We start from the raw sequence: 72,089 nt of genomic DNA on the forward strand, positions 1-72,089 counted from the left end.
ACAGAGTTGTGTTCATGCAATTTGGTGCAGATGCTAATATTTATATGGACAAAAAAATAAATACATTTTTTACAAGAAAATACTATTTCAGTTTTTATACTTACATTTTTTTTTTTTACTATACACTGAACAAAATTATAAACGCAACACTGTTGTTTTTGCCCCCATTTTTCATGAGCTAAATTCAAAGATCTAAGACCTTTTCTATGTACACAAAAGGCCTATTTCTCTCAAATATTGTTCACAAATCTGTCTAAATCTGTGTTAGTGAGCACTTCTCCTTTGCTGAGATAATCCATCCACCTTACAGGTGTGGCATATCAAGATGCTGATTAGACAGCATGATTATTGCACAGATGTGCCTTAGGCTGGCCACAATAAAAGGCCACTCTAAAATGTGCAGTTTTATCACACAGCGCAATGCCACAGATGTTGCAATTTTTGAGGGAGCGTGCAATTGGCATGCTGACTGCAGGAATGTCCACCAGAGCTTTTGCCTGTGAATTGAATGTTCATTTCTCTACCATAAGCTGTCTCCAAAGGCGTTTCAGAGAATTTGGCAGTTCATCCAACCGGCCTCACAACCGCAGACACCGTGTAACCACACCAGCCCAGGACCTACACATCCAGCACCTTCACCTCCAAGATCATCTAAGACCAGCCACTCGGACAGCTGCTGCAACAATTGGTTTGTATAACCAAAGAATTTCTGCACAAACTGTCAGAAACCCTCTCAGGAAAGCTCATCTGCATGCTCGTCGTCCTCATCAGGGTCTCGATACTGACTGGTTTTCGGGAATCTCAGCTCATGAAAAATGGGGGTATTAACAAAAGTGTTGCGTTTATAATTTTGTTCAGTGTGTATGGATAATCAAGTAAACCTAAGTTGCTTCAGTCCAGTAAGTGTTCATCTTGAAATATTACTAACAATATCAAAGTTATTTATGTTTACTTTATAAAAATCAGTAAATATTCACAGTTAAAAGATATATGAAACACAAGGCAGTTTTACAGTTATACTAAAAGGCCTTTTTGTCTGCTAAAAAATAAACTGTTTAATCAGATGACAGAAGGAATGTAGTAGCTTGTGTGCAACATATTTGTTTGTGATGATAATTTAGAGGCATTAGAAAATTGCATATATATATATATATATATGTGTGTGTGTGTGTGTGTGTGTGCATGTGTTTATTAGGTCAATTGACATTTGGTAGCACTTATATTGATTCTAAATAATTTTATTACCGAGCAAAATTGAAGAGAGAGTTCCTTGGAAGAGAACAGTACTGAGAAATCAGAATTACAAAATAAACTTTCCCATGTTGTGTGGGAGGGACTGTCTTTAAAAGGGAGAGTGCAGGCTGCTGTTAGGCTCACAACCAACAGACTACAGCCTTTTGATCATTTCACTGGTATTGCTCTGCACAAAACTGGCTCAGAAAGATGAAACTCACAATATCAGCTTTTGTGCTTTTGATCTGCACAGCTGCACTGCTGTCCACAACAGAGGGTAAGCAGACTAAAATTCATTCATCATGCTTTCTGACATGTTTGATGAATATTTCATGCTAATCTTAGAGGAACTCTCTCTCTCTCTCTCTCTCTCTCACTGCAGGTCAACCTATAGGCCCACAGCTACGATGCAAATGCCCTAAAATATATTCAGAGCCAGCAATTCCAGCTGAAAAAGTACTCTCACTGAGGTTTATTTCTGCTGGACCACACTGCAAAAATGATGAGATCATGTGAGTGACTTCACATACTAATACATATCTAAAGTGCACTACCAGTCAAAACTTTCTTTTTTGACAGCTTCAAAAAAGCTACAGCTATAAGTTAACTAAAACCAAAAAAAAAAAAAAAAAGTCAAAAACAAACAGCAAAGTTGAAAACTTGTCCCAAGGTGCATCCTGGGATACATTTAAACAGGCATATGCACACATGTAGACATCAAAGTGGGCTTGAGCACCTGCCCTTTTTCTTTCTCGAGAGAAAGTGCCCTTTTTTCTGGGGAGTTTTTTTTTTATAAATGAATAAATCAATCAAAATATCAGGTCAGGTTGGGAAATTATGAGGCTTTCTCTAATTATCGGGTCGGGTTCTGATCTGTTTATCAGGAATTGATCGGCACATGCATATCACTGACAGGCAGAAAGCCACAGAAGTGAAGCCCTCTCTCCCTTTCCACTGTGTTTGTCTTGGTGTGGAGGTGAGTGGCGATAAACAAAAGACTAAGCTATGTGCCTCGAATTTACAGCTAATTATCTAAAAGACAAAAGGCAAATATAATTAATTTGTCTTGCTAACATCCATGACCCATAAGAGCTACCATGTAAGTTAGCTAAAGTTTAGCTAAGGCAATAGGAAGTCTAGTAGTTTAGACCAGTGCATGTTCTTTCAATGCATGATTCGGTTTATTAAAATGCATTTAGAATGATAAAAAAAAAATTAAAGAAAGAAATTTATATATTTATGTAATTTCATAGTTAATCAGTATCACACAGAGACTGACGTTTTTTTTCCACCAAAAAGCAGCATGATTACAAATGTGATATTGTTTTTACAGCAGTTCAACAAACTAGATTTTAATCTTAAAACACTAACGTTTTAGACACAATATTGACTGTTTTTGCTCTATTTAAATGCAATGAATTATTATTAACAGTGACTTGCTGCCATCTGCGGGCATATTTAATTTCACATTTAAAGTATCTTTTCTTTTTTTTTTTTTTAAATTTAAATATCAGTATTTATGTTTAAAATATCAAAACGGTATTAATGCATTTGTAACTGCATTTGTAACTGCAGAATAAATACATTATTAATGCATGTCCTGCATTAAACAGTGTGTAAATGCATCTCAATGCCCTTTCTAATGCAGCTTCTGTTTTCTCTGAATTGCAAAGATTAATTTTGTCAATACTGATTTAATTTGCTTGGTAACAGCCCAAATGACTTATTCTAATTGACTGATTCAATTTAAGAATTTGACTGAAATGAAAATGCACCATTTTAGAAAAAATGGCTTTATAAAGGTAAAAATTCCCATAAAAGGTAAACTCTTTTTTTATCAATTTAAACTTATAGGAAATGATAAATTTCTATCATTGCTGTGAACTGATCACCACACAGAATATGTAGAACATCAAAAAATTTAGGAGTCAGCTGTCCACGTTAGTCCTTAAGATATTAGCACAATAACACACTCCACAAAATATCATCTAATTATAGTTATCAATAAAATCCCAAAATATACTGAGAATAATATATTCAACCCAGCCCTGGATAAGCAGAAGAAGATGAATATTGAGATATATTTTTGTCAATATTGCACACCCCTAATATATTTATAAAGGTTTTTTTTTTTTTTTTTTTTTTTTAGAAAAAAAAAATAACATAAATATGAGAAGTGCCCTTTTTTTCCACTTGAGCCCCTGCCCCTAAATAGGTCTTTGCACGTCCCTGCATTTAAACATCGTTTTATGAGTTCACATGTGATGAACACTTGTTGATTTTTTTTTTTTATTCAATTTCAGTGAATCTTCTAGATTAAAAGGTATTTACGATCAAGAGAGTGTTCAAATATTTGAGTGGTAGTGTGATGCTTCATGGATAGTTCACCTAAATGAATGAAATTTGGTAATTTTTCACCTTCAGCCTGTATAACTTGTATTTTCACCAATGGAGAGGTTTAGCAGAATGCCTGAGGTGTTCTTTAAAGTTTTTATTTGTATTATTTTTTTTTAATCATAAAAGTCTTGCTTTTTGCCTGACAGTGGTTTTTGTATATTTGGGTGAACTGTTCAGTTAGAATGATGCAGTCAGAATGTGACTCCTGTGTATCATTTTATGCAGTGGCTAAGAGTCATTCTATCAATTTTAAAGAATTACATAATTTGTTACTTACAGTGCCACAATGAAGAAAGGACAGACGTGTCTTGATCCTACTAAAGACTGGGTGATTTCTCTCAAAGAAGAGTAAGTTCTTTTTTATGATGGCTCTAATTATATCCATCTTAAAATGATTCATAAACATGATTTGAATTGTATATTAAATGTTTTCACTGCAGCACTTTGGTGCATCTTTCATCCTTCAGACACTAACATGTATCTCTTCATGTTTGCAGAATCAACAAGAGGAACCTCAAGAGCCAACAATGAATGAATAACACTGTTCAAAGAGCAACTGAAGATACTGATTCAACTATTACTGCAATATAGAATTTTGTAATCTCTGGGTGATACATGAAGTATTGATTATGAAAATGTGCTCTCACTACCACCTGTTTATTAAAAGTGAACTTGCCTGAACTTCATCATATTTTATGAAATTATATTTATTGTTATTGTGTCACTGAATTGCAGTGGTGGGCAAAGTGCACAACTTCATTACTTGAGTGAAAGTACAGATACTACTGGTCAAATACTACTCCACTACAAGTGAAAGTTGTAAAGAGAGGTTTTTACTTAAGTAAAAGAACAAAAGTACATCCTTTTAAAAGTACTTAAGTATCAAAAGTAAAAAGTAAATGCATTGTTTTATTGTCACATTGTTGTATACTTATAATACCTTATGCCACTAATGCAACCTACTGAATACAAAGATTAGATTTAGCATTATATTTGGAATTAAGAGCTTTTATGTTACCAAACTTATAGAAGTGGAACAACTGAATGAAGATAATCATCTTTATTTTTCATTTAACACTACTACAGCTAAATTTAACTAATTTTAATACTTGTTTAAAAGTAACAAAGTTATTTTTCAAAGAGATATTGAAAGAGATGTTTAATCCACTAGCATTCTGAGCATTATACCCATTTGTTGCCATTTACATCATTCCACAAGTCGTTCTTTTAGGTTAGGCTATTTCATACAAATTAATATAAAAGCAATTATGCTATGTCTATCATTTGTTTAAGTTACTGAGCATAGCAAATAAATTGGTATCCATGGTATCCACTTATGTTTAACTTTTAGTCTGCTTTTTACGATCAAAAAAAAAAAAAACTTAATACACTCACATTACTATATGCAATATCCTGAGACAGCCCATGATCGCTAGATTGTATTCAGGTGTTACTATAACAATTTTGTAAATGGTGATCAGCAACCAAATATTGATAATGCGGAAGTTACTGTCTTTTGCCTTGGTGTGACTCCTCACGTTTTGCAGACAATGCAAAGACAGAGTACATTAACTTCAAAATAGGGGTAAAAATCAAGTTTGAGCTCACAATTTTTTAATGTAGATAATTTTCATTACTAAAACATCTAATTGTTAACTTTCCAGTGTCCTACCAACAATTAATTTGGCTGGACAAGTAAAAAACTTTAAAGTCGTTTTTCTCAGTTTCACACTCAGCAAGTTAAGGTCTTTTGCCTTTGTAGGGCAGTACACAATCCCGCTTATTACATGGCTATTTGACACATAAGTAAATAAATAGATGCAAAATATTAGATGCAAAACATTTAAGGGAAACGGTGCAGGCAAAACATGTATTACACAACATTTGCACAACACACAACATCGTTTTAATCATACGCTAGATTTAATTATATCGCATGGAATCGATCTTACTAATATAGATATCATACCTCAAAGTGATGTTACTGACCATTTCCTTGTTAATATTGATGATATTAACTATATGGCTTTGGGTTATCATCCAGACAGAACTATTGTTCCAGCCACCAAAGACAGATTTGCAAATAACCTGCCTGATTTATCTCAACTGCTCTGTGTACCCAAGAATACACATGAACTAGACAAAATGACTGGCAACATGGGCACTATCTTCTCTAATACATCAGAAGCTGTTGCCCCCATCAAATTAAAAAAGGTTAGAGAAAACCGTACTGTGCCATAGTACAACAGTAATACCCACTCTCTTAAGAAAGAAACTTGTAGTCTTAAGCGCAAATGGAGAAAAAACTAACTTGGAAGTTTTTAGAATTGCATGGAAGAACAGTATGTCCAGCTAAAGACAGGCTCTAAAAACTGCCAGGGCCGAGCATATCCACAAACTCATAGAAAATAGCCAAAACAATCCAAGGTTTTTATTTAGCACAGTGGCTAGATTAACAAATGACCAGACGCCACCCCATCTAAATATTCCCTCACAGTTAAATAGTAATGACTTTATGAATTTCTTCACTGATAAAATGAATAACATCAGAAATACAATAACAAATGTAGATTCTACAGAGTCTAATACTTCAGTTTTTTTATTTGTTGCAAAAGATGATATGCTGTAGTAATCATCAAAAAAATTTTAGATGTGTGTTGTTATTAAGCCTCTTATTAACCACAACCTTGTGAACTGGCAAATTACAGACCCATTTCAAATCTTCCATTTATGTTTAAAATTTTAGAAAAAGTTGTGTCTGCCCAATTGTGCTCCTTCCTGCAAAAAAAATGATCTCTATGAAGAATTTCAGTCGGGTTTCAGGCCCCATCATAGCACAGAAACTGGACTTGTTAAAAATTATAAATGACTTGCTTCTTGTGTCAGACCAAGGCTGCATCTCATTGCTAGTTTTACTTGATCTTAGTGCTGCGTTCGACACCATAGATCATGACATACTCATAGATCAATTACATAACTATACAGGTATCCAAGGGCAGGCTTTAAGATGGTTTAGATCCTACCTGTCCAATCGCTACCACTTTGTTTATTTAAATGGGGAGTCTTCTCATTTATCACCAGTAAAATATGGAGTGCCACAAGGATCTCCATATTTTCCTAGGTCCTCTGCTATTTTCAATATACATGTCGCCCCTTGGTAATATCATTAGAAAATATGGGAATAGTTTTCACTGTTATGCTGATGATACTCAACTATATATCTCAAAGAGACCAGATGAAACTTCTAAATTATCTAAGCTAACAGAGTATGTTAAAAATGTAAAAGATTGGATGACCAATAATTTTTCAGATAAGACAGAGATATTACTTATTGGACCAAAAAAACATTACACAGAATCTTGTAGATTACAATTTTCAACTAGACGGATGTACTGTTACTTCCTCTATTGTCAAAATTCTGGGTGTTATATTAGACAGTAACTTGTCTTTTGAAAATCATATTTCCCATGTTACAAAAACAGCATTCTTCCATCTTAGAAACAAGCTACGAAACATGTTACCTGTTTCTGATGCAGAAAAGCTAGTTCATGCATTCATGACCTTTAGACTGGACTATTGTAATGCACTGCTAGGTGGTTGTCCTGCATCTTCAACAAGCTACAGTTAGTCCAAAATGCAGTGGCTAGAGTCCTTTCCAGGTCAAGAATATATTATCATATTACCACAATTTTACAGTCTCTGCACTGGCTACCTATTGAGTTCCGTATCAGTTACAAAATGTTATTACTTACTTATAAGGCCCTTAATAGTTTAGCTCCTGCATACCTAACTAGTCTTGGTGGAGAAAGGTGGAGAAAAAAAAAACACTTTAATTTTATTCAGAGCAAAAAAATATGCAATTTGTTGCATGATGCTGATATTTACATAAATTAAAGCAATATGTTATTCTGATGGTTTGTATTGTAAATAAGATCTTTATAATAGTATAGCAGACTACTGACGTCAAATGATATAAAAATAATTTGTCACTCTATATCTCTTAATTACATGTCTTAGTAAGATTAGTATTTATTGCTTCTAATCAAATAAATGTTCCTTAAAAGCCTGATGATTAAATTTGATACTTACATTTGAATATGATTTTTCAAAAAAAAAAAATATATATATATATATATATATGATGGAAAGATAATCAGTGAAACCTAAGTTGCTTCAGTCCAGTAAGTGTTCATCTGGAATTATTACTAATAATATAAAAGAGTTTCATATATTTACCTCACAAAAAGCAGTACATATTTGACAGCAGAAAGTCATGTGGAACACAAGCTCTGATGGTGGAATGTTTTACAGTTATATTAAAAGGCCTTTTAAATAAAAAGTATAAACTACATCCACGACAGCATGGAAGAAACACTCCTACAGACATGGTGAATTCACTTTTTAATAAAACAATTCGATTCAGCAAGAAAATCACTGATGATAAATTCAATCAGTTGCAATATTCAAACCATCAGAAGGAACCTACTGGGAATCAACTTTGTCACACTGTTTCCTCTTGACCACATGCACCTAATTTTTCTTGGAGCTTTGAAGAGATTACTCACCTTGTTGTTGTGAGGCCTAGTTGTTTGCTGTTGGCAAAATGGACATAGTTTTTATTTGAGCCAGAAGTTGGTTATGAAAGGTTTGATGCTGGCCGAGTTTGCCAGGCAGCCAAGATCTCTGACCGAACTTGATAGCTGGAAAGCAACCGAAATACAGCAATTTCTGCTGTATACAGGATCACTTGTATTGTGGGATTATATCACTTCCTATCTTTAAAAATGGAATGTCTATTCTCTTGGATGATAATGATGCTAGAAGAGGACACTACCTGGAATATGCCCAAAAAATGCTTGAACATTTTGTAGGATACCAGTTCCAGGGTTCCCACTCTTTAATGAACAACAGATTCAAGGACTTTTTAAAGCACCATTTATTTTATATCAAGAACCTATCAAATTTACACCCCAGCAGACCTTACATTACTTAACATTTCACTTACACTTAACATCTACATTAAACATTTCAGAGTAATAATGTTTTGAATGTGTAAATTTAGACTGTTTTGAGTAGTTCAGTTTAAAGGAATTTAATGAAATCACATTGACTCAAAAGAAAAGTTACTCATTAATAAACTCGTCAAAATAATTTTGAAAATTACTTTTTATTGTAAATCCCATTTTTTCATCTTTGACCTAGAGGAATGCAGCTGCTCAAACATGCAGCTGCTCAAAACATCAATATTTTTTCGAAAATATTTCATGAATGTGCAAATCTGCAAAAAAGTGTTGGACTTGCAGTCCAAGGGTTGCAGGTTAGAGTCTCGGGCCGGCAGGAATTGTAGGTGGGGGGAGTGAATGTACAGTGCTCTCTCCACCTTCAATACCACGACTGAGGTGCCCTTGAGCAAGGCACTGAACCCCCAACTGTCTCCTGGGTGCCGCAGCATAAATGGCTGCCCACTGCTCTGGGTGTGTATTCACGGTGTGTGTGTGTGTTCACTGCTGTGTGTGTGCACTTTGGATGGTTTAAAAGCAGAGCACGAATTCTGAGTATGGGTCACCATACTTGGCTGTGTCACATCTCTCACTCACATATATATATAAAGAAATACAAAAATAGGACTTTCTATTTGCTTTTAAACTGTAAATGCTTTTGCCTAAGCTGTTTTTCCAATTTTTCAAGTTCTACATTTTTCTCCTTAGCTCCATGATGCAGTAAGTTTTGGGAGTGCATTTTTGTCTGTCTTGCAGAGACTGACAAAAATGAGCTCCTAAAACTTACTGCCAGATTCTGGAAAATTCTTCAAGCAGTGGTATAAGAGGATGTGGTGTTGGTCATTCAAGAGTCACCCTCAACTAATCTGTCCATAAAGCCTATAAAAATAGTCTTCATGTATTTCACAACACTTCAGAATGTTATTCTTATTTAGTAGGGGTAATTTTTTGTAGGATTTTTTACCCAAGCAAAGTCTCTGAGAACCTGACACCTTGTAATTCTGGAGACTCAAGGTTGCAGTTCTGGACAATAGCGGCACTGGAGACTAAAAGGTATTTTAATTCACTTAACACTTAATTCTTCACAATAATTCTTAATTCTTTTGCAGTTAACATGCGTCTTTTCTTCTCCACCTATTTTTTTCTGACCCCGCTGACCCAGTGAGCATTTTGCTGTCCAATGATCATGCCTTGACTTTTAAATATCTGTATTGCATTAGTTTTTAATATTTCTCATGAGGATTTAATCATTTCTGACTACTCAGTCTGAGTTAAACCTCTTTTTTTTGGCTCATTTCATCCGTAAAAGAAAACCAGCCAAATAATTCTGCACACCTTAATAAGGAGTTTTTCATTTCCAGCCTTCATGGACAATTATATATCACTTCTAAATGATCAAATACAAAAATAGTAGTAGTTATTAAGATTGATCTGGTTTGGAATTGGTCAAATGCAGTGGCGGCTTGTTGGGGGAGGCACGGCTACGCCAAATTTTTTAGATGAAAATGGGAGGAGGACGATTTAATGTTAATAAAATTCACAATTCATTTCAGTTCATGTCTCAGAATGTTTATTTTTTGTTTGTAATTTCACAGCTGTAATACCATAACATGTTGCTGAAGTTGGAAAGTGCCACTTTTCTATCGCAAATGTGCTGAATCTGCTGATGTCATTACAACCGCTAGGTGATAGAGAAAGGGAGGAGGAGGCCGGGGGAGAGTTGAGCTCTCGTGCCTCCGTTGGTAAAAAAAAAAATTAGCCAATCAGCATCGAGTGTTCACTTTCAGAGCTGAAGAGTGTTGAGAAAAGAAACCTAGCAAAGGAGGCTAGCCTCCCTTCTGGTATATCAACCAATTATCACAGACGTAAATTACGTGATATTAGTCTGAGTGTTTCCCTCTGCGCTGATAATGTACCAAGTATGTATGATGAGTAGCGATATTTATTTATTTATTTATTGATGAATAGTGATATTGAATATCAGCCCTCTTTTAACACAGACTTTTAAGGGATGGATGTTTGCTTCAAGTGATAGGCCAGGTAAGTGAAATGATATTAACTTGCTGTATGTCAGTCGTTTTCTTAACATTCTCTGACTAAAAGCAACCAAAAAGCCATTTTAAAGTGGTTACGCAAATAATAATAATAATCGGCTGGAATCCCCAGACCAATACAATGACTGTGCCTCTTTTTAAAATCCACGAGCCGCCACTGGGCAAATGTGCTTGGAAAAAAAATATGATCAGAATATCAACGTGCCTAATAATTATGCACGCACTGTAAGATGTTCCCCCTTCACACAGAGTGCGATTGTGAAATCGAAAGTGAACGTGAACAGCAAGTGCTCAATCAAATGCGATTTCAATACCCCGCATATTGATAGCGACTCCCTGATGTTCGAAAATTATATACAATATTAGAATGTTTGCGGGAGTGGGACACACACGTTGCGGTAATAGTCAGAAATTCAGCGGAAGTGATTTCAAATTTTCCTTTCTCTTTGGAGTGTTACAAGCTCTTGGTGAATAAAGAAGATCTGTGAAGTTGCAAAGACTAAAGTCTCAAATCCAAAGAGATATTCTTTATAAAAGTTGAGACTTGTCCACGCCCCGCTGAAACAGCTCGTTCTAACACGCCCCCACATATCTACGTCAGTATGTGGGAAGATTTGCATAACGCCGCCCAGATGCTCACTCAAAGAAAGAAGGGGTACCTTTTATTCTCGTTGTAGTATTGTTGTTGCCGCTGCCGCATAAACACATTTCATTACACCAAATACACAAAATAATGTTCTTTTTAGCAGCATCATATGACCCCTTTAAGAAAACTATCCCACTCAGGGCTCTAGGCTGCACATCAACACACATACTAAGTTTTTTTCTCGCTACCCCATCTCCATCCCCCCATTTAGTTTTGTCATTGACAGAACATATAGGCCAATTATTGAAATAGCGCCATAAACGAGTTAAAGCAAAAAACCTTAAAAAAAAAACAACAAAAAGCCATACCTGCCACACACCCAGTTTAAAAGCAAATTTTTCTTCTTGTAATTAGGAGCGCTTGTCCTCCTAAATTAAAAAATGTAGGAGCACCTTCTGATCAATAATACAAAATTCTGACCAAAAAATTAGCCTTCCTAATATGAGGTGACATTTGACTTACAGGGGTATTTTCTTTTTTACCTTTGTAATGACATCATTTTCATCTATGTCAAATTCAAAAATTTATGTTTATAAGCTTTTTACAATTTTTATTTAAAAATATATAAGAAATAGAATAAGACAAATAGGTTACCAATCATATGAAATTAGTATTAATTTAAAAATTGATTTGTACAGAGGTGTCACAGAAGAACACAAAAGTGGCTTGTAGGTACATTTTCAGACGTTTAATGAGGATCAGAGGTGGCATTTCAGTTATGTAAATCATTTAATATTTCTGTATTCAAAATTTTAGATTTAAAACACTAATCTCCACATAAATGTATTAATTTAATTGCACCTAAATCAGCGAGCAGGTGGCGACAAGTGACTAATTTTATCACTGAATCATTCATTCAAATGATTCATTCGAATGGTTGTTAACTCACAAGCTGCGCAAATCCACGCTGATAATGAACGTGGATTTGCGCAGCTTGTTAGTTAACAATGGCTCTGTGTAGTAACAGCTGCTCTATGTGAAATCATGCACCTGATGGAATTTACCGCTGATTAGAGAACCGGCTTTACTGACGAGATGCACATTAATTATTGGCTGATATTTATCATGCACCCCTACTGAAAATTATATCACAGATTTAAAATCAGAATTAACATCAGAGATCCAAATCAAATACATTAATGTCTCGTGTGTGTATTGTAAAATGTTCAATAAATAATTAATTCATATTCAAAGATGTAAAGGAATTTGGGCTTCCTTTTTTAATTTTTTTGTACAAAAGTTTCACCATTTATATTTGTCCTATTAACCCGCAAAGTTTCAAGCTGTTTACTACATAAATTACATCTTAAGTGCTTGTCACTGAAATATACTTACACGGATGACAGTCTGATGAACACCTTCTTAAAATCAGCTCATCTGGTAAAAGCCAGAAAAGTGAAGAATGTTTGACTGGGTCACTTAGCTCGAAGTGGGTATGTGAGACCTGATGTGCATCAAAAATAACAGAAAATTAATTTTGGTCATACAACACCCATTTCATTCCATTTCAGGAAACTATATGGTTTTGTGGTTTCTATCACTAAATAGATGGTGAAGGATTTCTTAATTGACCATTAAACATAACTAACATTTCATTGAAAAAAAATTGCTCAAAATAATAGATAAATATACAGGTCCTTCTCAAAAAATTAGCATATTGTGATAAAAGTTCATTATTTTCCTTAATGTAATGATAAAAATTAAACTTTCATATATTTTAGATTCATTGCACACCAACTGAAATATTTCAGGTCTTTTATTGTTTTAATACTGATGATTTGGGCATACAGCTCATGAAAACCGAAAAATTCCTATCTCAAAACTTAGCATATCATGAAAAGGTTCTCTAAACGAGCTATTAACCTAATCATCTGAATCAACTAATTAACTCTAAACACCTGCAAAAGATTCTTGAGGCTTTTAAAAACTCCCAGCCTGGTTCATTACTCAAAACCGCAATCATGGGTAAGAGGTTAACCCAGAAGGCCATCATTGACACCCTCAAGCGAGAGGGGAGGGTAAGACACAGAAAGAAATTTCTGAACGAATAGGCTGTTCCCAGAGTGCTGTATCAAGGCACCTCAGTGGGAAGTCTGTGGGAAGGAAAAAGTGTGGCAAAAAACGCTGCACAACGAGAAGAGGTGACCGGAACCTGAGGAAGATTGTGGAGAAGGACCGATTCCAGACCTTGGGGGACCTGCGGAAGCAGTGGACTGAGTCTGGAGTAGAAACATCCAGAGCCACCGTGCACAGGCGTGTGCTTTTGAACCAGAAACAGCGGCAGAAGCGCCTGACCTGGGCTACAGAGAAGCAGCACTGGACTGTTGCTCAGTGTGTCCAAAGTACTTTTTTTGGGATGAAAGCAAAATTTTGCATGTCATTCGGAAATCAAGGTGCCAGAGTCTGGAGGAAGACTGGGGAGAAGGAAATGCCAAAATGCCTGAAAGTCCAGTGTCAAGTACCCACAGTCAGTGATGGTCTGGGGTGCCATGTCAGCTGCTGGTGTTGGTCCACTGTGTTTTATCAAGGGCAGGGTCAATGCAGCTAGCTATCAGGAGATTTTGGAGCACTTCATGCTTCCATCTGCTGAAAAGCTTTATGCAGATGAAGATTTTGTTTTTCAGCACGACCTGGCACCTGCTCACAGTGCCAAAACCACTGGTAAATGGTTTACTGACCATGGTATTACTGTGCTCAATTGGCCTTCCAACTCTCCTGACCTGAACCCCATAGAGAATCTGTGGGATATTGTGAAGAAGAGAAAGTTGAGAGACGCCCAAGACCCAACACTCTGGATGAGCTTAAGGCCGCTATCGAAGCATCCTGGGCCTCCATAACACCTCAGCAGTGCCACAGGCTGATTGCCTCCATGCCACACCGCACTGAAGCAGTCATTTCTGCAAAAGGATTCCCAACCAAGTATTGAGTGCATAACTGAACATAATTATTTGAAGGTTGACTTTTTTTGTATTAAAAACACTTTTCTTTTATTGGTCGGATGAAATATGCTAATTTTTTGAGATAGGAATTTTGGGTTTTCATGAGCTGTATGCCAAAATCATCAGTATTAAAACAATAAAAGACCTGAAATATTTCAGTTGGTGTGCAATGAATCTAAAATATATGAAAGTTTAATTTTTATCATTACATTATGGAAAATAATGAACTTTTATCACAATATACTAATTTTTTGAGAAGGACCTGTAAACTCTAACCCAAAAAAAACTTAAAATCTGCCCCTTTCCTGCTGGGTAGTGGGAGACGGGAGGGTTGTAACATTTTCTGCCTATATCTTGGAGTTCTTTCAAGCCAATGCATTCAACATGTGATTCAAGTTACAAGTGTCTGCTACTAAATGACATGCAGACACTTTGCAGCATTATGGTGACCAGGAGGGGACATGTTTGGTTCACAGTTTTGTTGTAGCCACGAGATATTAATTTGTGAGAACATGATATGTCATTGCTAGGCATGGGCCAGTATGAGATTTTGACGGTATGATAACCTTAAGCAAAAATATCACGGTTTCACGGTATCATTGTTGCAGCTCTGAAATGTGTTATTTTTAAATGACTGGGTAAAAAAAAAAAAAAAAAAAAAACTTCTCCTATAAAGAAAAAAATAAAGATTGACATCTTTATTTAACCGTAATCTGTAATTAGTTATTTAATTTTAGTTTTATAATTCATATACATACCATTTATCTCATTTCATATACTCATACACATAATTTGATTTAATTATAACCCAATTTGAAGCAAAAACAGAATGTTCTGACAAGCTTTGTGAAATTATACTACTTGTCTGAACGAAACAAACAACAGAAGCTCTGAATGAGATGCATATTCACTCTCTGACAGCAGGAGGCGCCTCTGGAACACCAGATACATAGACTGTATAAAAACATGGATGTACTGGTGCAGGGTGCCTTCTCGGCTTCCCCTGCTGTCTTTTTTGTCCTTGCCCATGTTTTGTGTGGTGTCCAAGCTTCAGCGTCTTACCCTCTGTTCTCCTGTTCAAGGACCCATAGTATGGAGATCCGGCAGCTCGAGTGGTCCGCAATGTGCCGGCCAGCTCTGGGATCTCTGTTCACCTGAGTAACATTTAATTATTGTTTATGTTATTTTGTGGCAAGAATAAAGATTCTCCTTTCACTACTCTGCATCTGAGTCCTCTGTCTATCCCGCACCCTGACACGTAGTGTTGTTGGTGACGTCACCAGTATACTGATGAGGGGTTTTTTTGGATCTAAGTGTGTGGAGAGGGTCGTTGCCATCTTGGCAGCATGTCACCGCGCGACTCTCCCAGATAATCGAAAATGGGCAAAAAGGCGGGAGCTGGTTGCTGAAACCACGCCCACCTAGCTTGACGGCAGTGTCAGCAACCAATCCACCTGTCACCCAAGTGGCAACACCCTTAATTATGCAGAACTTTAAGGCTTAATATAATTTATAATGGTTATATAACGGTTGAGTTATAAAAAAATTCACCCCCTCACAGCTGTAAACATGTTTTTTTCTGCTGTAAAGTTGGGCATTTTAACATGGGGAGTCTATGGGACTGACTCCGTTTTGCAGCCAGCCTCAAGCGGCCATTCGATGAATTGCAGTTTTAGTCACTTCCTTGTTGGCTTCACAAGAGGAGAGCGAGAGGTTGCTGCCCGACCAGATACAGTGTTTCCTTGGTTATCGCTGTAAACAAAGCTGCGCTGAAACACTGCTTTAATATGAACTATACAGAGACGAGATGAAAAGAAAATACCACATAAACTTTTCAGAAGACAGTCCCCTCAGAAACACATTTATATAAACCCCCAAAACAATATTGAGGATTTTCTTCCAATAGTTTGTGCTAGGGCTGTGCAAAAAATCGAATACGATTTTCATGCGCATCTCATCAGTAAAGACGCTCCTGTAATTAGTAGTATATCTCCAGCACGTGCGTTCAGATCAGGGTTGCCAGGTTTTCACAACAAATCCTGCCCAGTTGCTTCTCAAAACTAGTCCAAAACTAGCGACACAGAGCCATAGTCCACCGACAAGCTACACAAAATCGCTTTCAAAATCGACAAAGAATCGCCTGCGATTTTAAAATCGATTTTGTGTAGACTGTCAGTGAATTACGGCTCTGTGTAGTAAATGCCAACCAGTGTTGCCAAGTCTGTGGTTGTTTTTCGTGTATGCTACCATACACTATATTGAGTGATGTCAGAAAATACAGGGAGGTAGTGAAGTGACGTGACGTGACATACAGCCAAGTATGGTGACCCATACTCAGAATTCGTGCTCTGCATTTAACCCATCCAAAGTGCACACATAAAGCAGTGAACACACACACCTTGAACACACACCCGGAGCAGTGGGCAGCCATTTATGCCGCGGCGCCCGGGGAGCAGTTTGGGGTTCGGTGCCTTGCTCAAGGGCACCTAAGTCGTGGTGTTGCCGGCCCGAGACTAAAACCCACAACCTTAGGGTTAGGTAGTAGGTAGCTTAATTTACCTGGTAACATGTTCAAGGCCAGTGTTATGGAATGCAATAGATGGTATGGGCAGGTGAGTATTGATGTCAATATAATGATCCTAGGGGAAGATGAAGGGGAGATAACGTTGTCTCTGGAATTCCCAGGAGATCATGGAAAGGAAACAAAGGATAGCACACACCTCAGACAATGAGTGATGGGGTACCCATGGAGCAGGGGGACTGGAACAAACACTGGAGGTAAGTTCGACAGGCAGTAAGACTTTCAATGACAATGACAGACAGACAGACAGACAGACAGCTATAGAACAATGGGATACGGTCAAGCATGTTTTAAGATATTTGAAAGGCACCCCCCCCCAAAAAAGATCTGTGCCACAAGAAAGATGCAAATGAGAACTTGATGCATGCATACAGCGACGCAAATTGGGCAGCTTATAACTGTTGATGCATGCATACAGCGACGCAACAAGGACTCAATGATGCAGAGAGAAGGGCTCTTTAATAATAAAAAATAAGATAAACAAACAAAAACTACCCCATAGGGGAAACAGACAAAACTAGACTGGCAAGCCAAGGCACGAGAAACACAGACAAATATTTGACGAAGAACTCACAACCCGACTGCAAACACAATGAGAATAAATAGGGAGCTAATGAGGAGGGTAACGAGGGAACACATGTGGGGAAAATTACATCAATAATCAGGTAACAAGATGGGTGGGGTCAAGACAATTGACGAGGACACATGGCACATAGGAACCAAGACAAAAACCATGTGCTTACACAAAACAAAAACACAAGCACATGGCCAGCAAACCAATCACAAGCCATGTGCTTGAACTAGACACAAACACGCAGCTAATGAGCAAACTCATCAGCCGCGTGTTCACACAAGACAGCACACAGCAGCAGCGAAAACCAAGCTGCGTGCAACAGCACAAGACAACATATAACAAGAAAGCACGCAGCCGATAACTCGAGCTGCGTGCAACAATACAAAACACTGGAGACCGCACGCTCCCACAACAAGACAGAACATGGAGCGCGAGTGTCCGGTCCCCCGACACGAAACCGAAACTCAGCAAGTCATGAGTGCCGGGATCCGAACCCCACGCTCCAACATGAAACAGGACACGCAGACGAGAGCACACGGCTCGAGCAGTCTCGAAGCCGCGCACTCACATTAAAACAATGACATGACGTGAGTGTCAGGGCTCTGTCACAAAATCATGAAAGACACTCGACAGAAGTGACAGAACCCTGACACTAGCCCCCCTCAAAAGGGACGCCACCTGGCGTCCCTAACGAGGAACACCCAAAAACAAGACAGGAACATGACAGTACTGGCAAGGCAACACAAGACTGATACATAACAGAAAACAAGACATGGAAATCAAAACAGACAAAAATAGGGGAGGGAGGGAAGGGAGCCCAGTCAGCCAACAGGAAAACCCAAGCAGTTATTAAAAGGGACCAGGGGGGGCGGGGAGGGCTGAGCCAAGGAGGCTCAGGCAGTCCAGGAGTCCCAGCAGTGGGCCAGGGTGGAGCCGGAGGAACGAGCCAGCAAGGATCTGGCCTAACAGTAACCCCGGCAGACAAGCAGGGCGGAACCAGTGGGAGAGACCAAGAGGGCTCCGGCTTAACAGAAACCCCGACAGACCACCAGGGCGGTGCCGGAGGGACAGACCAGCGAGGCTCCGGCCTAACAGGAACCCCGGCAGACCACCAGGGCGGAGCAGGAGGGACAGACCAGCGAGGATCCGGCCTAACAGGAACCCCGGCAGACCAGCAGGGCGGAACCAGTGGGGGCCTAACAGGAACCCCGGCAGACCAGCAAAACCCCGACAGACCACCAGGGCGGTGCCGGAGGGATAGACCAGCGAGGCTCCGGCCTAACAGGAACCCCGGCAGACCACCAGGGCGGAGCAGGAGGGACAGACCAGCGAGGATCCGGCCTAACAGGAACCCCGGCAGACCAGCAGGGCGGAACCAGTGGGGAGAGACCAAGAGGGCTCGGCTTAACAGAAACCCCGACAGACCACCAGGGCAGAACCAGACGGAGAGACCAGGAGGCCTCCAGCCAAACAGGGACCCCAACAGATAGCAAGGGCAAAACCGGCAAGGCACTCATCAATGGCGGAGCCAGCATCAGGGCAAGGAGCTTTGACAGAGCCGGCATCAAGGCAAGGAACTTGGGCAGGGGCAGAGCCGGCATCAAGGCAAGGAACTTGGGCAGGGGCGGCGCCGGCAGGGCAAGGAGCTTGGGCAGGGGCGGCGCCGGCAGGGCAAGGAGCTTGGGCAGGGGCGGCAGGGCAAGGAGCTTGGGCGGCGCCGGCAGGGCAAGGAGCTTGGGCGGCGCCGGCAGGGCAAGGAGCTTGGGCGGCGCCGGCAGGGCAAGGAGCTTGGGCGGCGCCGGCAGGGCAAGGAGCTTGGGCGGCGCCGGCAGGGCAAGGAGCTTGGGCGGCGCCGGCAGGGCAAGGAGCTTGGGCATGACTGGAATGTTCTCCAGACCAGCAGTGGGCTCCCGAATGGCCTCCGGGCCATGTGGGATGGAGGAAGCCCTTCTTCTCCTCCTCCGTTTCCGAGACCGGGGCGCTGCAGCCTCATCAGGCACCTCTGGGGGCGCTGCAGCCTCATCAGGCACCTCTGGGGGCGCTGCAGCCTCATCAGGAACCTCTGGGGGCGCGCTGCAGCCTCATCAGGCACCTCTGGGGGCGCTGCAGCCTCATCAGGCACCTCTGGGGGCGCTGCAGCCTCATCAGGCACCTCTGGGGGCGCTGCAGCCTCATCAGGCACCTCTGGGGGCGGCAGGGCAGAGCCATTCCTCTTCCTTCTCCTCCGTCTACGAGAGTGAGGTGCTGCAGTCTCTTTGGCCACCTCTAGGGGTTCTGCAGTGTCACAAGTCACCTCAGGGGGCACTGCCGCTATGACGGGCACCACAGGCAGCACTGAAGCCTCCTTAGCTGGGGAACGTGCCACGAACTCCACAAATTCCCCAAACGACAGGTGGTCCAGCCCCCTCATACTCCACCAGCTGAGAGAGGCTCATCAAGGGCGTAATTGAAGAGGTCCTTGAGGGCTGAATCATTAAACTCCAATCCCTCTGCAGTACCGCTGAACTCCAGGGCAAAATCCCTCACATCAGTCCCTTGTTGATGGAGAGAGCTCAAGGTCTTAAACTGGAGCATGCGCTGCGCTGATAGTGGGGGCTGGAGAGGAGTGGAGGCTGGTGGACGGTGCAAACCCTTCTTCCGCTGAGTCCTCATAGTGGTTAGTTCGTACTGTCAGGGTTCCGGTAGAGGGATGAGGCAAGGACTCAATGATGCAGAGAGAAGGGCTCTTTAATAATAAAAAATAAGATAAACAAACAAAAACTACCCCGTAGGGGAAACAGACAAAACTAGACTGGCAAGGCAAGGCACGAGAAACACAGACAAATATTTGACGAACTAACAACCCGACTGCAAACACAATGAGAATAAATAGGGAGCTAATGAGGAGGGTAACGAGGGAACACATGTGGGGAAAATTACATCAATAATCAGGTAACAAGATGGGTGGGGTCAAGACAATTGACGAGGACACATGGCACATAGGAACCAAGACAAAAGCCATGTGCTTACACAAAACAAAAACACAAGCACATGGCCAGCAAACCAATCACAAGCCATGTGCTTGAACTAGACACAAACACGCAGCTAATGAGCAAACTCATCAGCCGCGTGTTCACACAAGACAGCACACAGCCAGCGAAAACCAAGCTGCGTGCAACAGCACAAGACAACATATAACAAGAAAGCACGCAGCCGATAACTCGAGCTGCGTGCAACAATACAAAACACTGGAGACCGCACGCTCCCACAACAAGACAGAACATGGAGCGCGAGTGTCCGGTCCCCGACACGAAACCGAAACTCAGCAAGACATGAGTGCCGGGATCCGAACCCCACGCTCCAACGTGAAAACAGGACACGCAGACGAGAGCACACGGCTCGAGCAGTCTCGAAGCCGCGCACTCACATTAAAACAATGACATGACGTGAGTGTCAGGGCTCGGTCACAAAACCATGAAAGACACTAGACAGAAGTGACAGAACCCTGATTATAACTGATAGACGGAGTACTACAGGTTACGGCATTAGCCTAAACAAAAATGGTCCATTGGTCTCATAGAAGACCAAGAGGCAGCCTACTGTTGCACTGTCTACCTGTGAGGTGGAGTATATGATATTGGCCGCGAGGGAAGACAGGTACAGTCAGATGCGCAAAGGTGACCTCCATACGTCATTCCCCCAGAATTGCTTTGTTTACAACTGTGAGCGCAAGCTAGATTAAAGTGATTATTATGTTTTGAATTAGGATATTTTTCTTACAAAATGCATCAGTTAGCTATAGGAGGCCTTTGTTCACCCCACAGAGCTGTGTGAGACACTTTTTTTAATGGATGAGCTTTTTATTAAACTTCTCATGGGCAGATGGAGTGCAACACCTGCTGAGTGCCATTAAACAGCATGAAAGATCAAACACAATTTTTTAAATAACTCCAACTGAATTTGTCTGAAAGAAGAAAGTCATATACACCCAGGATGACATGAGGGTGAGTAATTTATGGCTTAATTTTCATTTTTGGCTGAACACTGCTGGCCCTTGGCTGTTGTCGCTGTTTAACAAATCTTTGTTTGCAGGAGCTGTACCTTCTAGTTTGAAAATTGCCACGGTTACACCTGTACTAAAGAAACCCTTACTTAATGCCTCTATTTCATCAAATTTTTTATTCGATCTTCATTTTGCGTTTTGTGTTTTTACAGCTCCAGACCATAATGACTGACAATCATATTCTTGAGAAGTTTCAGTCTGGGTTTAAATCACTGCACAGCACAGAAACCGCTCTTGTAAGAGTTCTTAATGATATTTATATGGCAACAGATTTGGGGGACTCTGTCATTTTAGTAATGTTAGACCTGTCCTCTGCTTTTGATACTGTCGATCCTGCAAACCTTATCTCTCGGCTGGAGCATTGCGTTGGGCTAGGGGGGCTGTTTTAAGTTGTTTTAAATCTTTTCTAACCAAAGGATGTTTCTCTTCTTCTCTTCACAATCTATGCTGTGGTGTGCCTCAAGGCTCTGCTTTAGCTCCTGTCCTTTTTTCTCTCTGTCTTCTCCCTTTGGGTTCCATTTTTAGGAAGCATAATGTCTCATTTCATTGCTATGCTGATGATATGCAAATGTATATGCCTGTGTCTAGGAAAAATAAGAGAAAGAATTTTCTTTTTCTGAAATCAGACAAAACAGAAGTCATTGTTTTAGACTCCTCAGAATCCAGGACAAAGAATTACCTTCACCTTGAATCTTTAAATCAATTCATCTCTCCCCAAGTATGGAATCTAAGTGTGATGGTAGATAGTTGCCTCAAATTTGACAAGCAGATTAGCACGGTCTTTGGGTCCAGCTTTTTCTCTTCTTTCTTTATTAAAAATCAAATCCTTTCTTCCTAAGTGCTCCTTGGAGACTGCTATCCATGCTCTTATTTAGTCTCGCCTGGATTATTTCAATTCCCTGTACTTTGGTATATCTTAGTCCTAAACGGCATGCTTACAGGTCATTTAAAATGTTGCGGTGAGATTCCTGAAGGGAAAGAGGAAATCTGATCACGCTACCCCCCTTCTAAGATCCCTTCACTGGTTTCCGATTATTTTTAGAATTGAGTTTAAAATGTTTAAATTTATTACTAGTGTTTAAATCATTAAATGATTTAGCACCTTCTTATTTGTTCGATCTATTTCACCCCTACTCTCCCACCAGAGGCCTTAGATCCAAAGATAAGCTCCTCCTTCAAATACCCAAAATCCGGCTAAAATCGAGGGGTAACTGAGCCTTTGAAGTGGCCGGCCTGACACTGTGGAACAAGCTCAAACTCTATATTAGACAGGAAGAGAAAGGGGTTTGAGTGATAAATATCTAACCTGATGAAATTTTTATTTAAAGTTATATTTAATCTGCAGCAACATTGTAAACTTTTATAGAGATACGTTTGGTCATTAACTTTTAAATGCATCAATATGCAAATACAAGGAGAGTTTGGCAATTTGTATGTATTTTATGAGTTGAACAATTTGTATGAATCTGTACGAATTACCTACACCTAACCCCGCCCCTAAACCTACCCATCACTAGGGTCTAGACAAATCGTACAAAATCATACGAATTAGCCACCTTGTAAAATACATACGAATTGGTCGTGTGACAGTATTACGAGTTCTCATCATGAAAGACTGGCAGATCAACATGCCTCTTAATTTCTCTCCAATACAGTAGGAATTTATGTTAAATTAAGCTAAATATGGATGATGTTACCTGTGACAAGATGATTGACAGTGCAGTTTAAATGGTGACAGGATAGACGTAACTAAGCAACAGAGCGTTCGTTGAAGATGCAGTTATGAGGAAGTAGTATGTCCCCAAAGTATGTCCCAAAGCTTGCCTACTATTCTACTATATACTCAAAAGTATGCACAGCAAAGAAGTATTAGAGAAGCTCATTTGCCCATGATTGCATTTTGGCGTCTTTGTTTCCATAGCGAGGGAGTTAGTGGCGTAAAAAGTGTGCCGTGCATAGTGCTGCCATTTTGCCTTAATCATTCTGTGAAAATGTTCTTTAATAAAATGTTATAAATAATTAAAAGCTTAGTTGTTAAAAATAATGTAAATAAACTTTTAACTGTTTTTTTTAGCATTTTTAATGAGTTCAATAATGTATTAAGGCCTATTATAAACTGAGTAGCCCACATATCAATCACTCACCCTTCGACACATTACTTTCACAGACAGAAAAGTCACATCTAGTGATGGGAAGTTTTTTTCTGCAAACCAGTTCTTTCTATAGTTTCCTTCAATGAACTGGTTAAAAAAAAATGGTTTACCGGTTCTTTTACGTCATCACTTAATGGCGTCAATTCTATAATACAGCAAATGAAAATGCATTCAAACACATTCAAATAAAGTAATTTGTAATCTTATCTTAAATTAAATATTACTATCTATCGTAATCATCATCATCTTGGGATAAGTTTCTTACATTTACGTTCTGCAAAAGCACCCAATACTGGCACTGATGTGTAAATGCAAATGTCCGATATAAAAATAAAGAAAGTGAAGTCTTCATCTTTTTGCAGAAACCATAAAAGAACCTTCACCATACAGAAATCCAGCTCATAAAGCTTAAAATAGGCTATAATGTGCATACACAATAGAAAATAGTAAAATTAATTTAGCCTACATGTTTTGACTGAACAGTTGTTGCATGTTCATCATGTTAAAATGTTGTTTAATATAACTATTTCCATTTGCACTTTTCCAGTAAGTTTTATATGTTATCAAATAAACTTTGTCAAATTCGCCCCCTCATTCAAGTCTTTGGTTCACTCGCACTTAATATCAGCACAGTAGGGACTTGCACAGATATTTTGAGAGGCAGGGGCTCAAATGGAAAAAAAAGGGCACTTCTCATAATTAATTGATTTTTTTTTTTTTTTTTTTTTAAACAAAATGCTAAATATATTACTATAACTCTGAATTACTTACCAATTTATTTTAATTCCCTTACACTCACCCAATTGATTCTTGTTTCTTTTTTTTTAACAGATGTATACAAAATAATCAGTTCACAATGTTGTTATAATTACACTTACTGTACACACACACAAACTGATACTGACAAAAACTTTGCTGAAAAGGACACTTCATGTACTGTTTAATTTTAAGATTTTGGTCTATTTTGCTTCCATATCTTCTTTTCCTCTAATGGAAAGGAAATTTCCAAAATACACATTAAGGTGTTTGTTGTAAGCCTACTCGTCTGTTTGCTCGATGTAAGTCATTAACTGGGGAAGTTCTGTGGTGATTTTCTTTAGTTATTTTGTTTATCTTATTCATCTGCAATGACTTAACAAATGTATGCAAATTAGCACTTTTAATTACTTAATCCATTAAATTAGACTGTATGCCCATGATATATTGCCTTAGCTAAACTTTAGCTAACTTATTACATGGTAATGTAGCTCTTAAGTCATGGATCTTAGTAAAACAAATTAACTATATTTGCCTTTTGTCTTTTGGATTATTAGCTATAAATTTAAAGTGCAGGTGGCTTAGTCTTTTGTTCATCACCACTCACCTCCACACCAAGACAAACACAACTGGAAAGGGAGGGAGGGCTTCACCTCTGCTGATTTCTTCGTGTGCTACACTGCTGTGCTGCAGAGACGCGAAGGGGAGAAAGGCATCAGAACTCGACAGAGACTCAACATTTCCTGACCCGGCCTGATATTTAGATTTTTTTATTTGTTTGACAGGGAAAGCTATGTGCAAACAGAAACACACACACACGCACATGTAATACATATAATCATTTATTAAAAAAAATAAAAATAAATTGGAAAAAAAGGGCACTTTCTCTCAAGAAATAAAAAGGGCAGGTGCTCAAGCCCCTTTTGATATCTATGTGTGCACGTGCTAGACAACAAAAGCAAAACAATTAATGTAAAAGTGATACATTGCTGGTAAAATCAGATAAAGCCCAGCCAAGAACAATCTGTCTTAACATTACAGATCAGATTCTTTAGTATCCACTTTGATATCAGTGTAAGTGATCCCTTTGTATTGACCCTTGGTTTCATACTGTAACACACTGCCGTCCTTGCAAGTGATCTTCACTGTGCCAGTGTAAGGCAGGTCAGACGTGGCTCTGCCGATGGTGATGTCAACATCCACCTTCTTTCTTGGTGGCACATCTATAGTGGTAGTCAGAGTTTCGGTTTTCTCATTGGTGTTCACATGGCTGTAAGTACTTTCTGCTCCAACACTGAAACTGTATCCTGTAGAAGCTTCTACAATCTCTGGAATCCCTGCCTTCACTTCCACACTAAATGTTGCTGTAAAGCTGACACTCATTGACCATGAAGATGTTTCGATCACTTTCTTTGAGGTTTCAACCGTTTGATGTTGTTTTTCAGAGGAGTTGTTTGTGTAAGTGACAGATTTGAGCTCTTCCACGGTCACCTGTGGTTTCAGTTGGTTTATTGTGGGATAGTTGACATTGGTGAGAACCGTTGATTGAACTTCATTGAGAAACATGAATCCCATGCAGTCAATATCTGCACCAGCTCTTCCGACAACTCCCAAACAATAACCAGAGCCTATATCAATGGGATATTCTTGTTTTAGACCCCAGCTCGTCATTTTTGCAAAAAATTCTCCTTTCTTACTGGTCTTGAATTTGATGGCTCCAAGACGTGTTCCTGCTCCGTTCCCCCAGAGGGACAGTGAAGTGAAACACTCACCAGTTTCGAACGTGTACTCCTGATACGGTCCAGCTGGATTGCCAAAGGTATCTCTTCTGCCATCTGAAAGCCAAACCTTGACAGCCTTCACCTGAGATCCTCCCACCCAGACCCCGATCTTCTCTAAACTGGCACCATTCTTCTTACCGGTCAATGAAAATGGTGAACCACCTCCACCACCAATTTCAAACAGAGTTGTTGGGTAGGACATCTTCAAAGAAATCTGAAAATTATATCACAGATTCAAAATCTGAATTAACATCAGAGATCTAAATCAAATACATTAATGAATGTCTCTTGTGTGTGTGTTCTAAAATGGTCAATACATAATTAATTCATATTACATGATTTAAAGAAATTTGGGCTTGCTTTTTTCATTTGTGTACAAAAGTTTCAATATTTATACTTGTCCTATTAACCTCCTGCAAAGTTTCAAGCTGTTTATTACATAAATTGTATCTTAAGTGATTGTCACTGTAATATACGTGCATGGATGACAGTCTCATGAACACCTTCTTAAGATCAGCTCATCTGGTAATAGCCAGAAAAGTGAAGAATCTTTGATTGGGCTGCTGCTAAGCTCGAAGTGGGCAACTGAGACATGATGTGCATTAAAAATAAAATTCATTTTGGTCATACAACACCCATTTCATTTGTATCTATTGATTTTCATAACAGGCAACTATGTGGTTTTTGTGATTACTGTCACTGAATTGTGAAGGACTTTTTAAAATGAATCATTAAACATAACTCACATTTCTTTTGAAAAATAAAATTGCTCAATATAATACTAAAAAATAAAAACTAACCTAGTAATGGATTACAGTTTATTATATTTGCACAATATAGGTTAAATATAAACTCTAAAACATATTGATGACCTATCCTGCCTTTACCCAAACAGTACAAATAAAAATGCTAGTGATATCATAATCACAGAAGATTTTTAAAGCTTTTTGTTCAACACTGACTTTAACAAAACTGAGGTGTGTGACACAAAACTGAATTAAATGAGCAAATGTGCTCCATTTTCAACAACTAAACACCATTTGTGTTACATCAGTGTCATAATGATAAACCTGAATAACATGCATGCACATGCAAAGCAGACATTGCTATTACAAAAATAAAGTAAGAGAAAAAAAAACAGTAACTTTCTTACCTCAAAATTAGCTTTATCTCCTCTAAATGCTGCTTTCTGCCTCTGCTTGCTCACTTGTGGAATAAGTACTAAACTGAGCATGTGTGAAGTGAAACAGGTGATTTGTTGCTTGGTCCTTATTGGAGGAATTGGAAGTATTACAACTGACCATGTTGCAACCATTTCCAGTCTTGTGTTCTCTTGGAAATTACAGTCACATTTTAGGAGCACAGTTGAAACTAAAACCAGGATGAGCAATGAGGAACCTGCTTTTCAGATGTACTGACAAACCCTGTTTTTTCTGCAACACTAGATTTCACACACTCGCTGACTTATAAGTTACAATTGAAAAACTGGACATACACTAAACAACTGAGGATTAAACACTACTAGTTTTTCCAAGTCATTCCAATCACAAACTCAAACAGAAACATGTGCCTCATGACTGTTGTCACAAAACTGCATGGGGACACGAAGGCTGGAGATCCAAGTGCAGTAGTTTATTAGAGGGATAATCCACAATCGTAGTCAATACAGGTATGAGTTCAAACACAATAAGCAGTCCAAACAATGAGAGAGTTCAAGGCTGAGGCAAACAGAGTAATCCCGATAAACAGGCTTAATACCAAGAACCAGGATAAAAGGCTTAGAACTGCAGCCATAACACATGCAAGACCTTACAAAGAGTAACTGAAAACACCAGGCTTATATAGGCATAGGTAATGACCAACAGGTGAAATCAATCAGGCATGATGAGTCCAGGTAATGAGTTATGGGAAATGCAGTCCAGGGCGGGAGGGCGTGGTGGCTGAAAAAAGAAACTGACACGTGGATCATCATCAAGGCTGTCCAAGCCTTTCTGGGGAGCTGGTAGTGGAAGGCTGGCAGTTGGTAGACAAGCTGGATTGTGCCTGGAGCTCTGATGGTAAGAAGTGATGGATTCCGGAAGCGATGCAGAAATGGAGGATGAAATGGTTGATTCGGAGAGTGGAGGCAATGCAAGTAACAAAAGGAAAGTGGTAGAAACTCAGAAAAGAAAGAAAAGTTGGGGACAAATTTCAGAAACGGACAGTGAAAAGGGAAATCACCAGGCAAAAAAGAAGAGAAAAGAGGAATATAAGGTATTGCTGAAGTTTGCTACTGATTCTGTTAACTAATTAATTTTACTTGGCTGGAACAGCAGCTACGCTAATTATGTCTCTATTTATTTCTCTGTTTTGCCACTGGATTTACATCCCGTGGTACCTAGGATTTACACAAGCTCCAGTCTGGATCCAGAACACCTGAGAAGAGATGATGCCAGCCCCTCAGAGGACCTCAGATGATGCTAACCCAGAGACAGCATACAGAACTACTACATTTTGCTATAAGTTTGATTGCATAATTGCTGTTAATAGCGTTAATCGTCTGTTTGTTTATGTCTTTTATTGATTTTTCCGAACATTTCTGCCGTATGCACATAAACTGACAGTCATCACTGATAAGTTACTACTACTAAATATTGTAGAAGCTTAATTTTCTGTAAAGTTGGTTTGCAATGATTTGTATCGTAAAAAGCGCTATACAAATAAACTTGAATTGAATTGAACTGAATTGAATTGAATTGAATTGAATTGAATTGAATTGAATGTCATTAACCCTGTGAAACTAACAAAAACACTGAAAGAAACATTAGGGACGATTGAAAGTATTAAGACCTTGAGGGATGGAAAATTGATGCTGTTCTCTAAAGACAGTAGGCAGCAAAAAAAAAAAAAAGGCTCTGGGAATAAAATCACTGATCCTGCATAAAGTTGTATGTTCAATCCCAGAAGAAAATAATTGGGTTAGAAGTCTGATAACAGGGATTCCAACTGAAGTTTCAATTGAGAAAATCAAAAGAAATATAACTGGGGCAGCAATAAGTTATGTCAGATGGCTTAAGTGCATCAGAAATAACGAAAAGACATACAGTCTTTCAGTAGTGTTAAACTTTGATGATAACGAATTACCTGAGAGAGTATATTTAGGGTTTGTGAGCTACAGCTGTTAGACCATATGTTCCTCCTCAGCTAAGATGTTATAATTGCCAAAAGTTTGGTCACGTTGCGGCAGTGTGTAGAGGCAAACTGAGATGTGTGCGATGTGGAGGTGATCATGAGTATGGCAAATGTGGGAAAGATGTTAATCCTAAGTGCTGTAATTGTGGAGGAGAGCACAGTGCAGGAAATGGAGGATGTCAAGTAAGGGAAAAATTGCAGTGAAAAAGTCCAAAATGTCAGAGTAGCTGAAGGAATATCATATACTGAGGCTCTAAAGAATGTAAAACAGACACCCAAAGCAATTGAAACCAGGACAACAGAATCACAACAAAAAACATAGTTGAAAGAACAACGTAAAGAGAATGAAGTGAGTTTTGACAAAGTATCGTTTGTAACGTTCATAGCAGAAGTGGTGAATTGCTCCACCCAAATTGAAAGCAGAACAGAAAGAATCAAAATCATTATTAGAGCTGCTGGAAAGTACTTGGAGTTAGAGGATGTTACGGTAGAGATCATAAACGATAGGCTTAAGATGCAACCAGTAAATAGTCAGACAGTAAACAGGCAAACATTTGGTGGTACATAATGGTGATAACAATATTGCAATGAATGCAAGAAGTTTAATTGCTAATGGACAAGAATTTAAAAAAATTATAACAAATCAAGAAAATAGTCCTGACATCATATGTGTTCAAGAGACATGGCTTAAACCTCAGTTAATTTTTTTTTTTTTTTTTTTGGTTACAAACAGGAGAGAAAAAAGCAAAGGAAATGGTGGTGGGGTAGCAATATTTATTAAACAATGTATTGGGTATAGAACTATCGATCTATCTATCTATCTATCTATCATCTGACTATATCTATCTATCTAGCTATCTATCTAATCTGACTATTTTTATCTAACTATCTATCCTAGCGACACCTTATCATGTTAGAAACATACTAACCACATGCTAGTAGCATGCTAATCATGCTACCAGCATGCTAATCATGCTAGAAACATGCTAGCGACATGCTAGTAACTTGATAATCATGCTAACGACATGCTAGTAGGATGGTAGCATGATGCTTGTTGCTTGTTAATTGATAATAAATAGTTATTGCAATGTTCTGGTTAGTTGCTTGCTTATCTTGTTGTTAATTTGTTATTATGAAGATAATCATGCTAGCAACGTGTAGCAACATACACGTCTAGGTTGCAGGCTAAGAATGCTATAATCATGCTAGTAACTTGTTAACCAATGCTAGAATCACGCTAGTGACATGCTAATCATGCTAGAAACATGCTAGTCATGCTAGAGACTTGCTGATAACATGCTAACCATGTTAACAACATGCTAGTAACACCCTAGCAGCCACCCTGAGTACCATAGCAACCACACCGGGTGCACTAGAAACTTCACAGCAATACCCTAGCAACCAACCCGAGTACCTTAGCAACCACATAGCAACACCCTAACAACCTTCCCAAGGACCCTAGCAACCACATAGCAACACCTAAGCAACCAACCTGGGTACCCTAGCAACCACCCCGGTACCTTAGCAACTGCATAGCAACACTATAGCAACCACCCCAAGTAACCTAGCAACCGCATAGCAACACCTTAGCAACCATACCAGGTACCCTAGCAACCGCATCGCAACACACTAGCACTCACCCTCAAGGACACTAGCAACCACACTAGCAACCACCCCGGGTAACCCTACCACCCGTATAGCAAAGCCCTAGCAACCACCCTGGGTACCTTAGCAACTGGCATATAACAACATAGAAAACAACATACCAAAAACAGCCAATAGAATCTATTAATCTACATAAAAAACATTCTAATTTTAATTTAATATGTTGTACTCTTGATATGGTCCCACTTGAGTGCCAAAGCTCCCAATTCTGCCATCTGAAAGCCAAACCCTGACAGCCTTCACCTGCCATTCTCCCAGCCAGACCCCGATCTTCTCTAAACTTAGCACCGTTATTCTTACCAATAAATGAAAATTGAGAACCTTCTTTACCACCAATTTTAAACAGAGTTGTTGGGCTAGACATCTGTAAAGAAATCTGAAAATTATATCACAGATTTAAAAGCAGAATTGACATCAGGGATTTAAATCAAATACATTAATTCATGTCTTGTTTATTCATTTTAAAATTGTCAATAAATCATTAAAATGGTCAATAAATAATTTTTTACTCAATATTTTTTTTTTTTTTTTTTTTTTTTTTTACGTCATTCATATTTCATGATTTTGATATAAATAATTTTTTACTCATCTTTAAGATAAGCTCATCTGGTAAACAGACCAGAAAAGTGAAAAATGTTTGATTGGGCTGCTTTTTAGCTCAAAGTGTGTAGGTGAGGCCTGGTGTGCAGTACAAATAACAAAAAAAAAAAAAATCACTTTGGTCATACAACACCCATTTAATTTGCATCTCTTGCTTTTCATAGTTGGCAACTCTGTGTTTTTTGTGGTTCCCATCACCAAATAAGCCATATAGTAAAATGTTTTTGTTAACTGGCCATGAGCTTTTTCTGAGTTTCCGTGTTCATGCTGCTCAAGCAATCAGTCAATCTAAATGCATTTTCAAGCAAAGTTTAATCGTCCTGATAGCAGATTTTAATCAGACTGGTTAGACATGGCAGATCACCTTGGACCAGCAACAATACAGTTGCAATGACCAAAGACAATTTTGTAGTATTTAAACTGCAGAAAACATATTTTATTCCCACGTTTATTGATGATCTCACATGCAAAATTCTAAAACATTTTACACAACCAATAAATGATTACTAAAGGAGTTAGAGCTTTTTAACATTTGGCGTGCTTTGGTTTTTTGTATGCTGAATTATGGTGTTGGATGTTTTTTAATTTTGGCTGCTGAACTCTGGAATAGTCTTGAACAAAACAGAGGTTGTCCCTGCACAGTAACAGGGTTGTCTGCAAGTTTGTTTTCCTGTTGGATAGGTTGTGTCTTTTTGGGTTTTTTTCATATTTTTTTCGTTTTTTTGCTGTGTTTTTGTGTAAGCATGTTTTTTATTACTGTCAATCTTAGTAAATGACCAGATAAATTTAACTTGATGTTTGCAAGAGTTTAACTTGAATGTTGAGAGACATTCCTTGGTTTGTCAAAGAACTAGGCATACTGAAATGCAAAAAAATTATAAATACGTAAAGTTTTTTTTTTTTGTTGTTATGTTTTATTGATTTTTTCTTTTTTAAAACTGGGGTTTTGTGGAGCAGCATTGGTGAGAGTGAAGGTGGCATCAGCACAATCCTGTGAGCTTGCCAGGTAGACTGGTGCCAGATGACCTCTGTCAAAGCCAAGTGCTTGTATCATCAGGGACAGCGTTGATTCGATGTTGTCCTGGAACGTTCAGGTACCCATATTTGGTCCTTCTCCTGGATTATCAAGCTGTAATATTTTTTATAAGCAAGAAAATGCACATTAAAAGAAGTCTTAAGGAAATTTCATATTATGGAAGATAAACTTGCCACCAAAATATGACTACATGGAGGAACATCTGTTTATTTTTTACTTTTCACAGTGTGAGAAATAATTAATCTTTTAAATGAGTATTAATTATAAACCAATGATTACATTTTATGGCTAACAATATGTTTGAATTCAAAAACATACCAAATGACAAAACATTCATGTGGACATAGAGTAATATTCTTACTTGAGGTTCAATGCACCATACGTGTTTTCTTTGGCAACGGATTGCTTTGTTAAACTTGTAGGCAGAGTAGACCGGAATCTTGTTGTCAGTATCATAAAGTGTGGCATAATAAACTTTTTTTTTAAAAGTTTGGCAAATTTTTGGTTTTGTACTGAGGTCCGTGAAGTATTGGTGGTGAAGCTCCATTTGCCAAAATAATCAGCGCATTTCTCTCGAAATTCACAGCACAACTTGCAGCTGCACGCAACCAAAGAGGACCTGAATACCATCCATCAGTATGAGGGAACATCACTGATTACAATTAATTGTGTCTGAAAGCAGTTAATGCAATAATATGAATATATATTTATAATATTTAACAGAAAATAAATTTAATACTGTATGGCAAATAAACAAATTTTACTTGTGCTAGCCATCATTCTTTGTCATGTGTATAGATACAGAGCCGGGATAGTTGTAAACAGCGGAAACTTCATCTTCCCTACTGTGGTCTTTGCACTAGCTTGTTTTGCCACTTCACCCCGCGCTAACCATGGTGCCTCCCACTCCATCCCTTTCACTTCACCTGCCAAGAATCCCACATCCTCTACCACGGAAGGAACCCTGGTCCAAAACTTGCACAGATCTGTTCCATTCAGTGAGTCGTGCTACGTCTGCTGATTGGTCTACTCTAGTCTCAGAAATCCAAAAACTGACGAAACTGCTCAGAGTGTATTTGTGGCCATGAAATCCAAGAGACCTACCTCACCATATTGTCCCTCAAAAACAACATATTCAATTCAATTCAATTTAAGTTTATTTGTATAGTGCTTTTTACAATAAAAATCTTTGCAACTTTACAGAAAATTAAGTTTCTACAATATTTAGTAGTAGCTTATCAGTGGTGACTGTCAGTTTATGTACATTTGGCAGAAATGTACAGAAAAATCAATTAAAGATGTAATCAAACAGATGATGAACACTATTAATTAACAGCAATTATTATATGATGCAATCAAACTTATAGCAAAGTTTGGTAGTTCTGTATGTTGTTTCAGGGTTGGCATCATCTGAGGTCCTCTGAGGTGTTGGCATCATCTCTTCTCAGGTGTTCCGGATCCAGACTTGTGTACATCCTAGTTAAGGCAAAAACAGAGAAACAAATAAAGACATAATTAGCGTGGCTGCTGTTCCAACCAAGCAAAATGATTTGTTTAACCCAAGCTAAAGAATAATAATGCATATTTGATCAGATATAACTGAGGTACAAGATTATGAGATACATTATTTGAATGCTTGGCCAAAGACATGTTTTTAATTAAGATTTAAACAGAGGGAGTGTGTCTGAACCCCGAACATTTTCAGGAAGGCTATTCCAGAGTTTGGGAGCCAAATGCGAAAAAACTCTACCTCCTTTAGTGGACTTTGCTAGCAGAGGACCTAAGACAGATCCTTGTGGTCCTCCATATTTTACTGGTGATAAATGAGATGACTCCCCATTTAAATAAACAAAATGGTAGCGATCAGACAGGTAGGATCTAAACCATATTAAAGCCTGCCCTTGAATACCTGTATAGTTTTGTAATTGATCTATGGGTATGTCATGATCTATGGTGTTGAACGCAGCACTAAGATCAAGTAAAACTAGCAATGAGATGCAGCCTTGGTCTGACACAAGAACCAAGTCATTTGTAATTTTAACAGGTGCAGTTTCTGTTCTATGGTAGGGCCTGAAACCTGACTGAAATTCTTCATATAGATAATTTTTTTGCAGAAAGGAGCACAATTGGGCAGACACAACTTTTTCTAAAAAATTTTAGACATAAATGGAAGATTTGAAATGGTTCTGTAATTTTGCCAGTTCACTAGGATCTACTTGTGGTTCCTTAATAAAAGGCTTAATAACCGCTAGCTTGAATGGTTTTGGGATGTGACCTAATGACAGCGACGAGTTAATAATATTGAGAAGCAGTTCTTCTGCTACACGTAACGACTCTTTCAGTAATTTAGTGGGTACAGGATCTAATAAACATGTTGTCGGTTTAGATGCAGTGATAAGTTTATTTAGCTATTTATGTTTTATGTTTTTATAGTTGTGAAGTTTTGATGTTTAAGTATATATGAAACAAATGAAGGAAAGAGAGGAATGGTTAATTGATTACTTTGACAGACAAACAAGGCTGCTTCCAGATGTTCACATAGGACAAAGTGTAAGAGTGTGTAACAGAGTGAAATGTCTGTCACAGTTTTCCCCATCCTTAGGGTAATGGAATTAAAAATTCTATGTGTTGTAATACTATGAGGCACTAGAGGGTGTTCGTTAGACACACCTGGATTGTATATCAGGTGAGTAGTTGCCTGAAGAAGTAGTTCAGTTTGTGCTACCTTGAACTGTTGGTTTACAAAGTCCTATTTGATAAAGCTTTGTTTTTAAGCTCAACATTGGATATGCCTTTGTGTTGGATTCCTTTGTGAAGGCTCATTCATCTGCTAGTTGGAGTTGTCAACTCTAAAGCGGATCAACATATTTGAATGCACAGAATGTTTTTCTTCGGAAAGAATAACTCATTTTTGCCACAAAATGGATCATCCTTTCTCAGATAAGAACTCTAAGGGTGCTTTCACACCTTTAGATCGATTGCTTTGTTCTGAAACAGGAATAAAAAGGATTGCAATGTTGCTTTTTATTCTTGGTGTGGTTCGCTTTCACATGGCAAAGTTTCTAAATGGTCCAAATCTGTTACATGCGAGTAAACTGTTCTCTCACTGGTCAAAGTTCCATGGTTTATTTTCTATGATTCCACTTAGCTGTCACGCATGTCATCCGACAGGATGGAATGACCACACTTCGCATGCTTTATTGTTGGAACTTTTGTAGATGTCTTATATTAATTTATCTTTTGAGCAGCAGCTAGGGTTATAGGAAACCCTTTTTAGAATACAAGAACGGCATTATAAAAGAAAAAGTGCCTTTGATTTTGTGACTGGCGAAGCCCGTTCTCACTCCAGGACATTCTCAAGTTCATTTTGAGGTAGTAGCAAAACAACAAAGCTAATGTTTTTTCATGGAACTAACGTACTGTAATTACCCATTATACATTGTGATATAGCCTGGTACATTTGGTCAGATTGCTTTCTCACTACAACCAAACCGCTCCAGAGTTCTGGTAAGTTTGTTTTTTTTTCTTTGTAACTACAACCAAACCGCTCCAGAGTTTTTCAGACAATCTCGGGCCGATTGTTTTGGTGTTGATAGGTTTGAAATCTGCCAGTTGTGAGAATTCTGGGTTGTAAAATCAAGGAAAAGGTTTTTGCCAGGTGTGAAAGCATTCTCTCTCTTCATCTCTCTCTCTCCTCTCATATCTTCTCGTCTTCTCGCTTCTCTCTCCGTCTCTCTCTCGTCTATATATATATTATATATATATAGATATATAGATAATATATATCTATGATAGATATATAGATATTTTTTCACTTGAACATATCTTGCATTGGGGGAATAAATGCAACAAAAAAAGAAAGACTATTTGCTGAAGTTCATAAATTGCTTTATTTGATCTTAGTGATGAATCCTCATTTGTGGCTAATCTAAAAATAAAAGAAAGAGAAGTTAAAAGTGCAACAAGGACATGTCTGGCAAGCTGCAGTAATCATCAAAAAACATGAACAAAGATCCTTCATCTTACATACATTTCCTGAGTCTACAAACAAAAAGTTCCACCCAAAACAAACACATTACCCATGCAGGTCAGGTAAACAAGTGGAATATGCCCTCAAAGTACTGAACAATGGTTGCACACTACAAATCTGTACTGCACTTACCGGACGGTCAGTCCCCCCAGGTCCACTTCGTCAAAGTAATAATTTGCTTTTACAATTTGTTACATAGCATTTACAGTTAGCGTTGGCAGTATGGTTCTGTTCTGGGCAAGACTCCCCACACCCGTCCTTGCAGCCATGCTTGGACAGAGCGAGGAGAGCAGCAAGGGGTACAGAACAGATCCAGTATATGCATTCATAATTACAATTTACATAAATTGTAGAAAATACAAAATACATGACAGATAATGCTTGCAATAGTGAACTGTAAAAGAAGAAGAGAGGGGTAAAAATCAGACTAGATTACAGTTTCAGTTAGGTGGAGTTGGGGTTGGAGGAGGGAGTTGATTTGTGAGCAGTGGATGCAAATAGAAGAAGAGTGCGTGAGAGAGGTGTACCGCTGGCTATGCTAAGTGTCAAAACTGGATTGGTACAAGTCAGGAACAGGTTACTATCAGCTGATGCGAGCTTGACTGATGTGACCTGCTTGAACTAAGGCGATTCTTGATTTTGTTTTGAATAATTTGTGCAACCAAAACAAAAGATTCTATTTAGTTTGTATAATTGTTTAATTAAAAATATTGTGTGATAAAGAGTTTACACCTATAGTTGTTTACAAAACGCATGTTAAAAAAATGTAATAACATTTTGTATTAACTGTTATAACTATTGTGAAATAACACTTACAAGCTGGATAGTTCTGGACTTAAGAGAGGGGATGTCATGTATTTTGTATAAGTGTGCTATCCATCCCCGTGTGATGTCATCAACAGTTGATTCCAGTAAAAATTCTCATTCCTCACCTACAAAACATATAAAATACATAACAAGGAGCCTTGAACAATGGGCGTGCTGAAAAGGGGCACTGCCCCTACCCCTAACCCATCCCCTATACCCTGATAGAACGCTTTGTCGACCAATTATGAAGACATTTCTCCATGCCCTGCCTTTCAGCACACGCTACAATTTCGCCACATTTCCAGGAGGGGATGGGCTGGGTCATTGTAATTGGATGATTTGTTAATTTTTTTGTCATTTGGTTTGGTTGATAGAGAACTGCCAAGAGTAAACTGCCAAGAGTAAGCTTGACTACTGGAGTAAGCTGTCAAAGTTGTGCTTGGCTGTTGAGACGTGAGTGTGATTGACTGCTGGTATTGCTGGTAAAGGTTCCATTCTTGTTTGTTGTCTCCGGTAGTGGTCTGTGGAATAGAACGTTTTGTGGTATCTGTTAAACAATAACAATGCACCTGTTGTGGTCTCATCAACAATAACTTTTGGGAGACCCACAGTCCCTTGCACATGCCTGCCCCCTGAGGAAAACCTGCGCATGGCAACAGACTGCACTCATAGCGATAAAATGCTCCGCTCAAGCCTTCAGTCGATCCATGGGGTCATGGTGGTCCTTCACAGGACTCCAACCGTGAGTCGCTCCTTAACGTGCCAGTCAGTCCCTCCAGCCTGTTCAGTGATACCGTGGAGTCTTTTATCGAGGGGTTCTCTGAGACACAAAAGCACACAAAGGCGATGAGTTGCCTGATTCACCAGCACATGTTCCATCCACCATTGAGATCACGCACCTTATCTGCAACCAGCTCGGCTCAGAGAATGGCTAAGCAGCCAGTCACATCCTCCGCGGCTCCCCAACATGAGCCAGATGTTCACCAAAAGTAAGGTAAGGTAAGGTAAACTTTTATTGTCCCCAGTAGGGTAATTTGTCTTGGGCCATCACCCATGCTGCAACCATACAGTACACACATTAGACAAATACAATTCGCAAAATACACAGAATATTGGGATCCATAAAATTACAGCTCCATAACTTCTTCTATTTAACAACTTCACAAGACACTGGGATAAAAGATAGTTTTTTAAATCTATTTAACCGCAGCGAGGAACATCTGAACCAACTAGCCAGAAAGGGCAACAACTCATATTCTGTATTCAAAACATGGAAAAATCCCACAGGACAATCCCTCTCAGCATGTCTTACTGTGGCATGTTCGTACATTGTTTGCAATGGTGTCCATTCATTCATTCCTATAATTTTCCAAGCAGTATGTATCATTCGTATCAGCTTTGATCTCGATTGCACAGATAGATTGTAGCACAAGTAGTGGACAGCATCTGGGAAAAGGCATCATGGAGAGAGGAGTCCCTGCTGTGACAGCAGACTGCCTTCAGCTTCCAAGCCTTCATCCTAACAGACCTGCCAAGAGGAGGAGAGAGGTCTCTGGAGGCCCAGCACTGCATCCTGCATTCTGTTCCCCTTTTTCCTGCAGGCGAAAAAAGCAATGTTCATATTTAGTTTTTTTTTTTTTTCAATAAAAACACAAACACCCTCACAAAAAGAGCTGTTCCCTCCTCATCCTATTGATACAGCATTACTCACCCTGCCTCAGAGCAGCGCAGAGCTGCTGTCTGTGCCTGTTATGGCCTCCCAAAACATTTCTTCTGCCGTATGCACATGCACAAACTGACAGTCATCACTGAAAGCTACTACTAATACTGTAGAAGCTAATTTTTCTGTAAAGTTGGTTTGCAATGATTTTATCGTAAAACTCTCTACAATAACTTTGAATTGATTGAATTGGATTGAGATGTCATAACCCCTGTGACCTACAAAAACACTTGAAGAACCATTTAGGAACGATGAAAGTATTAAGACCTTGAGGGATGAAAATTGATGTGGTTCTCTAAAGGACAGTAGGCACAAAAAAAAGCTCTGGGAATAAAAAGCACTGACAGGCTAAGTTGTATGTGCATCCCAGAATGAATTAATTGGTTAGACGTCCTGATAACAGGATTCCACTGAATATTAATTAGAAAATCAAAAAATATCACGGGGCAGCAAATAAGTGATGTCAATGCTTAAGTGCATCAAACTAACGAACAGACATACACGTCTTTCATATTTAAACTTTGATGATAACACATTACCTAGAGCGTTCATTTAGTGTTTGTGTTAGCTACAGCTGTTAACCAATGTTCCTGCCGCCGCTAGGAGTTAACGTGCCAAATTTTGGTCCTTGCGGCATTGTGTAGAGGCAAACTGAGATGTTGCGATGGGAGGTGATCAGAGTATGCACATGTGGAAAAATGTTAAAGCTAAGTGCGGTAAGTGTGGGAGGAAGCACAGTGCTGAATGGAGATGTAAAGTAGGAAAATGGCAGTGAAATCCCCAAAATGTCAAGCGGCTGAAGGAATATCTACATGAGCTCTAAAGTATGTAAAACGACAACCCAAAGCATGCAAATAAGAAATGAAGTGTTTTGACAAAGTTCATTTGTAACTTCATACAGAAGTGGTGACAATGCTCCCCCCAAACTGAAAGCAGAACAGAAAGAGCACATCATATAAGCTGCTGGGAAAAGTAACTTGGAGTATAGAATGTTACGGTAGAGATCATAAATGTTACGTAAGATGCAACCATAATATCAACAGTCAACCGCAAACGCTTTTGATGGTACATAGGGGATAACATATGCAATGATGCAAGAAGTTTAATTGCTAATGCAACCAAGACGTAAAAAACAATTTATAACAAATCAGGAAAATAGTCCTGACATCCATATTGTTCAAAGACATGGATTAAACTCAGTCACGTTTAAATTTTTGGATACATTACAAACAGGAGAGAAAAAAGCAAAGGAAATGGTGGTGGGGTAGCAATATTTATTAAACAATGTATTGGGTATAGAACTATCTATCTATCTATCTATTTATCTAAATTAAATTTTAATCATTTTTAATTAATAATTTATGCATTTAGCAGACTAAAAGCAACTTATAACACATTTAGCCTATACATTTATAACCAGTATGTGTGTTTCCTGGGAACTGACGCCCCACCCACCTGTTGCGCTGCTCCAACAACAAGTGGTCTTACCACTGCACCAACTTTCAAATTCTTCACTTTTATTACTACCCTACTAACGTTCAACTAGTTACAACTGAAAACCCTTCAAACTTAAAGCGTTTTAAAACTACTTCCCACTGTCTAGCCGGCTTATTCAAGCCAATCTAAAGTTATGTTCTTGCACAACCTGTTCTCTAGTTTACACTTCTATAATCATTGGGACAGGTTTATGGAAGTCTACTGCTCGAACCATCTTGGGGGCCGGAAGTTCAGTGTGGTGTGGTGTGGTGTGGTGCTTCTAAATGCTGCACAGACACATATGGGGGCAGTACGTAACACAGCTAGAAGGGACTGATATAGAAGATAGACCTAGCTGTGGCGGGAAAATTCTCCCTCTCTCCCTCTCCCCTCTCCACATTTCATTCATTTAGGGTTCTTCTTTTCACAATTTCCCAGCTATTATGAGTCCATACTCCTATCCATAAGGTGGCGGCAATGCACCATTCAAGATGGTCTGACAACCACCTTTAAATACCAGAGAAACATAAATAAAATGCAGTACAGGATAGAGTGGCACAGCTTTTAGCTGTGATCATGCTATTGAAAGATTAAGAGGCTAAAGCTCAGCTAATATTGCATTAATGTTTATGTTAAGTTGTCTTCCTGACAAAAAAAACAGCAGAACAGCATGAAGAAAATTATGTTAAGAAACATAAGCACATAACTTAAAATTGTTAGAAATATTAAGGTTTGAGCAGACATGAGCTCTACTCTAATGTGTAGAATATATAAAATTAAATCAATTCAATTTAAACTTTATTTCATATTAGAGAAATCTAAGATACACTTCATTTATTCGCATTATAGTGGTTTAGATTATTATAGTCAAACAGCTTAGATTTGGAGGAATTTGAGAATCAGATATAAAGCTTGAGTTCACTCTTTAAAAAAAGGTTCCAAACGGGAGCTTTCACAGTAATACCATAAAAGAACCGCTTTTGTATAATTTTGTTTAAGATTATTTGATGTTATGATTTTTTCACCTGTTAAAAAACGGAGCAAATAGACATTTGAAATTTTGAAATGGAACAAAGGAGGAAATCTCAATACAAAAGTTGAAAAATGGATACATTGCTGGTAAAATTAGTTAAAGACAGCCAAGAAGGATTTTTCTTCAAATTACACACTAATTCTTTAGTATCCACTTTGATATCAGTGTAAGTGATGCCTTTGTATTGACCCTTGGTTTCATACTGTAACACACTGCCGTTCTTGCAAGTGATCTTCACTGTGCCAGTGTAAGGCAGGTCAGACGTGGCTCTGCTGATGGTGATGTCAACATCTACCTTCTTTCCTGGTGGGATTTCTACAGTGGTAGCCAGAGTTTTGGTTCTCTCATATGTCTCCTCCAGACTATAAGTGCTATGTGAACCAGTTTTGAAACTGTATCCTGAAGAAAATTCTACAACCTCTGCCTTATTTTTTTGATCAATTTCTTTGAGGTTTTGATTTTTTGCTGCTGATAATTTGTGTAAGTGACAGATTTGATCTCTTCCACTGTCACTTGTGGCTTTATTTGGTTTATTGTGGGATAGTTGACATCGGTGAGAAATGCTGATTGAACTGCGTTGAGAAACATGAAACCCATGCAGTCAATATCTGCACCAGCTCTTCCTACAACTCCCAAACAATAACCAGAGTCGATATCAATGGGATATTCAGTTTTTAAACCCCAGCTTCTCATTTTTGCAAAAAATTCTCCACCCTGGTTGGTCTTGAATTTGATGGCTCCATGATGTGTTCCTGCTCCGTTCCCCCAGAGGGACAGTGAGGTGAAACACTCATCAGTTTTGAACGTGTACTCTTGATATGGTCCATCTTGAGTGCCAAAGCTCCCAATTCTGCCATCTGAAAGCCAAACCCTGACAGCCTTCACCTGCCATTCTCCCAGCCAGACCCCGATCTTTTCAAAACTAAACTTAGCATCTTTATTATTAATGATAATTGAGAATTTTGTTTATTATTTATTTTAAATTTTGATTGTTGTTGTTGGGATCTGTAAAGAAATCTGAAAATTATATCACAGATTTAAAAGCAGAATTGACATCAGGGATTTAAATCAAATACATTAATTCATGTCTTGTTTATTCATTTTAAAATTGTCAATAAATCATTAAAATGGTCAATAAATAATTTTTTACTCAATATTTTTGTTGTTGTTTTTTTTTTTTTTTTTTTTACGTGATTTATATTTCATGATTTTAAGAAATTTATGTTTGCTTTTTTTTTTTTTCGCACAACCATTTATATTTGTCCTATTAACCTCCTGCAAAGCTTCAAGCTGTTTACTACATAAATTAAATCTTAAGTGCTTGCACTGAAATATACTCACATGGATGACAGTCTGAAGAACACCTTCTTAAGATAAGCTCATCTGGTAAAAGCCAGAAAAGTGAAAAATGTTTGATTGGGCTGCTGTTTAGCTCAAAGTGTGTAGGTGAGGCCTGGTGTGCAGTACAAATAACAACCAAAAAAAAAATAATCACTTTGGTCATACAACACCCATTTAATTTGCATCTCTTGCTTTCCCATCACCAAATAAGCCATATAGTAAAATTTTTCTGTTAACTGGCCATGACCTTTTTCTGAGTTTCCGTGTTCACGCTGCTCAAGCAATCAGTCAATCTAAATGCATTTTTAAGCAAAGTTTAATTGTCCTGATAGTATATTTTAATCAAACTGGTTAGACATGGCAGATCACCTTGGACCAGCAACAAACCAGTTGCAATGACCAAAGACATCTTGACAATCTTGACAAAACAGGGTTGTCTGCAAGTTTGTTTTCCTGTTGGATAGGGGGAGACTGACAGGGTGGTTGTATCATTTTGACATTTCTACCTATATTTTCAGGTTCTTCTAAGCCACTGCATTCAGACTAATAACAAGTGTTTGCTGTTAAATGGCTGTTATCTTTGCAGCACAAACAAAATTGCATGGTTTAGTTTCAAACACAAGCAGTCAAGTGTGTGTGTGTGTGTGTGTGTGTGTGTGTGTGTGTGTGTGTGTGTGTTTTTGTGTGTATGTGTGTATAAGCATGTTTGTTATTACTGTCAATCTTAGTAAATGACCATAATAAAATTTAACTTGAATGTTGAGAGACATTCCTTGGTTTGTCAAAGAACTAGGCATACTGAAATTCAAAAAAAATATAAATACATCATAAAATTTATTTGCTTTGGGTTGTTTATTGCTTTTTTTGTTGTTTTTTCTGACCCAGAATCTTGTGGCAATGAACTAGCTCACCTTACAGCTAACAGCCAAAACATTAGCACTAACTACTTGCCTGAAAAATATCTGAACAGACACACAATTTAACTTGACAAGTTTAACTACACAGCAGGCATTGCCATCACAAAAATAAATGAAGTGGAATAAAAGTTTATTTCTTACCTCAGATCCTGCCAAAGATATTTACTTCCCCACATGTGGAATAAGGACTAAACTGAGCATGTGTTAAGTAAATTAGATGTTTTGTAACTTGTTCCTGATTGGAGAAATTAGAATTGTTACAACTGTCCTACATTACAACCATCCCGGTCTGCCCTATATTTTCATAAACATCACCAAAAAAAAAAAAGTTTTTACGTTCTCTTGAAAAATACATTCTCGTGTTTGTAGTACTAAACCCAGCAGGAAAGTGGCTCTCCAGGACAAGGACTGAGGAACCTGATTTACAGACTTGCAGACAAACCTGTCAGAACCAGGAACCAGCTTTTGAATACAGGGAAAGATAAACTTGTGGGCTGGAATACACTACATGATTTCTGAACCAATTTTAAAACACTAGGCCTCATTATTTTGCAGACTTTGTAAATAGATACAGAAACTGGACATCATACACTAAACAACTGAAGATTATACACTACCAGTTTTTCAAGTCGTTCCGATCACAACAAAACTCATACAGAAACACATACCTTGTTGCTACAATGTGTTGGATCATGAATGAAGAGACAGGGAGTCCAGAGCGGAGATATAGAGTCTTTTATTAACTGTTGCTTACTAGTCAAGTGTCAGAAGAAAAGTGGACAAAAACACAGAAATCACAACTACATATACAGTATATCTTTGTCTGCTCAAGCATTTGGCATACGTCCTAGTTCCTGGGTGCACCGTGCACTTGTTAATCAGTTCTTAACAGAAACATACAGGAGGTAGTTCAGCCTTGTGTGTAAAGCTATGATTATTGTTACATAGTATGAGAAGAATAAAAATGAAGAATGAAAATTCATTACTTATTGTCCCACAAATGCCAATAAAGAACTTTTATTTTTAAGAGTGTTCTTTAAGGACTATCATAATTCAACAAATAATATAGCAGATTAAAAAAAAAAAATTAGTTGGCTTTTGAGCTAAACAACTGAAAAGATTTGAATTTATACAGGTTTTCCAAACTTCTCTCTAACTCATTCACTGTTATGTTTATAGGAGTAAAGTTCCTATTCTTCCCAATAAATCCTCTTGAGATTTGACACTCCTTATTATGGTCTAAACAGCAGTATGCAGTCCAGAAATGACTAGGCACGTTCAGCTTTCCTTTTAATTTATCTTTACCTGGTACCACCCCTGTTACAATGTAAGCAGTGTTCTTTTTTGACAGACATCGCTTGGTCAGTTCTTTTTTTGTTTTTTTTTCTTCTAGTGTCCTCTATTTATGATTGTTAATGGTGTTTTTTGTGTGGGGATTGGTTGGTGTGAGTGTGGGTTGAGTAAGATCAATCCTGTGAGCTTGCCAGGTAGACTGGTGCCAGATGACCTCTGTCAAAGCTAGATTGCTTGTAATCATCACTGACAGCTTGATTCGATGATTGTCTGGAATGGTCAGGTACCATATTTGGTCCTTCTCCTGGATTATCAAGCTGTAATATTTTTTATAAGCAAGAAAATGCACATTAAAAGAAGTTTTAAGGAAATGTCATATTATGGTAAATAAACTTGCCAACAAAATATGACTACATATAGGAAGCATCTGTTCATTTTCACTTTTCACAGTGAGATATCATTAATCTTTTAAATGAGTATTAATTATAAACAAATGATTACGTTTTATGGCTAAGTACAATATGTTTGAATTCAAAAACATACCAAATTATAAAACATTCATGTGGACCTGGAATAATATTCTTACTTGAGGTTCAATGCACCAAAAGTGTTTTCTTTTGCAACTCATTTGCTTGACAAACTTGTAGGCAGAGTAGACTGGAATCTTGTTGTCAGTATCATAAAGTGTGGCATAATAAACTTTTTTTTTTAAAGTTTGGCAAATTTGTTTGTACTGAGGTCCGTGAAGTATTGTTGGTGAAGCTCCATTTGCAAAAATATCAGCGCATTTCTCTCGAAATTCACGCACAACTTCAGCTGAACCACCAGAGAGGACTGATACCATCATCAGATGAAGGAACATCATGATTAAATGAATTTCTCTGAAAGCAGTTAATGAAAATAATATGAAATAATATTAAAAAAAAAACAGAAAATAAATTTAATATTGTATGGCAGAAGATAAAAATTTACTTGTGCTATCCATCATTCTTTGTCATTTGTATAATAAAGAGCGGATATTGTTTAAACAGCGTGAAAAATGCATCTTACCTACTGCTGGGTCTTCACTAGCTTGTTGCCACTTCATTCCTCTCTACCATGGTTCACTCCAGGGACTTGTTTATTTTTGGTTTTTGTCTAAGTGTTTTTGCAATAACAAAAAAAAAAAAAAAAAAAGTGCATTCCACTTAGTTTTCTTTGTAACTCATTTATTGTGTAGGTCATCCAGTTTTCATGATGTGTCATAACCTTCTATTGTGCAAATTAGCCAGGATCTCATAAAAATATTGCATTTTGTGTTTCACTTCCATATTCTGATCTATTACTTAGGTGCAAATTGAAGAGTTTGTTTCCCAATGCCCCGTGCGCAATAATCAAAAGAGCCAATGATACCACATCCAATACCAGGAAGACCCTGGTCAAAAACTTGCACAGATTTGTTCCATTTCAGTGATTCAGGTTGCTTACTGTCTGCTGATTGTTACTCTAAATTCTCAGAAATCCAAAAACTGACGAAACTGCTCAGAGTGTATTTGTTTGTGTGAATTAAATGAAAGTTGTCTATTTTATTAGTCATGTTGTCTTCTGAAGAACAACATATATATTTGATTTTTTTTTGTTTTTGCTTTTTAAATTATTAGCAAAGCAACTTTACAGAAAATTAAGTTTCTACAATATTTAGTAGTAGCTTATCAGTGGTGACTGTCAGTTAAGGTACATATGGCAGAAATGTACAGAAAAATCAATTAAAGACGTAATCAAACAGACGATGAACACTATTAACAGCAATTATTATATGATGCATTCAAACTTATAGTAAAATTTGGTAGATCTGTATGTTGTTTCAGGGTTGGCATCATCTGAGGTCCTCTGAGGTGTTGGCATCATCTCTTCTCAGGTGTTCTGGATCCAGACTGAAGCTTGTGTACATCCTAGTTACGGCAAAAACAGAAAACAAATAGAGATATAATTAGCATAGCTGCTGTTCCAACCAAGCAAAATTGATTTGATTAACCCAAGCTAAAGAATACTAATGCATATTTGATCAGATATAACTGAGGTACAAGATTATGAGATACATTATTTGAATGCTTGGCCAAAGAGATGTGTTTTTAATCTAGATTTAAACTGAGAGAGTGTGTCTGAACCCTGAACATTATCAGGAAGGCTATTCCAGAGTTTGGGAGCCAAATGCGAAAAAGCTCTACCTCCTTTAGTGGACTTTGCTATCCTAGGTACTACCAAAAGTCCTGAGTTTTGCAACCTTAGGAAGTGTGATGGATTGTAGTGTGATAGAAAGGTAGTTAGGTACGCAGGAGCTAACCCATTAAGGGCCTTATAGGTAAGTAATGTTATTTTGTAACTGATACAGAACTTAATAGGTAGCCAGTGCAGAGATTGTAGTATTGGGGTAATATGATCATATTTTCTTGACCTGGTAAGGACTCTAGCCATTGCATTTTGGACTACTTGTAGCTTGTTTATTGAAGATGCAGGACAACCACCTAGAAGTGCATTACAATAGTCCAGTCTAGAGGTCATGAATGCATGAACTAGCTTTTCTGCATCAGAAACAGGTAACATGTTTTGTAGCTTAGCAATGTTTCTAAGATGGAAGAGTGGTGTTTTTGTAACATGGGAAATTTGATTTTCAAAAGACAAGTTGTTGTCTAATATAACACCCAGATTTTTGACTGTAGAGGAAGTAACAGTACATCCGTCAAGTTGAAAATTGTATTCCAAGAGATTCCGTGTACTGTTTTTTTTTTGGTCCAATAAGTAATATCTCTGTCTTATCCTAACTGAATAAGAGAAAATTATTGGTCATCCAATCTTTTACATTTTTAACACAATCTGTTAGCTTATATAATTTAGAAGTTTCATCTCGTTTCGTTGAGATATATAGTTGATTATCATCAGCATAACAGTGGAAACTAATCCTGTATTTTCTAATATTACTAAGGGGCAACATGTATATCGAAAAATGCAGAGGACCTAAGACAGATCCTTGTGGCACTCCATATTTTACTGGTGATAATTGTGATGACTCCCCATTTAAATAAACAAAGTGGTAGCGATCAGACAGGTAGGATCTAAACCATATTAAAGCCTGGCCTTAAATACCTGTATAGTTTTGTAATTGATCTATGAGTATGTCATGATCTATTGTGTTGAACGCAGCACTAAGATCAAGTAAAACTAGCAATGAGATGCAGCCTTGGTCTGACGCAAGAACCAAGTCATTTGTAATTTTAACAAGTGCAGTTTCTGTTCTATGGTGGGGCCTGAAACCTGACTGAAATTCTTCATAGAGATCTTTTTTTGCAGAAAGGAGCACAATTAAGCAGACACAACTTTTTTTTAAAATTTTAGACATAAACGGAAGATTTTAAATGGGTCTGTAATTTGCCAGTTCACTAGGATCTAGTTGTTGTTTCTTAATAATAGGCTTAATAACCGCTAGCTTGAATGGTTTTGGGATGTGATCTAAACACAACAACGAGTTAATAATATTGAGAAGCAGTTCTTCTGCTACAGGTAACAACTCTTTCAGTAATTTAGTGGGTATAAGATCTAACAGGCATGTTGTTGGTTTAGATGCAGTGATAAGTTTATTTAGCGCTTCCTGTCCTATAGTTGTAAAGCACTGCAGTTTACATATCTAAGACAACATGAAACAAAGACAGGACAAGCCAAATGATTACTTTGACAGACAAACAAGGCTGCTTCCAGATGTTCACATAGGACAAAGTGTAAGAGTGTGTAACAGAGTGAAATGTCTGACACAGTTTTCCCCATATCCTTAAGGTAATGGAATTAAAAATTCTATGTGTTGTAATACTACAAGGCACTAGAGGGCGCTCGTTAGACACTTGGATTGTATATCAGGTGAGTAGTTGCCTGAAGAAGTAGTTCAGTTTGTGCTACCTTGAACCGTTGGTTTACAAAGTCCTAGTTGATAAAGCTTTGTTTTTAAGCTCAACATTGGATATGCCTTTGTGTTGGATTCCTTTGTGAAGGCTCATTCATCTGCTAGTTGGAGTTGTCAACTCTAAAGCGGATCAACAAAGCGGAACCGGAAAATTTCTAAGATTCCCAAACCTACTCAATGGTCAAAGTTCAACGGTTTATTTTCTATGATTCCACTTAGCTGTCACGCATGTCATCCGACAGGATGGAATGACAACAGCTTCGCAGGCGTATTGTTGGGACCTTTTGTAGATGTCATTATATTAATTTATCATTTTGAGCAGCAGTCTAGGATTGATAGTGAAAACATTTTTAGAATAGCAATAAGACGGCATTATAAAATGAAAAAGTGTGCTTTGATTTTTGAATGGCGAAGACGTGCTCACCCACGGACATTCTCAAGTTCATTTTGAGGTATTAGCAAAACAACAAAGCTAATGTTTTTTCACGGAACTAACGTAATTACCCATTATACATTGTGATATAGCCTGGTTCATTGGATCGGATTGCTTTGTCACTACAACCGAATCATTCCAGAGCTTGTTTTCTATTGAGCTGAGACCACCTCATTCAGACGATCTCGGACCGATTGTTTTGGCGTGGACCAGAGTGCAATTGCCATGTTCAAATACGCCCCAATTGAACTGAACTAAGGAGGGAAACGTGTCAGGTTCCGAAACAACGGGCCAGGTGTGAAAGCACCTGTGATGATTTCTGGGTGTAAAATCAAGGACAAGGTTTCGATATTTGATTTTTTTTATTTTTTTCTCTCTCTCTCTCTCTCTCTCTCTCTCTCTCTCTCTCTCTCTCTCTCTCTATATATATATATATATATATATATATTTATATTTATATTTATATTTATATTTATATAATTAATTTTTCACTTGAACATATTTTGCATTGGGGGAATAAACGCAACAAACAAAAAAAAATAAAAGAAAGACTATTTGCTGAAGTTCTTAAATTGCTTTATTTGATCTTAGTGATGAATCCTCATTTGTGGCTAACCTAAAAATAAAAAGAAAGAGATGTCTGGCAAGCTGCAGTAATCATCAAAAAACATGAACAAAGATCCTTCATCTTACATACATTTCCTGAGTCTCAGTCACACAAACACATTACAATGCAGGTCAGGTAAACAAGTGAATATGCCCTCAAAGTACTGAACAATGGTTGACACTACAAATCTGTACTGCACTTACTGTACTGTTCAGTCAGGTCCACTTTGTCAAAGTATATTCTTTACAATTGTATAGCATTACAGTTAGCGTTGGCAGTATGGTTCTGTTCTGGGCAAGACTCCCCACACCCGTCCTTGCAGCCATGCTTGGACAGAGCGAGGAGAGCAGCAAGTCAATTAAAAATATTGTGTGATAAAGAATTTACACCTATAGTTGTTTACAAAAGGCATATTTAAAAAAAATGTAATAACATGCTGTATTAACTGTTATAACTATTGTGAAATAACACTTACAAGCTGGATAGTTTGACGTCATCAGCAGTCGATTCCAGTAAAAAGCCTCATACCTCAGCTACAAAACATACAAAAGACATGACATAATGAGCCTGGAACAGTGGTGAAAGGAGGCACTACCCTTACCCCTAACCCTACCTCTACACCCTGATAGAAAGCTATTGCCCCGAACTGGTCGAATCAGCGTTGGTTTCCAGACCTAAGGGAAATGCTGGTGGCTCCCCCTTTGTTAATTCCCCTCGGGACGGACCTGCTGTCTCAAGCAAACGGCACGATATGGCACCCCAGACCAGAGATGTGGAGCCTTCATGTGTGGTTGCTTCAGGGGTCTAAGGCTACATTCACACTGCAGGCAAATGTGGCCCAAAACCGATTTTTCTCACATGTGACTCAGATCTCTTTTTCTCATGACAATGTGAACAGCACAAACTACATGAAATCTGATCTTTTAAATTCTGATTTGTGCCACTTCCATATGTGGTATACTGTATGTCAAAACCTTTTTAAAGAAGCATAATGACTAAATGCGATTCAGGTCAGATGTTTTGCAATGTGACCACTGTCTGAACAGTCATATCAGAATTCCATGTACTTTTACGTCACTCTAGATCAGTGGTTACCAAACTGGGGGGCGCGGAGATATGACAAGGGGGGAACAGCAAGGCTGAGGGATAATGTACCATCAGCAGATTAGTTTGCAAAAGAAACCTCTGCAGGGTGACTTGCTGCATTATTTTCCCGCTTATCATGTGGCCACTTGCCTGATAAGTAAATAATTGTATGCAAAATATTAATTTGACATATTTTAATTACCTCAACATGACTCGTAGAACCCACTTGAGTGCTCAGTTGTCAGTTGAAGCAGTTGAGGTTGTATCAATAACAGACCACTAGATGGTGCGATTGAAGAATCAGAGTTGTATTGCAGGGAGGCATGTAGAAATGTAGCATGTATAAGCATGTAAGTTACAAGTTTGTGAAAATACTGCCAGTATGTAAAGCAGATGATGATTGAAAATATTTTTTTCTACAAAAGGGGACCCAGAAGAAAAAGTTTGGGAACCACTGCTCTAGATCAACATTCGTTACGATTCTGAGCTCATGGGAGACACTTCAAAGATTTTACATACTCAAAGTTATCAAGACAGTTGTGAAAGTCTGTCAGTGGAAGTACAGTGACATGTCAGAACTCATAAGCATTACAGTGACAACTCTATAGTAAAACAAAAAAAAAGTTTCAGAACTCTGCACTCTTCTGTCACATCCTTGTCTTTATTTTTTAAATTGGCTGCTCATAATTTCTCTGGCTTCTGCGGCAGATCACACTATAAACAAACACATAATTGCTTACTTTATGTCCTACAAGTTTACTTAGTAACTGACCGTCATGATGGATTCTAATTTCCATTAGGATGTTGTCGTGTTCCAATTTCTATAGAAATTCATGTTAAAAAGGTGTAATAAGATTGACTGAATTAATTAAACTGAGACATTTTTTCAAATTAACTAAGCATAAAAATGTGCACACGGTTAAGCGGTGCTATTGTTGGCTTCCACGGTGACAAAAAATACACTTTTTTTTCCTGGAATTCTTGTAAAGACTTGTTTTTGCATTCTATGTCAAATGCTGACAAAAGAAAAGGAGCATGGCGTACAGCGCTGGCTGTTTGTAAAATAATAAATAAAAAAAAATTGTTTAAATAATGTGTTCTTATCATGTCATGGACAAAATCCGATAAACTTCACCCGATCAGGAGCTGTAGGATATATGAGCGCTCATCTGTTTTCAGTGCAGCTAACCACGGGTCACTTCATGTCATCTCCACTCATTAAATTATGACAAGTGAGTGAAGACAGCCATTGTAACACCATAAAGTGATAAAACTATGGTGCCATTTAAGACCATTTTCATAGGTTTAACATTGTATTATCGGCTCGGAAAATTTATTAATTTGACTAGACACACCAGAGACCATTCATTTAAGCCGAGACATTATTGGTCAATTCAGACTGAATAATATTGTTAAACAGAGAAACAAAATACTTATGCTAAAAATAACATTATTTTGTGTATTTGGTGTAAAGAAATGGGTTTGTGCGGTTTAAGTTTAAAAAAACACATTATTTTCTACATACTGTACATTATTGTTTCTCCGCTATGCCCCGCCTTCTGAAACACATCGATTTTTACAAAGCTCATCGTTCTGAAAAGCGAGGTGTGCTCTGAATGGCCAGCTATCTAGTGCGTTGTGATTGGCCGAATACCTCAAGCGTGTGATGGAAATGTTACGGCCCTTACTTTACTGTGGGCAGCTACTATACTGTAAAATACGGGGGCAGCTGTGGCCTAATGGTTAGAGAATTGGACTTGTAACCAGAAGGTCGCAGGTTCGAGTCTCGGTGCTGGCAGGAGTTGTAGGTGGGAGGGAGTGCATGAACAGCGCTTTCTTCCACCCTCTATACCCATGGCTAAAGTGCCCTTGAGCAAGGCACTGAACCCCCAGTTGCTCCCCGGGCGCTGGATATAGCTGCCCACTGCTCCGGGGGTGTGTGTTCACTTCTCACTGCGTGTGGTGTGTGCACTTGGATGGGTTAAATACAGAGCACCAATTCCGAGTATGGGTTACCATACTTGGCAAATGTCATGACTTTCACTTTTTTTTCCACTTGTGATGCCGTGTGTCCCATAAAGCCCATTATAAACGAGGTATATCTCTTTGTTAAAGAGATTGTTCACCTAAAAATGAAAATTATGTCATTTACTCACCCTCATGTCGTTCCAAACCTGTATGAGTTGCTTTCTTATGTTGAACATAAAAGAAGATATTCTGAAGATTGCTGGTAATCAAACAGCTGGTGGTTGCCATCGACTTACATATTAGGGGAAAAAATACATTTAATTCTGCTCCTACAGTAAGTCCCTCAGATCTGCTAATAAAGCTCTTTTATATGTCCCACGGCCACGACTTAAGTTTAAAGGTGACAAAGCCTTTGTGGTTGCTGCTCCACGGTTATGGAATCAGGTGCCACCTGACATTAAGTGTGCTCTGTCTGTTTCGGTTTTTAAGTTTTTTTAATCCTTGGCCTTTCCTGATTTGTAATTTATGGATTAGTATTGTTATCTTGGATTTTAATTTGTATTTTATTTTATTTTATACTTTACTGTATATTATTATTTGCACAGCACTTAGGTCAGTGTAAGCTGAATTTAAATATGCTCTATAAATAAAATTTACTTACGTACTTACCAATGTTGTGTAGACTTTAATAGTATAGTCACAGCCAGTTTTACTTACTGAAAGATTTTTCATCATAAAATAATTGCTTCATAATTGTATTGGAGTCTTACACACATGCTATACAGATAATGTAGAGTTGTGCATTAATTTGAGCGAAGACAGCTATTATGGGAGTGGCTTGATGGAGCGCAGGAGATGCAGATAACATGATCTTGACCCTTGAAACTTTAATTAATGCTGTCACGTAACAAACCTGTTTCAAAGATAAAATTAAATGAATTGTTAATTGCTACATTGAAATAAAAATGTAAAGCCTGTACAAATATTACAAATCATGAATATTAATAGGCCTATTTCCTATGTGAAGTCGTGGCCTAACGGTTAGAGTGTTGTATTTACAATCAAAGGGTTGTGAGTTCGAGTCTCGGGCCGGCAGGAATTGTAGGTGGGGGGAGTGAATGTACAGCGCTCTCTCCACCTTCAATACCATGACTGAGGTGCCCTTGAGCAAGGCACTGAACCCCCAGCAGCATAAATGGCTGCCCACTGCTCCGGGTGTTTGTTCACGGTGTGTATGGGTCACCATACTTGGCTGTATGTCACGTCACTTTCACTTTTCTCTACTTTCACACTAATTGGGAATCATGTTAATTGAAATTAAAATAAAAACAGTGCACATTTCATTTATCTATTATAACATTTATGTAGTTTAGTTCGCTTGGCTGTTTCCTTATAAAAGTCTACAAATTTGTTAAGTCTTTCGTCTGGTGTCTTTTTTAATCATATGATGTCATTACGTTGCTGTCTTGCCACCAGCCAATCGCTGCACTGCTGATCATGGTTTCAGGTATCGATACATAGCTCCTTTTAAACGAACCCATGAACGCATAACTATCTCAGATAACTCAATCCAGCCATACTAATTATCAACAGGTGCGTTGGAAGAACCAAATTAGCCAGATCCTGATTAGCACAATGATATCATCGTGGATGTGACATTTCATCTCAAATATAATAAGCGACAAGCAAAGAACAGGCCCCAGGGCAGGGCAGGGGAAACATACAGTAGCATACACACACAACAATGACTCTCAGACATAAACAACAAAACAGCACAGGAATGCAGACACCAGGGGTGTATTCCAGAAAGCAGGGTTAACTTACCGTGAACTAAACCCTGAACTCTCGGTTGATTAACCCCAAACCTTGCTTACTTGAGGTATGTGGTTCCAAAAACGCGTCCGGGAGTAAGTTCATTCAACTAGTATGTTGTGTGAGTATGTTCCTGGTTAAGACTCAAGACATTCTCAACAGAGCGACGAATCGACGAGTCACTATAGAAACGGACGCTAAGAAAAAGCGCGCCAAGCTGTTTCTTTCTTCTTCTTTTATACATTAGTTGTTAACATGCTTAGTGCATATCGCCACCTAATTGATGGCTGTGCAGTCATTTTTATTTTTTTCCATTTAATCTTTAATCCTTGAGAATGTGAATTATATTGTTTGTTTTATGCTAATTATATATTAAGTCATATCAGATATGTATTTTGATTTAGAATTTCGACATTATAGAAAAGGCCAATCCATGTGTGAGATAATATAAAATGTAATAAATAAAATAAATAAATATATATATAAGTTAAACATTACCTTGTCATAGTGTTTTATAATTTATACAGATAACTCTTATATATGCCAATAAAAGAAATAATCATATTAGAATAATATATTACCTTATTTATTACTTATATTAGCGCTTCCTCATTAACATATCAAATATATATATATATATATATATATATATATATATATATATATATTTAATAGGCTATATTACATATTGTAATATTATATAATGTTGTGCGCTATCTGTCATGCCCATTGAAGGCTCGCTGAAGTGAACTAACCCTGCGCAGGCCTGTGGCGATGCAGTGCGCCATAGCCCACCAAAATGGGCGGGGCGAATGGCTATATAAGCAGGCAAATCGCCAGAGGAAATCAGATCTCACTCCTTCAGCGACGACTTCACTTCGCTGGATCCCAACTGAACGCCTTCGCAGGAACGAGCTCTCGCCGTCGAAGAGGCACTGCAGCTGATCAGCTGAGACCGCCGACCGCCTGCAGCGTCGGCGCTCTCGAAGACAGCCGCTCTTCAGCACCAATCTCGGGCCACCCGCTTCTCGCTTCCAGCCGCTTCTCAGCGATCTCCTGCCGCTATCCGGCGATCACAAAAGAGCATTTCCAGTGGATTTCCCTGCTCTAAAAGTGCAATTTCTAATGCCGTTTTAATGGCGGCGGCCATGCCGCGCCACAGTTGTGGCACATGCAGAGCCCCTCTGCATGAGGATGACGGCCATGCTGAGTGTGTCTTCTGCCTGGGTAAAGCCCACGCTGAGGCAGCGCTCACTGAGACCTCATGCTGCTTTGTGAGAGCATGAGTCTCGCCTCTCTGCGCTCACGGATCGCTTTCTTTAATGAAAGTGATCCCGCTCCTCGCGCCCCCCCTGTCTTCTTCCTCCCGTGAGCCGGCCAGGAAAAGATGGTGGGGAACCCGCACCCGCATGCCTCACCCTCTCCGATGAGAGAGCCGTCCCCTGTCCTTTTCTCACGCCCAGAGCAGCATCCCTCAGTTGAAGCGCGTGACCTACTCTCTTTCGGCAGATTGGAGGATGAGCCGCTTGATGACTCCATGTCACTCGCGGCTTCTGAAACGGAGGATTGGGCCGGCGATTCTGACCCTGCCCACTTGCCGTCACTGGAGCCCATCGACGCCAGAGCTGGGATGGATGCCGAGCTTCTCCGCATCCTCTCCAAGGCCGTTGAGGAAATTAATCTGGAGTGGGCTCCCCCTGAAGAGCCGACGCGCAGCAGGCTGGACGAGTGGTTCCTGCCAGGACACCACCAGGCCCCCCGCCAGCGCTCTGCCCCGTTCTTCCCTAAAGTTCATGATGAGCTGACCAAGTCGTGGCGCGCCACCTACTAGGCCCGCCTACGCACTTCCTCCTCTGCAGCTCTCAGCTCAGTAGACGGCTCTCAGGAGAAGGGCGATGAGCAATTGCCACCCCTGGATGAAGCCGTGGCTGCTCACCTCTGCCCCCCCGCGGCTGTGGGGTGGAAAAGCAAGAGAGCCCTTCCTTCCAAGCCCTGCATGACGACCTCTGCCATGGCTGGCAGAGCCTACACTTCTGCGGGCCAAGCCGCTTCAGCACTACACACCATGGCCATATTGCAAGTGTTCCAGGCAAAGCTTCTCCATTCCCTGGATGAGTTTAGCCCTAATGAACTTTGTTTTCGCGACCTCCGCAGTGCCACGGATTTGGCCCTGTACGCCACGAAAGCCATGGCCCAGGCCATCGGACGATCCATGGCCAACCTGGTTGTGCTGGAGCACCACCTCTGGCTCAACGTAACGGAAATTAAGGAGAGCGACAAAGTGGCCTTTCTCGACGCCCCAGTCTCTCCATCGAGTCTCTTCGGGCCAGCTGTAGAAGGTTTTACAGAGCGCCTCACTGCAGCACAGAAGTCGTCCCAGGCCATGCGACACTTCCTGCCCAAGCACTCCATCTCTGCCTCGAGTCGCCCCAGGACTGCGCCGACTCAGCACCAGAGCAAGCCTGTCCCTTCTACCCCCCAGGCGGCGCCCCCTAAGGAGCAGCAACCAGCTAGCCCCGCTAATCACGCTAAACTGCCTAGACGTCAGGGCCGCCGGCAACGGATTGTGCTGGACCTGACGCCCGCTAAATCCTCCGATCGTTGGGGAAGAAAGAGGAAGGGGCAAAGTCCCGCTGCGGCCGGACCACCCCAGAAGCTCTCTCGCCTGCCTGCTATGCGACCTGGGCCCACCGTTGTTGCGTCCACGCAAAGCGCCATTATTATGGGGAACACAATAAATATTTCACATTTTCAAAAAGAGAGCAGTTTTCCTCTTCCACACTCGTCAGTGTTCAGGCCCCTAGTCAGCGGCCTGCCATCCAACACTATCCAGCCTCTTGTCACGCGGGCCGAGGCCTGGCAGGCCATCCCCGGAGTGTCCAAGTGGATGTTGGGGATAATAAAACACGGCTACTCACTGCAGTTCGCTCGAAGACCCCCGCGTTTCCGCGGGGTGATTCCCACTTTGGTAGAGCCGGACGACGCTCAGGTCCTCCGCACCAAAGTGATGATGCTGTTAAGGAAGGGAGCCTTAGAGATAGTTCTTCCCTCAGAAAGCAGATTGGGGTTCTACAGCCGTTATTTCCTTGTCCCCAAGAAAGATGGCGGTCTCAGACCCATCTTAGACCTCAGACTCCTGAACCTCTCCCTCATGAAACGGAAGTTCAGGATGTTGACATTGAAGCAGATCCTCACGCAGATTTGCCCCGAAGACTAGTTCTTTTCACTGGACCTGAAAGACACTTGCTTTCACATCCAGATAGCCCCCCCATCACAGACGATTCTTGAGATTCGCGTTCGAGGGCGTGGCTTACCAATATACAGTCCTTCCCTTCGGGCTGTCTCTAGCTCCCCGCACTTTCACAAGTGCATAAACGAGGCGCTTTCCCCTCTGAGACAGATGGGAATCCGCATTCTGAACTATCTCGACGACTGGCTCATTCTAGTCCAGTCGCGAACCGAGCTAGACCATCACAGATCCGTGCTCCTGAGCCACTTAGAGTGCCTAGGACTCAGGGTCAATTTTGCCAAGAGCTCACTGCTCCCCAGCCAACGTATTACGTTCCTGGGAGTGGTTTTTCGACTCAGTCCATATGAGGGCGGTCATATCACCAGAGCGCGCTCTGGTACTTCAGCAGCTCGTGGCCTCCGTCAGGAACAGAGCCTGTTTCCCTCTGAAGTTCTTTCAGAGGATGCTAGGGCTGATGGCTTCCGTCTCCCCAGTTTTACTGCTCGGCCTCCTACGAATGCGGCCCCTGCAATACTGGCTGAAACTTCGGGTCCCACCTCATGCTTGGCGGCACGGCCGCTTTCGCATCAGGGTCAACCAGGCCTGTCTGGCAGCCCTGGAGCCTTGGATGAACCCTGTTTGGGCAGAGGTCGACCTCTTCGCCTCAGAAAGCAACTCTCATTGCCCAACTTATTTTTCGAAGGACACAGATGCGCTGGCCCACGACTGGCCCAGCCTCCTTCTTTACGCCTTTCCCCCGATCGCTCTGATCCCTCAGGTCATCAAACAAGTCAGGGAAGACAGGCACAGAGTCCTCCTGGTGGCCCCACTCTGGAGTTAGCCAAGTTTGGTCCTCGGAGCTATTCAGGCTTTCCATGAAAGCCCCATGGCCGATCCCCCTGAGGTGGGAAACCTCCTCCTCCTCTCTCAGGCGAACAGGACAATCTGGCATCCACAACCAGAACTCTGGCCTCCGCATGTATGGTCCCTCGACTGGAGCCTCTGAGCCTCCCTGGGGACATGCTACACACCAATGCTCAAGCGAGAGCCCCGTCTACAAGACGCCTCTATGCCCACAAATGGTCAGTCTTCGTTGACTGGTGCTCAGCACGAAACGAAGACCCTGTTGAGTGTGACGTATCTCCGATACTGTCATTTCTCCAAGAGCGTCTTGACAAGGGTCTCACCCCTTCCACGCTCAAGGTGTACGTAGCAGCCATGCAAACCACTCTGCTACTTGTTCTAGCATCGGTCAAGCGTGTTGGCAATTTGCAGGCCCTCTCGGTGAGCTCTGCATGCCTTGCGTTTGGGCCCAATGACTCGAAGGTCATTTTAAAACCCAGGCATGGCTACGTCCCTAAAGTGCTCTCGACGCCGTTCAGAGCACAGGTGATTCATTTGTGATTCAAAATTTATAAGAATAAATTAATAAATATAATTAATAATACATTTGACCAGAAATTATTGAATATGTTAATTCTACTGATAAAAATAGTACAAACTGAAGTGTATTTAATAAAATGTAAAGCATTAAACATAGAGTCTGGGCTTGTTTGGAACATGTGTGGGTTTAAATGTAAACCATATTTTATAACCCCACTCTGACTTTTCCTTTACATTTAGCAGACACTTTTACCCAAGCAACTTACAGTGCATTCAGGATACATTTTTTTATTTATTTATTTTTTACCCGTAAGTGTGTTCCCTAGGAATTGAACGCATGACCTTTTAAACTGTTAACGCAATGCTCTATGACTGAGCCACAGGAACATTTTTTGCTTTTACTACAGCACCATTTCACACAATATGTTATCACCATAGCTTTAGCTTATGATGTTCCTAATTTGAATGTCACTTTGGATAAATACATTTGCCAAATGAATAAATGTAAATATATAGCAGAGATAAAAACATAGACTGTTCTTCATAGCCACCAATTCTAATCATCATGCATGCAAAATAGAAATCCATGTCATGTTTTATACTTTGGAAACAAAATTCATCTTTCTTCAGAATTTTATATCATAATGCTTTGGAATATGAAAAGAGAAAGCAATTACTGTGGTTTTAATAGAAGGTAGATGATCTCTTCTTCTCTAGCTGTCTTTTGTGCGCTGTTGTTTTTATTTAATTTAATTTAATTTAATTTATATGTTTTTATAATATGCCTGAGCTGAATATTTAAAAAAAAATAATAATAATTATTTGTGTCTGTATGTTGGAGTTAATTTTAATATGAATGCAACTGTCTGTCTGGCATACTCTAGTCAATCCACTGAATAGTCATAATTAAAAAAGTTTTTCATCATTTGTACAGCTCTGAAAATGACTTTTACAAAGCATACTACAGTTTTTATCATATTATTTTGAATCTAAAAGACAAGTTTGAATTTAATATAATTTAATAAATAAACCAGGCAAAAAGCAAATGTCCAGTCTCGACTTTATCATATGCAGCTAATCACTATCAGAATTTGTTTTACTGCATAAATTCGCAAAGTCATATCTCAAATGTGAATTTGTAAATGGTATTGTGATTTAAAAATGTGGTAACACAAAGCATAAGGACTACACCATTTTTCCTACTCATCAAGCACACCATAAATGTTAGTCATTTTCATGGAAAATGAATATAAAAATGGTGTGTATATTTTTACTTAATTCCATATATAATTTATAGTTGTAAGGATGGATTTCACCAAGACTGAATTCAAGATTCCTATCCTGTAATAAAACAATAAAACTCCCCAATCTCAAGTGAGGATCTGCGAGAAAGAGCTCAGGACAACAGCTGGCTTGACCTCCTCTCGTCTCCCCCCATACTGAGTTCCTGACCCCTCACATCCTCTCCTTCCCTTCAGGCCATGCAAACCTCACAAATCTGATATCTTGGTTGTTTTAAGTGACATCAGTATAAACACTTCTGGTGCGGCTGGTAAGATGGTTTCACTCCCACTTCAATAGAACAGACAAGAATAAAGAAAATAAAACCTGTTCTCCTGTTGTGGGAGATGCCCCAATAAAGATCTTTATTAACCATCTGTTTGTCCTCAAAACCAGGCACGTGACCCTTTGGGGCACGAGAAAGGGTCCAACTAAAGCTGCATAAATATTTGGGTGCTAAATGTTTACTGTCCTTTTGTTTAAGATTTGGGTATTTAAAGGTATTTGGCAAACCACTCAAGGAAGAATCTGCAGTCAGAACTTCCCGCACAAATTGCTGTGTGTATCTCTCTATTTGCCAGGTATGCTGACTCTTTGAAACTCTTTTTAATATTATGTTTTGAATTGCATTATGTATTTTATGCTGATCAGTTGTGTGATGAATTCTTTTTGATTTCTTTTAATCGATGTTTAATCCTACCTGGTAAATCAATAAATGTTATTCTTGATTTATTCTGCATTATTCTTAATTCATTATTACTAGTAGATTAAAGCGAAGGTATTACCTCAAATCTGTGTTCAGGATTGTTCATTCGAAAGGTTTAATAGATGGAGCATGGGGCACATCAATTGAGTCCATTTCGATTTCTGACTATCACTGTCTTAAATAAGTTGCAGTTTTCGTAAATATATAAAAACTATACTTTTTGTACGAGTAAGCAGGGCGCAACCGACTTAAAGGTAGATATTTACCCTGCATCCAATGTTTAAGATCAGAACTGACAAGTTTGTGTCCGGGAAGAGCATTCAATCGGCCGAAATGTTACTTCTAAAGAGATAGTGAACGAATAATTGAAGAATATAAGACAATCAGAAAAATCTAAGATCCAAAATTTAAACACAATTAATTATATGATCAGCTACATTGTGAAACTAAGAGTTACTTATAATTGGAGTCAGACTAAAATTAATCATGGAGTCAGATTTGAATTCGACAACAAATTGTATTAAATTAAGATGATTTTTCCAGAAGTGCCAGAGGACTTACACGCTGAAAACCTTCGACCAGACCACTAGATTCCGTCGTTGGGCTAGTGGGTGGAACCTTACATAGTTTATGATCAAAGAGACATTCCCAGAATTCTATGCATTAACCATTGAATTACACAGTATGGAATGAGTACATCAAGTTCCCAGACGAGCTACAAAGTACATATACTGACATAATATTATATGAGTAATGTATTCATGTTTTAATGAGTTAGCTAGCATAATGTAAAGCTAACAAAAAAGTAATGTAGAAACATACTGCACTAGAAAACATTGGTTGAGCTGACCTTGCTGGAAAAGCACAACAATACAAAAAAATAAAAAATAGCTGTTTTAAAACAAAATGCATTTTCATGAAAGCAGTATGTGCGTACAATATTCTAACCTGGGAATGTAACAGTTGTTGGCCGTTTCTCCGTTCCCTGGATGAGTCTAGCCCTAATGAACCTGCTTTTGCGACCTCCGCAGTGCCACGGATTTGGCCCTGTACACCACGAAAGCCATGGCCTAGGCCATCGGACGATCCATGGCCAACCTCGTTGTGCTGGAGCACCACCTCTGGCTCAACCTAACGGAAATTAAGGAGAGTGACAAAGTGGCCTTTCTCGACACCCCAGTCTCTCCATCGGGTCTCTATGGGCCAGCTTTAGAAGGTTTTTACAAAGCGCCCTCACTGCAGCACAGAAGTCGTCCCAGGCCATGCGACACTTCCTGCCCAAGCGCTCCATCTCTGCCTGGAGTCGCCCCAGGACTGCGCCGACTCAGCACCAGAGCAAGCCTGTCCCTTCTACCACCCAAACGCCGCCCCCTAAGGAGCAGCAACCAGCTAGCCCCGCTAAGCATGCTAAACCGCCTAGACGTCAGGGCCCCCGGCAAAGGATTGTGCTGGACCCGACGCCCTCTAAATCCTCCTGATCGTTGGGGAAGAAAGAGGAAGGGGCAAAGTCCCGCCGCGGCCGGACCACCCCAGAAGCTCTCTCGCCTGCCTGCTATGCGACCTGGGCCCACCGTTGTTGTTGCGTCCACGCAAAGCGCCATTATTATGGGGAACACAATAAATATTTCACATTTTCAAAAAGAGAGCAGTTTTCCTCTTCCACACTCGTCAGTGTTCAGGCCCCTAGTCAGCGGCCTGCCATCCAACACTATCCAGCCTCTTGTCACGTGGGCCGAGGCCTGGCAGGCCATCCCCGGAGTGTCCAAGTGGGTGTTGGGGATAATAAAACACGTCTACTCACTGCAGTTCGCTCGAAGACCCCCGCGTTTCCGCGGGGTGATTCCCACTTTGGTAGAGCCGGACGACGCTCAGGTCCTCCGCACCGAAGTGATGATGCTGTTAAGGAAGGGAGCCATAGAGATAGTTCCTCCCTCAGAAAGAAGATTGGGGTTCTACAGCCGTTATTTCCTTGTCCCCAAGAAAGATGGCGGTCTCAGACCCATCTTAGACATCAGACTCCTGAACCTCTCCCTCATGAAACGGAAGTTCAGGATGTTGACATTGAAGCAGATCCTCAAGCTGATTTGCCCCGAGGACTGGTTCTTCTCACTGGACCTGAAAGACCCTTACTTTCACATCCAGATAGCCCCCCATCACAGACGATTCTTGAGATTCGCGTTCGAGGGTGTGGCTTACCAATATACAGTCCTTCCCTTCGGGCTGTCTCTAGCTCCCCGCACTTTCACGAAGTGCATGAACGAGGCGCTTTCCCCTCTGAGACAGATGGGAATCCGCATTTTGAACTATCTAGACGACTGGCTCATTCTAGCCCAGTCGCGAACCGAGCTAGACCACCACAGATCCGTGCTCCTGAGCCACTTAGAGTGCCTAGGACTCAGGGTCAATTTCGCCAAGAGCTCACTGCTCCCCAGCCAACGTATTACGTTCCTGGGAGCGGTTTTCCACTCAGTCCATATGAGGGCGGTCATATCACCAGAGCGAGCTCTGGTACTTCAGCAGCTCGCGGCCTCCGTCAGGAAACAAAGCCTGTTTCCCTCTGAAGTTCTTTCAGAGGATGCTAGGGCTGATGGCTTCCGTCTCCCCAGTTTTACTGCTCGGCCTCCTACGAATGCGGCCCCTGCAATACTGGCTGAAACTCCAGGTCCCACCTCATGCTTGGCGGAACGGCCGCTTTCGCATCAGGGTCAACCAGGCCTGTCTGGCAGCCCTGAAGCCTTGGATGAACCCTGTTTGGGCAGAGCTCGACCTCTTCGCCTCCGAAAGCAACTCTCATTGCCCAACTTATTTTTCGAAGGACACAGATTCGCTGGCCCACGACTGGCCCAGCCTCCTTCTTTACGCCTTTCCCCTGATCGCTCTGATCCCTCAGGTCATCAAACAATTCAGGGAAGACAGGCACAGAGTCCTCCTGGTGGCCCCACTCTGGAGGAGCCAAGTTTGGTCCTCGGAGCTATTCAGGCTTTCCATGAAAGCCCCATGGCCGATCCCCCTGAGGTGGGACCTCCTCTCTCAGGCGAACAGGACAATCTGGCATCCACAGCCAGAACTCTGGCCTCTGCATGTATGGTCCCTCGACTGGAGCCTCTGAGCCTCCCTGGGGACATGCTACACACCATTGCTCAAGCGAGAGCCCCGTCTACAAGACGCCTCTACGCCCAGAAATGGTCAATCTTCGTTGACTGGTGCTCAGCCTGAAACAAAGACCCTGTTGAGTGTGACATATCTCCAATACTGTCATTTCTCCAAGAGCGTCTAGACAAGGGTCTCACCCCTTCCACGCTCAAGGTGTACGTAGCAGCCATGCAAACCGCTCTGCTACTTGCTCTAGCATCGGTCAAACGTGTTGGCAATTTGCAGGCCCTCTCGGTGAGCTCTGCATGCCTTGCGTTTGGGCCCAATGACTCGAAGATCATTTTAAAACCCAGGCATGGCTACGCCCCTAAAGTGCTCTCGACGCCGTTCAGAGCACAGGTAATTTCCCTCTCAGCTCTGCCTCCGTTGTCAGGTGAGCGAGAGCTGGATTTACTCCTGCCCAGTGAGGGCTTTGAGGATATACATTGAGCGGTCACAGCCGTTCAGGCAATCTGACCAGCTTTTTGTCTGCTTTGGTGGCCGCACCAAAGGGTCTTCGTTCTCAAAGCAACGCCTCTCGCGTTGGATAGTCGACGCTATCGCTCTATGTTACTCCACTGTAGGGGGGCAATGGGCAGTTTGCAATCTGACTGCGAAATGCGCTACAGCACTACTGCTCACAAAAAACTAACATCAACATCAAGAAACAATACAAATTATTTTTATAGGTCAGGTATTGTGATAATTGCAACAGAATTCACTCATTACCTTATTACCTTATGGTGCAACTGACCAGATGGGCCTAATGACAGGTGGATGCAGGCCCACCTGTACCTATACGAATATAATAAAGACCTTCATCATCGCTGCCGAATGATTGGATGCATTTGCAGGTTTGTTTTAATTAACTGTAGGTAAATATTTCACTTCATGCAGTGTTTATTTGTTCTCTGTCTTTAAAAGTTCACTATTGTTTGACCAGTTCATTGAAAGGAACCAACTCAGAGGAGTGATTCATTTGTGATTCAATATTTATAAGAATAAATTAATAAATATAATTAATAATACATATGACCAGAAATTATTGAATATGTTAATTCTACTGATAAAAATATTACAAACTGAAGTGTTTATTTAATAAAATGTAAAGCATTAAACATAGATTCTGGGCTTGTTTGGAACATGTGTGGGTTTAAATGGAAACCATATTTTATAACCCCACTCTGACTTTTCCTTTACATTTAGCAGACACTTGTACCCAAGCAACTTACAGTGCATTCAGGATACATTTTTTTATTTATTTATTTTTTACCCGTAAGTGTGTTCCCTAGGAATTGAACGCATGACCTTTTAAACTGCTAACGCAATGCTCTATGACTGAGCCACAGGAACATTTTTTGCTTTTACTACAGCACCATTTCACACAATATGTTATCACCATAGCTTTAGCTTATGATGTTCCTCATTTGAATGTCACTTTGGATAAATACATTTGCCAAATGAATAAATGTAAATATATAGCAGAGATAAAAACATAGACTGTTGTTCTTCATAGCCACCAATTCTAATCATCATGCATGCAAAATAGAAATCCATGTCATGTTTTATACTTTGGAAACAAATTCATCTTTCTTCAGAATTTTATATCATAATGCTTTGGAATATGAAAAGAGAAAGCAATTACTGTGGTTTTAATAGAAGGTAGATGATCTCTTCTTCTCTAGCTGTCTTTTGTGCGCTGTTGTTTTTATTTAATTTAAATGTTTTTTATAATATGCCTGAGCTGAATATTTAAAAAAAATAATAAGTATTGTGATAATTGGCAGAATACAGACACAAATAAGAAAAAAAAATGTCTGTCTGGCATACTTTAGTCAATACACTGAATAGTCATAATTAAAAAAGTTTTTCATCATTTGTACAGCTCTGAAAATGACTTTTACAAAGCATACTACATTTTATCATATTATTTTGAATCTAAAGACAAGTTAGAATTTAATACAATTTAATAAATAAACCAGGCAAAAAGCAAAGGTCCAGTCTCGACTTTATCATATGCAGCTAATCACTATCAGAATTTGTTTTACTGCATAAATTTGCAAAGTCATAACTCAAATGTGCATTTTTAAATGGTAATGTGCTTTAAAAATGTGTTAACATAAAGGATAAGGACTACAACATTTGTCCTACTTATCAAGCACACCATAAATGTTAGTCATTTTCATGGAAAATGAATATAAAAATGATGTGTATACTTAATTCCATATAATAATATGATTTATAGTTTATGATCAAAGAGACATTCCCAGAATTCTATGCATTAACCATTAAATTACACAGTATGGAATGAGTACATCAAGTTCCCAGACGAGCTACAAAGTACATATACTGACATAATATTATATGAGTAATGTATTCATGTTTTAATGAGTTAGCTAGCATAATGTAAAGCTAACAAAAAAGTAATGTAAAAACATACTGCACTAGAAAACATTGGTTGAGCTGACCTTGCCTGGAAAAGCACAACAATACAAAAAAAATAAATAGCTGTTTTAAACCAAAATGCATTTTCATGAAAGCAGTATGTGCGTACAATATTCTAACCTGGGAATGTAACAGTTGTTGGCCATTTCTCCGTTCCCTGGATGAGTCTAGCCCTAATGAACCTGCTTTTCGCGACCTCCGCAGTGCCACGGATTTGGCCCTGTACGCCACGAAAGCCATGGCCTAGGCCATCGGACGATCCATGGCCAACCTCGTTGTGCTGGAGCACCACCTCTGGCTCAACCTAACGGAAATTAAGGAGAGCGACAAAGTGGCCTTTCTCGACGCCCCAGTCTCTCCATCGGGTCTCTATGGGCCAGCTTTAGAAGGTTTTACAAAGCGCCTCACTGCAGCACAGAAGTCGTCCCAGGCCATGCGACACTTCCTGCCCAAGCGCTCCATCTCTGCCTGGAGTCGCCCCAGGACTGCGCCGACTCAGCACCAGAGCAAGCCTGTCCCTTCTACCACCCAAATGTCGCCCCCTAAGGAGCAGCAACCAGCTAGCCCCGCTAAGCACGCTAAACCGTCTATATGTCAGGGCCCCCGGCAAAGGATTGTGCTGGACCCGACGCCCTCTAAATCCTCCTGATCGTTGGGGAAGAAAGAGGAAGAGGGGGCAAAGTCCCGCCGCGGCTGGACCACCCCAGAAGCTCTCTCGCCTGCCTGCTATGCGACCTGGGCACACCGTTGTTGCATCCACGCAAAGCGCCATTGTTATGGCGAACACAATAAATATTTCACATTTTCAAAAAGAGAGCAGTTTTCCTCTTCCACACTCGTCAGTGTTCAGGCCCCTAGTCAGCGGCCTGCCATCCAACACTATCCAGCCTCTTGTCACGTGGACCGAGGCGTGGCAGGCCATCCCCGGAGTGTCCAAGTGGGTGTTGGGGATAATAAAACACATCTACTCACTGCAGTTTGCTCGAAGACCCCCGCGTTTCCGCGGAGTGATTCCCACTTTGGTAGAGCCGGATGACGCTCAGGTCCTCCGCACCGAAGTGATGATGCTGTTAAGGAAGGGAGCCATAGAGATAGTTCCTCCCTCAGAAAGCAGATTGGGGTTCTACAGCCGTTATTTCCTTGTCCACAAGAAAGATGGTGGTCTCAGACCCATCTTAGACATCAGACTCCTGAACCTCTCCCTCATGAAACGGAAGTTCAGGATGTTGACATTGAAGCAGATCCTCACGCAGATTTGCCCCGAGGACTGGTTCTTCTCGCTGGACCTGAAAGAACCTTACTTTCACATCCAGATACCCCCCCATCACAGACGATTCTTGAGATTCGCATTCGAGGGTGTGGCTTACCAATATACAGTCCTTCCCTTCGGGCTGTCTCTAGCTCCCCGCACTTTCACGAAGTGCATGAACGAGGCGCTTTCCACTCTGAGACAGATGGGAATCCGCATTTTGAACTATCTAGAAGACTGGCTCATTCTAGCCCAGTCGCGAACCGAGCTAGACCACCACAGATCCGTGCTCTCGCTCTCGACTCGGCTCTCGCTCTCTCCTACCTGTGGGTGTCGCTGTTGGACAGTGTTATTCCTGCTTCCTGCATGCCGTGCTGCTGTTTTGTGATCGTAGCTCCGTGTAGCTTTGTTTTTCTGTAGAATCTTTATATTACTATCACTCTCTGTTGTTTAAAGTGATAAAATATAACTTAATTCCCACCATATTTCTTTGATATTATCTATCAATCTAATCTGATTAATTTGATCGTTTACTTTTATTTTAAATCCGCGAGTGCAGTGCACCTGCATCGCGTTAGCACTCGTTAGCTTGTCATTAGCGTTTCCATTTGTGCCTATCGCTGTTTTCTTTCCTCCTCTCCTCTCTCTCTCGTTACTCTCTCTCTCCGGTTTTCACAAGTTCATCAAACAACTGTGGTAAGAACCTTTCATCAAGCACGGTGAGTAATGGCTTCTCCTGCTATTGTTATTTGCACTGCTTGCCACATGTATAGTTTATCTATCTCTGTCGGTGATGAGGGATTCACATGTGATAAATGCAGGGAAATAGTTAGGCTGACAGAGAAGATTTCAGAATTAGAGACACGCATCCAAACTTTAATTGAGGACAGTAAGAATGTGAGGGCTCTAGATACGGCTTTGGATGCGTCTAGCTCAGGGAGTCCTGTACATTGTTCGGTTTCGGTAACAGGGCCTTTGCAGAAGGGTAACTGGGTGACTGTGAGGCGGCATAGTCGTGGGTCTAAACACCACTCTTCTGTTCCGATCAAAACATTAAACAGGTTCTCCCCACTCAGTGATGCACCCACTTAGAAACCTGATGAAAGTGCTCTAGTTATTGGCGATTCTATTGTACGGAATGTGAAAATAGAGACACCAGCCACCATAGTCCAATGTTTACCGGGAGCCAGAGCGCCGCCTGACATCTTAGCAAATTTAAAAGTGCTGGCTAATGCTAAACGTAAATACAGTAAGATTGTTATTCACGCCGGTGCTAATGATGTTCGACTTCGCCAGTCGGAGATCACTAAAAATAACATTAAAGAGGTGTGTGAACTTGCAAGCATGATGTCAGACACTGTAATATGCTCTGGTCCCCCCTCCCTGCTTACCGTGGTGATGAGATACATAGCAGATTGTCATCACTCAATGGCTGGATGTCTAAGTGGTGCCCTCAGAATAACATAGGCTTTAATAGACAATTGGACAAGCTTTTGGGGCAGACCTGACCTGTTGAAAAGAGATGGTCTTCATCCCTCCTGGGGTGGTGCCGCTCTTCTTTCTAGAAATATGGCACATAGTCTTAGAGTTTGTACTTGACTAACTGGGGCCCAGGTCAGGAAGCAGACAGACTGGCTAAACCGACCGTCTGCTAGCCGCCTCCAGTCACAGAAGTCAGTTAATTCTCAGCACATAGAGACTCTTTCACCTAGATATCACACTATAGAGACTGTGTCTGTTCCCCGGGCTAGAAAATACAAAAAACGTCCAAAACAATTTAAGAGCAACAATTTAATTGAGGTTCAACAAAATAAAAAAACAGATGCAATACGGATAAACAAATGATAAAGCTTGGCTTATTGAATATCAGGTCCCTTTCTACGAAAGCACTTTTTGTAAATAATATGATCACTGATCATAATCTAGATGCACTCTGTTTGACAGAAACCTGGCTAAAACCTGATGATTACATTATTTTAAATGAGTCTACACCCCAAGATTACTGTTATAAACATGAGCCATGTCCAAAAGGTAAAGGCGGAGGTGTTGCTTCAATTTATAACAATGTTTTCAGTATTTCTCAGAGGGCAGGCTTCAAGTATAACTCGTTTGAAGTATTGGTGCTTAATATAACATTATCCAGAGAAACAAATGTTAATGATAAATCCCGGTGATGTTTGTACTGGCTACTGTTTACAGGCCACCAGGGCACCATGCAGACTTTATTAAAGAGTTTGCTGATTTTACATCCGAGTTAGTGCTGGCTGCAGATAAAGTTTTAATTGTTGGTGATTTTAATATCCATATTGATAATGAAAAAAGATGCATTGGGATCAGCATTTATAGACATTCTGAACTCTATTGGGGTTAGACAACACATCTCAGGACCTACACATTGTCGAAATCATACTCTAGATTTAATACTGTCACATGGAATGGATGTTGATGGTGTTGAAATTATGCAGCCAAGCGATGATATCTCAGATCATTATTTAGTTTTGTGCAAACTTCATATAGCTAAAACTGTAAATTCCACTTCTTGTTACAAGTATGGTAGAACCATCACTTCTACCACAAAAGACTGCTTTGTAAGTAATCTTCCTGATGTATCCCAATTCCTTAGCATATCCAAAACCTCAGAACAACTTGATGATGTAACAGAAACTATGGACGCTCTCTTTTCTAGCATTTTAAATACAGTTGCTCCTTTACGGTTAAGGAAGTTTAAGGAAAACAGTCTGACACCGTGGTGTAATTAGCACACTCGCACCCTAAAGAGAGCAGCCCGGAAAATGGAGCGCAGCTGGAGGAAAACAAAACTAGAAGTATTTCGTATTGCTTGGAGGGAAAGTAACCTATCTTACAGAAAAGCTTTAAAAACTGCTAAATCTGATTACTTTTCGTCTCTTTTAGAAGAAAACAAACATAACCCCAGGTATGTTTCTAAAGTCGATACTATTAGAGATAAAATTGTAAACCATGCAGCCATCAGCTACAGTATCACATCAGACAGTTCACTATAGATCCCCTGAGGAACAGTTTCCACTCATTCTCTACTATAGGAGAGGAAGAATTGTATAAACTTGTTAAATCATCTAAACCAACAACATGTATGTTAGACCCTATTCCATCTAAGCTCCTAAAAGAGGTGCTTTCAGAAGTCATAGATCCTCTTCTGACTATTCTTAATTCCTCATTGTTATTAGGGTATGTCCCAAAATCCTTCAAACTGGCTGTTATTAAGCCTCTCATCAAAAAACCACAACTTGACCCCAAAGAAACTAGTTAATTATAGACCGATCTCGAATCTCCCTTTTCTTTCAAAGATACTAGAAAAGGTAGTATCCTCACAATTATATTCCTTCTTAGAGAAAAATGGCATCTGTGAGGATTTCCAGTCAGGATTTAGACCGTATCATAGTACTGAGACTGCTCTCCTTAGAGTTACAAATGACCTTCTCTTATCATCTGATCGTGGTTGTATCTCTCTATTAGTGCTATTGGATCTTAGTGCTGCGTTCGACACTATTGACCACACTATTCTTTTGCATAGACTAGAACACTTTGTTGGCATTAATGGAA

General features: G+C 39.8%; 4 protein-coding genes, 1 long non-coding RNA gene and 1 pseudogene across 5 annotated transcripts; 1 reads left to right on the forward strand and 5 right to left on the reverse strand.

The window, feature by feature from the left end:
• The first annotated feature begins 1,356 nt into the window (after positions 1-1,356).
• LOC122145448 (interleukin-8-like) lies at positions 1,357-4,316 on the forward strand. The gene is made up of 4 exons (XM_042759223.1): positions 1,357-1,510; positions 1,616-1,745; positions 3,910-3,978; positions 4,128-4,316. Exons 1-4 carry the CDS (start codon positions 1,444-1,446, stop codon positions 4,159-4,161), a joined length of 300 nt encoding a protein of 99 aa, XP_042615157.1. The 5' UTR covers positions 1,357-1,443; the 3' UTR covers positions 4,162-4,316.
• A 14,304-nt stretch (positions 4,317-18,620) lies between these two features.
• Positions 18,621-19,840, reverse strand: LOC122145766 (formin-2-like). Its single transcript, XM_042761330.1, has 2 exons — positions 19,517-19,840; positions 18,621-19,424 (listed from the first exon to the last, which is right to left on the reverse strand). Exons 1-2 carry the CDS (start codon positions 19,832-19,834, stop codon positions 18,621-18,623), a joined length of 1,122 nt encoding a protein of 373 aa, XP_042617264.1. The 5' UTR covers positions 19,835-19,840.
• A 5,350-nt stretch (positions 19,841-25,190) lies between these two features.
• LOC109075233 (aerolysin-like protein) lies at positions 25,191-27,689 on the reverse strand. The gene is made up of 2 exons (XM_019091161.2): positions 27,310-27,689; positions 25,191-26,370 (listed from the first exon to the last, which is right to left on the reverse strand). The coding sequence occupies exons 1-2, from the start codon at positions 27,469-27,471 to the stop codon at positions 25,411-25,413; spliced, it is 1,122 nt and encodes a 373-aa protein (XP_018946706.2). The 5' UTR covers positions 27,472-27,689; the 3' UTR covers positions 25,191-25,410.
• A 438-nt stretch (positions 27,690-28,127) lies between these two features.
• Positions 28,128-33,175, reverse strand: LOC122134496 (endonuclease domain-containing 1 protein-like). Its single transcript, XM_042761331.1, has 3 exons — positions 32,990-33,175; positions 32,532-32,673; positions 28,128-28,207 (listed from the first exon to the last, which is right to left on the reverse strand). The coding sequence occupies exons 1-3, from the start codon at positions 33,173-33,175 to the stop codon at positions 28,128-28,130; spliced, it is 408 nt and encodes a 135-aa protein (XP_042617265.1).
• An 887-nt stretch (positions 33,176-34,062) lies between these two features.
• LOC109095792 lies at positions 34,063-43,444 on the reverse strand (annotated as a pseudogene).
• Positions 43,445-45,425: 1,981 nt separating this feature from the next.
• LOC109096071 lies at positions 45,426-46,341 on the reverse strand. The gene is made up of 3 exons (XR_002018874.2): positions 46,296-46,341; positions 45,832-46,126; positions 45,426-45,562 (listed from the first exon to the last, which is right to left on the reverse strand). It is a non-coding gene; the product is annotated as an uncharacterized LOC109096071 (long non-coding RNA).
• Positions 46,342-72,089: the final 25,748 nt, after the last annotated feature.

This window comes from Cyprinus carpio, chromosome A7, assembly GCF_018340385.1.
Source record: "Cyprinus carpio isolate SPL01 chromosome A7, ASM1834038v1, whole genome shotgun sequence".
Taxonomy (NCBI): domain Eukaryota; kingdom Metazoa; phylum Chordata; class Actinopteri; order Cypriniformes; family Cyprinidae; genus Cyprinus; species Cyprinus carpio.

What these genes read in the sequence shown, in the direction of transcription:
- LOC109075233 (XM_019091161.2), bottom strand. Translation starts at nt 27,471, where the DNA reads ATGGTTGCAACATGGTCAGTTGTAATACTTCCAATTCCTCCAATAAGG. An exon ending in GAGATAAAGCTAATTTTGAG is followed by an intron (nt 26,371 to 27,309) that starts GTAAGAAAGTTA and finishes TATAATTTTCAG; the next exon opens with ATTTCTTTGAAGATGTCCTA.
- LOC122134496 (XM_042761331.1), bottom strand. Translation starts at nt 33,175, where the DNA reads ATGGAGCTTCACCACCAATACTTCACGGACCTCAGTACAAAACCAAAA. An exon ending in TATGGTGCATTGAACCTCAA is followed by an intron (nt 32,674 to 32,989) that starts GTAAGAATATTA and finishes TGAACGTTCCAG; the next exon opens with GACAACATCGAATCAACGCT. An exon ending in TGCTGCTCCACAAAACCCCA is followed by an intron (nt 28,208 to 32,531) that starts GTTTTAAAAAAG and finishes TCTTACCATCAG; the next exon opens with AGCTCCAGGCACAATCCAGC.
- LOC122145448 (XM_042759223.1), top strand. Translation starts at nt 1,444, where the DNA reads ATGAAACTCACAATATCAGCTTTTGTGCTTTTGATCTGCACAGCTGCA. An exon ending in ACTGCTGTCCACAACAGAGG is followed by an intron (nt 1,511 to 1,615) that starts GTAAGCAGACTA and finishes CTCTCACTGCAG; the next exon opens with GTCAACCTATAGGCCCACAG. An exon ending in GTGATTTCTCTCAAAGAAGA is followed by an intron (nt 3,979 to 4,127) that starts GTAAGTTCTTTT and finishes TCATGTTTGCAG; the next exon opens with AATCAACAAGAGGAACCTCA.
- LOC122145766 (XM_042761330.1), bottom strand. Translation starts at nt 19,834, where the DNA reads ATGAGGGGGCTGGACCACCTGTCGTTTGGGGAATTTGTGGAGTTCGTG. An exon ending in AGGCTGCAGCGCCCCCAGAG is followed by an intron (nt 19,425 to 19,516) that starts GTGCCTGATGAG and finishes GCGCCCCCAGAG; the next exon opens with GTGCCTGATGAGGCTGCAGC.